The sequence below is a fragment of the Ictalurus punctatus genome, chromosome 17, assembly GCF_001660625.3.
Source record: "Ictalurus punctatus breed USDA103 chromosome 17, Coco_2.0, whole genome shotgun sequence".
Lineage (NCBI taxonomy): Eukaryota > Metazoa > Chordata > Actinopteri > Siluriformes > Ictaluridae > Ictalurus > Ictalurus punctatus.
Genome location: NC_030432.2, coordinates 21949968 through 22022056, shown reverse-complemented (window position 1 = coordinate 22022056; position 72089 = coordinate 21949968). Strand labels below are relative to the sequence as shown.

Genomic DNA, 72089 nt, shown 5'->3' with positions numbered 1-72089 from the left:
TGCTGATCGGGTCGAAGAAGATTGTGAATAAATAGAGAGCGAAGGGGCAGGCTAGGCGTGTAACGTACAGTAGAAGTATTTCCACTACTCTGTAGTCTGTACAGTGGCATGTGTAACTGTATGGGTGTGTGTGTGTGTGTGAGAGATAGAGAAAGAGAGCAAAGTGTGCATGTCATACTTCGACACATGTCGAAACTCGCAATCACACGCCAAGGGATGAAGACGGCCGGCCTCTATGGACTAGAATGTGTGTTTGATGGAAGGAAGGCTGTGGCCATTCATCCACTATGTACGTCATGCTTTATTTATTCACTGATAGAGGGAACGGGTGCAATCACTCCATATGGCACGGAGGGCAAAAGTGCACTCTCTACCTCTCTCTGTCTTTCTCTCTCTAACTCTCTCTCTCTCTCTCTCTCTCTCTCTCTTACTCTCACACACACACACGCCCCTGCCTCCTAGCACTCGTTTTCCAGCTCATCACTGTTTCATTAATTTATTTAATACTAGTGAATTATTTCATAGCTTGTTCTTGGTTTTATTTGGATTTGATTTGATTTTATAGGTCGCTGTATTGTGTCATTTTATGCTCTTTCTCACAATCTTTCAGACGCAGCAGAAGAAATCAGTATTGCAGTACATCAGATTGCGTTACAGTGTAGAGATACTAATGGCAAAGCCATGTAGAAGGCTGCCGTACACGGTGGGCGGTGGTTGTTCCCGTCAGCGCTTCATGCTGAAATATAAAGGAGCGGCAGGAAGCCGGGCCCAAGCTGCGATGCGTCGCGGACAAACGGGACAAAATAGAGAGTGGCGTTCCTCAAGGTTCAGTGCTGGGGCACATATAGAGTTGCATCCCACATCCCGGCGGTCACACTAGCAAGCGACAAATCTCTCCTGTCGCTTGTGGTTTGTTGCTTGTGGGCGTGTAGCGACTGATAGTGTCGCTTTTTTACTTGTGGTGAGAAACAGTGGTCTATATATATATATATATATTTTCTAAAGGTATCTAGTTAAACACAAATGAATTAACGCACTAATCCGTGTGAAATTTGGTTGCTAGGATCTTCTTTCGTCGGATTAGTTTAGCAAGCAGGGTACTAGATACGCAGACTCACCAGAGACTCCAAAAATCTCTTCTGCTTCCTTTCAAGCTTTATTTTTCTTCATAATACATTCATTACAAGTCCGTTTTCACGTCTCAAACAGTAAATGTGAACTAATTGCAGGTTAGAACTAAAGTCTCCGTAGGATTGGTCCGAGGGATCCTACGTTCGGTCGCTCTTCTGCATCGTACAGTACCTTTGCGCAGAATTGAGAAAATCTCGGCTTCGCGACGCGTACGTACGTAGAAAATGAGCGATCGCACGTCGCTTGCTAGTGTGAACATAAGGCCAAGGTTAACTGCTGAGGTAAATAAAAAGTAGAATCCTGCAAATAAGGATGCAAATTTTTTTTTTTTTAAATCAGCATACCTCAAGGTTAAATGCTGAGGCAAATAGAGTTCATGAAGGAAGGGGAGACCACAATGCAGTGGGGTAAAATATAGAATAAATGATTTCAAAAGACCTGCACTGTTTTTTGTTTTGTTTTTTGTTTTTTTCTTCACGTGAATAAGCATGAGTATAGCGCCTGCATATACTCAGCTGCCATCATGAAATATGACTGAGCACTGTAATGCCAGTAGTTACGCAACAGCGGATCTAGAAGGAATATAGATATCTAATTATTTATGAAGCGTGTATTGAGGACGGCGATGATTTACCATAAACACGATGCGATCAACAGCCATTCCATGCTAACCATGAAATATTCCCCCCAAAACAACTTGTTCCTTAACGACAAGTGCGCGAGTGAACGTGCATGTATGAATCCAAAGCATGTGTTTCCGCCTGCCTGAAGCGTCGCCCCGGCGATCGCGAGGGTCAGTGACATGTCCTCAACCCTGCTATTGGGGGTTTTTTTTTTTTTTTTTTGTTATTGTTGTTTTTATTTCTTTTCATTTCCTCTTTTTTTATATTTACTTTGTTGTTGTTGTTATTGTCGTTGTCGAAGAACCCAGGGAAGGAAGGCATCGTTTCACCTTCATCTCTTTCACACTGTCCGTAACACAATCTCTCAGAAAGGATAAAAAAAAAAAAAAAATTTAAAATTCTCAAAAATAAACAATATTTAATATATTTTTTAGAGGACTATTTTTTAATTTCTTCCTTAAATGTGCTATGGCATGCTTTCCTCATGATCCACTGAATATGGTATGTAAATAAGTGAGTAGTTGATAGATTTCAATGGAGAATAAAACTACAGTGAAAAGAAAGATGTACCGTACTTTTAAAAAAAAAAAGAAGAAGAAATGGAGGGGGGGATAAAAGACGAAGAATCAAACACAAAACAGTACTGCTGTATAGAGGTCGCATTAGCCTGCACATTTTTTTAGGGCTGTGAAATTTGCTTTTATTTTTGAGACTTGCATATAATTGTACATATTATTATTTTTTTCCTTTTTTTTTTTTTTTTTTTTTTTTTTTTTTTTTTTTTTTTTTTTGTTGTTTTTTAGGTTTTTTTTTTTTTTTTTCCCCTGCACTAAAAAAAGTGTAGATAAAAACATAATCCAGAACAGTATGATTATGGAAACAAATGACACATAACCAATTATGTTAATTGTCTTGTGTGTACTGCAAAGCTGTGGATATGAGTAGTCTAATGAAGTAGAACCCTTTATTATTATTATTATTATTATTATTATTATTATGATTTGATTTTTCTTTAAGGAAACACTGAACTGTTTGTGTATATGTATATAATGAATTCACATTGTTGGTCTCTACCTCTGGAGCTCAGTGACTTGGTTGTTTACCTCCACACGTTTTTAATTTAATGTGGAGATTTAAAAACTTGAATGTCCCTTCCAACTTTTATATTCCTAGAAAACCCTGTGCAAAAAAAAAAATTACAAAAAAAAATAAAGAAAGAAAAATAATAATACTTAAAATAGCAATTGGTTGGAGGTGGGCCCATCCTATCCTTGTACAAAATTCCATATTTCCACATTTTCCCAACTCAGTGTTTTTCCGACTGTTAGATCACACCAATCATTTTTGTCATGTGATACAACCCACGATGATTGGTATTCTTTACTGAAAGAGGTTGCGTTCAAATTTGAAGTACATGGCAGTGATAAAATACTTTGAGCAGGTATAGCATGTTGAAGATAACCAATGCCAGACTAAATGGAGCGTGTTTTCATGAAAGAGACTAACCTGTAACATACATTGGGCCAACTTGAGAGAGAAAATATGTTTAAAAAAAAAAAAAAAAAAAAAAAAACAGGTACTACTCATGCTGTCAAACGTTTTTATAAGACATTTGAAGTTTCTACTCAGAGGTAATGGTATTTGCATACATTTTATGATATATATGCTTAAAATAAGGAGATAGCTTTGGATATAGCTTTGGATGGCATGAAAACAGAGGTGGAGATCAGAAGGGACCGGAAAGACTCCAGATGTATTATGTGTTTGAAAAAAAAATAATAATAAAAAAAATACAAAAAAAAAAAAAAAAAGTGGCCGGTCTTTTTTCAAAAGTGGAGATTTGAAGTACAGTGGTGAAGCTCATTAAATGTTGACATTTATGAAAACGAAACAAACTTGTGTGTTTTTCTTACGTTTTTCTGCTAGCTTTTTTCATACCCTCCCATTCTTTATGCTACACTATGCAGTATATTACAGTATGTGGTCAATAGTAAGTGGACACCAGATCATCGCACCCATGTTTGGTTTTTACGCAAACTCTCGCCACAAAGTTGGAAAAACACAGTTGTCTAGAATGTCTTAGTATGCTGTAGGATTAGTTTCTCTTCACTGGAACTAAGAGGCCCAGATCTGTTCCTGCATAACGATGCTCCTGTTTACAAAGCGAGCTCCATGAAGACACGGTGTGTTAAGGTTGGAGTGGAAGAAATCGAGTGTCCTGCAGAGAGCCCTAACCCTAACCCCACTGAACACCTTTGGGATGAACTGGAACACAGACCTCCTCAACCAACATCAGTACCTGACCTCACTAACGCTCTTGTAGCTGAATGAACACAAATCCCTACAGCCACGCCCCAAGATCAAGTGGAAAGCCTTCCCAGAAGAGTGAAGCTTATTTTAACAGAACAGTGGGATTAAATTTGGAATGGGCTGTACACAAACTTTTGGCCAAATAGTGTAGGTACCATCAGGCACATTGTTTTTTTTTTGTTGTTGTTGTTTGTTTGTTTGTTTGTTTTGTTGGTTGGTTGTCTTTTTTAGGCCACTAGTGTCCATGTAATCCGGGGTGGTCCACCACTCAAAAATCAAGCCAGTGGAACGTTTTGTTTGTTTGTTTGTTTGTTTTTTTGTCATAAATTGCTATCAATTTTAGAAAATAAAGGAGGATATAAAGACAGACATACAGTCATGTCCATAAATATTATGACAGTGACCCTACAATGCATTTGAAATGACACAATCAAGATGGGAAGTGTAGACTTTACATTACAGCCATTTGCAGAGTCCTTCCATTTTCACAGGCTCGAAACTAATTGGACAAATTAACATAATCATAAATATTAGGATTCATTTTGATACTTGGATGCAAATCCTTTGCAGTCAATGACTTCCTGAAATCTGGAACCTACGGATATCATCAAATGCTCAGTTTCCTCCCTTGAGATGCTTTGCCAGGCCTCTACTTCAGCCGCCTTCAGTTGCTGCTTGTTTTTGGGGTCTTTCTGTCTTCAGTTTTCTCTTCAGGAAGTGAAAAGCATGTTCACTAGGGTTGAGGTCTTCAGACATTTCATTTGTTTGCCTTAAGAAGTCCTTCAGCTGCTTTCGTGGTATGTTTTGGGTCATTATTCATCTGTTCTGTGAAGTACCGTCCTATCAGTTTTGCAGCATTTGACTGAATCTGAGCAGAAATTATAGCTCTAAACACTTCAGAATTCATCCTGCTGCTTCTATTAGCAGTCACATCAATAAACACCAGTGACTCAATTCCACTGGCATCCATACCTGCCCATGCCATAAAACTGTCTCCACATGTTTGACAGATGATGTGGTGTGCTTTGGGTCATGAGCCCTTCGTTTCCATCTCCATACTCTTCTCTTCCCATCATTCTTGTAGAAATGAATCTCGAATCAGAACTAGTCAGGCTGGTTTTAAGAGGTTTTTAGAAAGTCTAATCTGGCCTTTCTGCTATTGAGTGTTACCAGTGGTATAAAGTTGCCTCTTGGTTTAGACTTTGACAATGATACACAAACCTTTGTGTATTGAGAGTTCCCATGAACAGCTACCAATTCAACGCTTGGAATCAACTCCAGACCTTTTATCTCCTTAATCTGTCATGAAATAACGAGGAAACGAGCCACATCTGGTCATGAAACTGCTTTAAAGTGGCTGTAATTCCTAAAAAGAGAACAGGAACCAGATGGTAAATGGCACCCATACTCCTCTGGATCATACAGGATAATGAGATTGTACATTATTACAGCAAACAGGTGTAGAAGAGTAAAGACAAACAGTACTGAGTGTGGTGAAACTATGTTCAGTGTAAACAGTCTGTGAATGTGTCATGGGATGAGCACAGGACAGTCTATATGATTACAGCTGCAGTTCTTAAATAGAAGATCTACAGTATCCAGGTGAGATTGTGCAATAATCTAAGGGTTAGTCTTTAGCATAAATAGATCTTAGGAATCTTTAGGGTGTCAGTTTTAGGTCAGTTTGCACCTAAGAGAAAAGCAATTAAACAAAATGCCAGAATAGAAAAATAGGTTTTCACTCTAGATGTAAACACTGTAAATGAGAATGCACCTGGCTCTGAACAGTAATTAGAACGGTATGCCATAGCTGGAGGGCATTGTATGAAAATGCAGTGTAGCAATACACTTTGTGAAATATCTGCTCTGCACCTTCCAACAGGCATGTATACATCTTGGATGGATGCCAAGGTATGGGTCCTTTGATGTGCTGCCACCAGTCTTACAGGCCAATAGGAAAGATCTTGATGTATCTAAAATCCCCCCAGAGTTACTACTGTAGGTTGAAATCGAGCACCCAAAGTAAGCCACGTTCACAGTGTTATTATTGTAAATTGCATACATTTGGTTTTTGGTCAAGGTTATGTCTGCTGTGGTGATATGTCAGATGTTAATGAAGTATGCAAATGTTAATGTTATACCAAGTCAAGTAGGCTTTATTGTCATTCCTCTTATCAAACACAGATGTAACATTGTTGTATAAGATGTATAAGAAAGGGCTCAGTTCACAGCTCTGGAGGAGGGGGCTTGGGAGGGTGTTCCGGGTGGTGGGCCCCTGCTTTAGTGGCAGCTTGGTAGTGCTGAGGCTTGAACACATGACCTTCTGATCAGTAGCCCAACGTTTTAACCACTGAGCTAAAGGCTCTGTTTGCTAGCAATGTCGCTGTGATTCAGATTTTTCAGGTAGAAAGTCCGTATTTCTTGTTAACACCCCTTGAACTTTTGGATGGTCCACATTTTGGAAAGGTGTCAACTTGTGTGCAGTTAACCCAACAAGTGTCTTTTGTACTAAATATATCTACGTACTGCTACAGCCTATATTATAATGAGTAAGGGACATCTTTGTTAGATAGCTAACTACAAAGCTAGAAACTTGTATGGATTACCATGAGCTAGCTGGCTGTTTAACCTAACCAGCAGCTGCATTTGTCGAAGTTAGCTAGCCAGCTAATGTTACCTTTCTTTATATACTGTTGGTAGTCAAGATGGTGTTCCCTTGAGCATCGCTCACATGGTTAGTTAACGTAATTCTTCAAAAACGCTCTCCTCACATATAGAATGTTTTTGGATTAGTCGCATCAGTTGTAGACCTAAAAGGGCACAGTAGGCTTAAGGTTGTATGTTTAGTAACTCGCTAATAGTGTGAGATGTGTTTCTTAAGGATAAGGTCTATTTGCAATCTGTGGCAAAAAATTGTCTTTGTTCAACTTAGGTGAGTTTTTGTTATGCTTATTTTTTATGCTTATCTTTTCACCTGTGTGAATGTTTTAAAAGTTCACAGAAAAAATGAACTGCAAAATGTACCAGTGGCTGAATTTCATCGTCAAACCTGTCATTATGTAACCTAATGAAAGCAGACAATTTTAACAATCTGTCAAAGCAAACAAAAAAAAGCCCAATATCATGTTAATCTCATGTAAATAAATGCACTAAATCACCACTCTTAATATACTCCAAAAATACATTTTGTAATCATTTACAGACAGAAAATGATAAATTCTGAATAATAAGTTCTTCCAAAGATTAAAAAAATGTGATTAAGCAGATAGTTAGTTGCAATGGCACTTTCCTGAATTTTCAATGTGTCGGATTCTAAATTTTCTTACGCACACTGTACATAATATGTAAAATATTGCTATGCTAAATATCCTATGGCATTTAATATATTATTGCTATGGCTTTTAATAGAGGCACACCGATACTAAATTTCTCAGTCGATACCGATAACCGATTATTCAGAGTGATATCGACCGATACCAACAACCGATTATTCAGGGTGATATCAGCTGATACTGATAGTTCTGCCTTTTATGCTTTCTTTTAAATGAATAATAATTAATTCCACAATTCTGAAGGAAATGCAAATAAAAACTTTATTCTCTCCATTTCAACAAGTTGTTTGATAGTAACTGGTCTCATAAACAGAAGACACATTACTCTAATTAACATAAACACATGAACTCAATTCTGAAGATTAAAGTAAGATTATTAACTTATTGAATGCTATTAATTCATATTAACATTGACTGAATTATATATAAAAAAATACCTTCTGTTAGTCTCACATTCACTCTCCACAAATAGCATTTCTACTTCATCATTAACATCAAATTGGTAATATATAATATCAACTCTTTTATATATTAACATTAACTGGATGTGAAATACACTACTCTACAAATATATTTTTCTGTGCAATATATACTTTTTGTCAACCCCTCTTCATTTAAATCTTTCATCAATGTACTGGCCCTTTAATTCACCACGATGTAAAATTTTATCAGCGCAGTTTTGTTGTCATTCCACACAAGAGACATCATCTTTATACACAGCACGAAATCCATGTGTTTTCACACCCTCTTTTGATTGACAGGATATAATCGGCCCTGATCATGGGATGTTTTTAAATTATCGTCCGATGGCCGCTAGTGTGAAAAGTTTCCTTTTTCAGCCGATACCGATTATTGGCCCATACAATGGTGCATCTCTAGTTTTTAATTATTTAATGTGCTTGTCTAAGAGCAAAACAAACAGCACATGCATGCATGCATTCATGAATAACCTGACAATCCAGGCTGCCATAGGTGATTGATTTAGCTCCATACTGATCATGCTTGTTTTTCATGGAATACAGAGAAGTTATTTTTTGTTACGTAAATCGGTAGTTGTGGATAAGTTGTTTTTAAATTACATGGCAGAGTTCCAGATGTATGTAATAAGAGCAAGTGGCTGTGTTGCTCCTACAGTGGGGTCCAAAAGTTTGAGACCACATTGAAAATATGGGATTTTTTAATACATTTTTTTCATTTAAAATACAAAATAAACAGAAGGTTTTAAAACAAAGAAAGTAAATGTTCAATATATTGAACAATTAATATTTAAGTTTCTGCACTACTTCCAGGTCCTTATTTAAATTCAACTCAATTCAGTTTTATTTGCATAGCGCTTTTGTCACAAAATGGAGGCTGAGATGGAAGCAAGTGCAGGTTTGGCAGATTTCATAACAACAAAGTCCAAGGATAAGGCAGAAATCCGTAGTCAAAAAACAGGCAGAGGTCAGGCGATCAGGCAAACAGGGAAAATTAGGCAGGGCAGAGAATCGAAGTCAATAGAGTAAACAGAGGCCAAATCTCAGAATTGCAAACACAAAAACAAGGCTTGGACAACGACAGAGACTAGGCAGCTGAACGTATACTTCGCAAAGTCTAAATGCTCACAAAGTCTCTTATATGCTATGTTTGTGATTGTGTGTGAGATTGGGTGCAGGTGTGTGTAATTAGAGTTCTGGAGAAGGTGAACATGTTTGTGTGTGTGTAGTGTAGTCCATGGTGGCAATGTTTGTAGGACACAGTACAGGATGAGAAATGTAGTCACTGCTTTGCTATGACATGACAGAACCCCCCACAAGGGCACTTCTCCCGAAGCGCCAAAATACACCCCCTCCCCCTCTGGGCAAAATGTCTTCACATGAACCGGGAGACTGAGCAGTATCGTCAGCTGAGCACGGAGGCAGGGCGACGTCATCAGCAGGGCAGGAAGGCAGGGCGACGTCCTCAGCGGGGCAGGAAGGCGGGGCAACGTCCTCAGCGGGGCGGGAAGACAGAATGTCATCCTCCAACGACTCTGCAGGCTGAACTTGGTTGGCTGTCTTTATAGACTCAAGTGTGAACAGAGCTGGGTTGTCTGGGTCAGCAGACTCGGGCATGAGCAGCCTTGGTTGTCCATGTCAGCAGGCATGGGCGTGAGCATAACTTGGTTCTCCGTGTCAGCAGATTCGGGCGTGAGCAGAATGTGGGTGTCCGTGCCAGCAGACTTGGGCGTGAGCAGAACTTGGTCATCCGTGTCAGCAGACTCGGGTGTGAGCCTAGCTTGGTTGGTCATGACGTCGGTTTCATGCATGAAGAGAACTTGGTTGGTCATGTCAATAGACTCTGGCGTGAGCATAACTTGGATGGTCGTGATGTCGGTTTCAGGCATGAAGAGAACTTGGGTGATAGTGGCATCATTTTCAGAATGAACATTGGCGTGGAAGGTCACATCATCGACCTCAGACAGGAACTTGGCTTGAGAGGCCTTTTTTTCGACCTCAGACAGGAACTTGGCTTGAGAGACCCTTTTTTTGACCTCAGACAGGAACTTGGCTTGAGAGGCCGTTTTTTCGACCTCAGACAGGAACTTGGCTTGGGAGGTCATCTCGTAGATCTCTAGCAGGAACTTGACTTTCTGCTGGAGCTCTAGAGATGAGACCGTCTTGTGGGTCTCATGCTGGAGCTCTGGGGATGAGACTACCTCGTGGGTCTCATGTTGGAGCTCTGGAGATGAGGTCACCAGGTTGACCTCCTGCTGGAGCTTGGCAGAGGAAACCACATAGTGGGTCTTAGGCAGGAGCTTTGAGAAGGAGGTCCCCCAGTTTGCCTGTTCATAATAGGTGGTGAACAGCACGTCAGGTTCAACTCTTTGGCAGGGTTCCCCCAAAAGATCCTCCAGGACTGCCCTGGATTCTGGCCTGCCGAACATCATCATGAATAGTCCCACAAACTGAGCTACGTTCTCCAGTCCCCTGGATCCCATAGCTGCTAGACGCTGTGCCCACTGGCGGGCTGAGCCAAAAAACTGGGACACAATGAACCTTATCCATTGCTTCTTGCTGGGCTTGGGATCCGTTAGGCTCAAGAAATAAATCTAGCAGTCAACCAGAAAATATTCAGGGTAGCCAAAAAAACCATCAAACCAATCTGGCAGATGTACGAAAGTCCATTGTGGAAACTGGATTGAATCCAAGCCGGGGATGGTTTGCTTAGCCTGACGTCTCTGTCTTCCTGCTGCTTCCATGTTATCGGCGAAGTATTCTGTCGGTGAAGTATGGTGGCTGAGACGGAAGTGATTAAATTTGTCCCTAATGAGTGTGATGGAAATTTAGACAAACACCAGAAGACTGGTCCTCTCAGATGAAGTAGTTTTATTACAATGAGAGATGGATACAGGATAGAAGATGAGAGCACTCTCTAGCACTCCTCTCTAACATGCACTATATAAGTTTAAGATAAGAAGAGCTGGACATCTGTGAGTTTCGAAAAGGGAGTTCTAGGAGGCTTGAGCAAGTTTGGTGGTTTCAAGGTCTTAGCAGATGTGCAGACATTCCTGAAGACAATGACATGTTTGTGTCAACGTAAGAGGAAAGAATGTTCTGTAATAATCTCCATGACATGACCTCAAAAGGCATTATTCACTGATGAACATGGACAGAGTGAACAGAGCTATTATAAAGTAGGAAATTAATAATTTCTCTCACATGAGCCTGCCAGAGGCGATGGTGGCGAGGAAAAACTCCCTGAGATGGTATGAGGAAGAAATCTTGTGAGGAACCAGACTCAAAAGGAAACCCATCCTCATCTGGGTGACACTGGAAAGTACGATTATAAATAATTCCCTCCTATATCTGTGTGCTATATCAGAATCCAAACATCCTAGTTCACCAACACACTCTATGCCTGTGATCCCTCCAGATGTGCTCCTTTACCTCAGAAATAACTTGCAACAAAAGGCTTGACTGAACAAATTTTTTTACCCTAGACCTAAACACTGAGACTGTGTCTGAATCCCGAACACTAATTGGAAGACTGTTCCATAACTGGGGGCTTTGTAAAAGAAAGATCTGCCCCCTGATGTAGCTTTCACTATTTGAGGTACCAACAAATAGCCTGTACCTTTTGATCGAAGCAGGCATGGCAGATCAAAAAGACCAGAAGTTCGCTCAGGTACTGTGGCACGAGATCATTCAGTGCTTTATAGGTCAATAGTAGTATTTTATAATCAATGCAAAATTTGATTAGGAGCCAATGCAGTGTGGATAAGATAGGGGTGATGTGGTCATATCGTCTGGTTCTAGTAAGGACTCCTTTTGTATGGGAAGAGCATTAGGAAGGTGCTTGTGTAAATTCTCTAGGAAAACACCTTCATGATCACCTGTATCATAATTTAAAACATATTTTTTGTCACCACCCACCTCCAGTTCCATCAGTACAGTAGAGCACCATACAGCAAGGCCACATTGCAAAACAAAATAAGAGCATGGTAAAGACAGACAAGATATCTTGAGGTTTCATAAATGATCACTGATCCTGATAGCTGGAGGAACTGCTTGGTGTGGATGAGCTACGCAAATGGCACTCTAGATATAATATTTGAAGACTCATTGATTGAGATCTTGTCTAGAGATCTTAATGATCTCTAGATTTGACAAACATGTTGATTGTCACTATTTATTTATGCATTTATATAGCAATTCCTTTTTTTTCTACCCTAAACACCCACAAACCTGTCTCTTCGACCTCGGAGAGGCCCTTTTTTCGACCTCAGACAGGAACTTGGCTTGAGAGACCATCTCTTCGACCTCAAACAGGAACTTGGCTTGGGAGGTCACCTTGTAGACCTCTAGCAGGAACTTGACTTTCTGCTGGAGCTCTGGAGATGAGACCGCCTTGTGGGTCTCATGCTAGAGCTCTGGGGATGAGACTGCCTCGTGGGTCTCATGTTGGAGCTCTGGAGATGAGGTCACCAGGTTGACCTCCTGCTGGAGTTTGGCAGAGGAAACCACATAGTGGGTCTTAGGTGGGAGCTTTGAGAAGGAGGTCCCCCAGTTTGCCTGTTCATAATAGGTGGTGAACGGCACGTCAGGTTCAACTCTTCGGCAGGGCTCCCCCAAAAGATCCTCCAGGACTGCCCTGGATTCTGGCCTGCCGAACATCATCATGAATAGTCCCACAAACTGAGCTACGTTCTCCAGTCCCCTGGATCCCATGGCTGCTAGACGCTGTGCCCACTGGCGGGCTGAGCCAAAAAAATGGGACACAATGAACCTTATCCATTGCTTCTTGCTGGGCTTGGGATCCGTTAGGCTCAAGAAATAAATCTAGCAGTCAACCAGAAAATATTCAGGGTAGCCAAAAAAACCATCAAACCAATCTGGCAGATGTACGAAAGTCCATTGTGGAAACTGGATTGAATCCAAGCCGGGGATGGTTTGCTTAGCCTGACGTCTCTGTCTTCCTGCTGCTTCCATGTTATCGGCGAAGTATTCTGTCGGTGAAGTATGGTGGCTGAGACGGAAGTGATTAAATTTGTCCCTAATGAGTGTGATGGAAATTTAGACAAACACCAGAAGACTGGTCCTCTCAGATGAAGTAGTTTTATTACAATGAGAGATGGATACAGGATAGAAGATGAGAGCACTCTCTAGCACTCCTCTCTAACATGCACTATATAAGTTTAAGATAAGAAGAGCTGGACATCTGTGAGTCTCGAAAAGGGAGTTCTAGGAGGCTTGAGCTAGTTTGGTAGTTTCAATGTCTTAGCAGATGTGCAGACATTCCTGAAGACAATGACATGTTTGTGTCAACGTAAGAGGAAAGAATGTTCTGTAATAATCTCCATGACATGACCTCAAAAGGCATTATTCACTGATGAACATGGACAGAGTGAACAGAGCTATTATAAAGTAGGAAATTAATAATTTCTCTCACATGAGCCTGCCAGAGGCGATGGTGGCGAGGAAAAACTCCCTGAGATGGTATGAGGAAGAAATCTTGTGAGGAACCAGACTCAAAAGGAAACCCATCCTCATCTGGGTGACACTGGAAAGTATGATTATAAATAATTCCCTCCTATATCTGTGTGCTATATCAGAATCCAAACATCCTAGTTCACCAACACACTCTATGCCTGTGATCCCTCCAGATGTGCTCCTTTACCTCAGAAATAACTTGCAACAAAAGGCTTGACTGAACAATTTTTTTTACCCTAGACCTAAACACTGAGACTGTGTCTGAATCCCGAACACTAATTGGAAGACTGTTCCATAACTGGGGGCTTTGTAAAAGAAAGATCTGCCCCCTGATGTAGCCTTCACTATTTGAGGTACCAACAAATAGCCTGTACCTTTTGATCGAAGCAGGCATGGCAGATCAAAAAGACCAGAAGTTCGCTCAGGTACTGTGGCACGAGATCATTCAGTGCTTTATAGGTCAATAGTAGTATTTTATAATCAATGCAAAATTTGATTAGGAGCCAATGCAGTGTGGATAAGATAGGGGTGATGTGGTCATATCGTCTGGTTCTAGTAAGGACTCTGTATGTATGGGCAGGGCATTAGGAAGGTGCTTGTGTATATTCTCTGGGAAAACACCACCATGATCACCTGTATCATAATTTAAAACATGTTATTTCTCACCACCCACCTCCAATTCCACCAGTATAGTAGAGCACTGTACAGGAAGGCCATATTGCAAAACAAAATAAGAGCATGGTGAAGACAGACAAGATATCTTGAGGTTTCATAAATGATCACTGATCCTGATAGCTAGAGGAACTGCTTGGTGTGGATGAGCTACGCAAATGGCACTCTAGATATAATATTTGAAAACTCATTGATTGATATCTTGTCTAATTCAAAAACATGTTGATTGTCAGTACTTATTTTTGCATTTATATAGCAGTTTGTTATTCTTTTTTTTCCTACACTAAACACCCACAAACCTGACAGTTACTCATTACATAATTTTGTGTTTATGAAACCTGCTGTAAAATGTTACGACACCCATTTTGTGACTACACCCATTTTGCTTTGCCAGTGTTTACATAACATTACAACCATTGACAGGTTGAGTAAATAACAGTGATTCTCATTACAATGGCACCTGTCATGGGGTGGGAGATTCTAGTCAGTAATGAACAGTCAGTTCTCAAAGTTGAGTTCTCAGGACTCTCGCTGCTGTAAATGTAAGCAAATGTGTGATATTGACCCTGTTAGTTAGGTCAGATTTTCCTCATGCCTAATGTCTTCTATTGAAACATGTGTTCAGATGGCACTCTGATGGATTTGATCTAAAATGGATCATAACATTTTGCACAAACTTGTAGAGTCCATGCCAGCTCAAGTGCACTGTCATTAAAGCAAAAAAGGGGACATATCAAATACTAAGAAACTCTGAAATTCATATTAATATTTAAATTTTTCACTGAAGTTGTTGTTAATAGTATAATTTATCATGAAAATTGTTGTATTCAATTAGAAAAGAATGCAGAAATCGAAGCATTTTCACTAGAGGTCTCACTTTTGGACCCGACTGTATATATACAATGTATTCAAATAAAGAATGTGAACAACTAGCCATAACAACCATGTGCTTGCTGAATATCCCTTACCAAAACCATGGGTATTAATATGCAATTGTTCTCCCCTTTGCTGCTAAAACAGCCCCCATTCTTCTGGGAAGACTTTCCATTAGATTTTGGAGTGTGCCTATGGGGATTTGTGGTTTTAAATCAGGCCATTCAACTATATTCTGGACACACCACAAAGCTGGGGTTTATAAGTGTGACATTACTTATACAAGCCAAATGAAATCCTGTGTGGAGACTCAGCAAGTATGTAGGAAATTGTTCTCTTGACTGAGGAGAACAAAATTGGCACAAACCCAACAATGCTCATTACGCTGAGATCAACATCCCCAGTGTGAAGCATGGTGATGGTAGCATCATGTTTTGTGGGTGCTTTTCATCAGCAGAGACAAGGAAAGTGGTAAGGGTTCAGCACAAGATGGATGATGTCAAATACAGGGCAATCTTAAAAGAAAATCTGGTAGAGGTTTACCTATGTGCAGAAAACAAGGCTAAACATCCTGCAAACACTGCACTGGAGTGGTTCAAATCCGAGAACCTGACTGTGTTAGCACCGAAGGAAATCCCGAAGCATAGGGAGAACATTATTTTTTTATTATGGATTGTAATTCTGATAGCTGTTGTAAAATGTAAAGCCCATTCTAAGGCCTCTAACCTGCCCCTATGAAGAAACACCAAAGCATCAGACGTTCAGTTGATATCTGGTCATGTCAGTGTCCTTACTTCAGCTTTCTGTTCCAATGTACCATAAACATAATTCTTTAGAACAGGGTTTCTTCAACTTTTATTTTTTAAATAATTTCCCAAATGCCCTCAGTATCGATTTATTTTATGAACATTAAGTACAATTATATTGTATAATAATATTTTATCTATTCATTATAGCCATAGAGTTCTGTATTCCGAAGTCTACATTATTAATAGGCAGACTAGTTTTTGAGTCATAAAGGTGTGGATAAAAACTCGTTTTTTTTTTTATATAAGATTCGGTCAAAACAATAACTACTGTGTAAGAGCTCAGCTATAACTATAATGGTTCGCTGTTATTTTCATTGCTGTATCTAAATCAGTGAGAAATGACACGCCATTACATTTTACTCTAGCTGTGCTTATGCTCTGATTTAAATAGCGATACTTCAGAAGCCTTCTTTAATACATTCAAATCAATTATATGCATGAGGAAATCATACGCTTACATCATACGCTTACATCATAACAAACTCCACCCAGTCTTCACCCAGGTTTTCATTTTTTTCTAATCTTTCTAATCTAATCGGACCTGTTTGAGAAGGAAAGAAGGCTCATATATCCTTTCATATTTCTTTCGAGGAAGGCTCGTATATCTTTACATGAAGTCTTACATGCTTTTATATAGCCTTTCATTAAGTTCCATTGTCATGAGGTGTAATTAAAATCTATAGTGTAATTTTATTTTTATTTTCCTCCAACTGCTTTCTTATAAGACATACAGTAAGACACTCTTCAGATCCCCATTTGAAGCACCTCAGGCAAAATGCACAGCAAAATAAATACAGTAGGCCTCTTTAATTAGAAACAGATTATTTATTGTCTAATGTATAATGGTAAACAAAATAAAATTCATCAATCAACATAGAGAAAAGCAATTTTAGCATTACCATGTATTTGTTCTTTAAGTTTAACTCACAACACTTATGTTATTCCAGTCATCAGCAGAAAAAGATATCTTATGTGTCTAAAATAGAATAAGGAACTCATTTACAGTAAATCCTCACAAAAACAGTTTCCTTTCATTCATATCTGTCAACAAGGCTTCTTACAGTTGAAATATTTTACTAATTGACTGATGACGAAGGCGTTTCAAGCTAAAATCAACAAAAAGCAAATGTCATGATAGTCTTACCTGAGGGAATATCAGACAAAACAGTATTATATGTATAGCTCTTATAGTTATTACCGGTATTATAAACATATGATATGTTTTCTATGTTCTATTGTGAACATTTGGGTTTATGAGATTTGCAGATCATTGCTTTCTTTTTTTTATTTACATTTTACACAGTGTCTCAACTTTTGTGGAATTTGGGTTGTACAAACAAGGAAGGTATTATATAACAGTCATTTCTTCTTAACTATGAACTACTTCCTATACTGTAAATGCTCCATCACAAAAGATATTAATCTGCATAAACCCCAAACACCATTCAACTAGCTACATTTACTTCCTGTTTCTCATATGCCTAATACATTTTTAAACTTTCCCCCTCCTGGTACTTTCCTCTCTACACTACCTTACAGTCCTGACTTAACCAAGGAAATGGAATATTGCAAGAATTGTTTTTTATTTTATTCTTTTTTTTTATCATCATTATTATTATTATATGAAGCAAAGGAGAAATCCCACTGAACCACTGTAAACAGTAGTCAAACAGCATTGTGGGTAATGAAAATAGACCAACATGTGAATGAAACACATTTAAAAAACAAACAAAAAAGTCAAATCACAGTTTAATTACAAAATAAATCTTAGATGCCACTAAATGTCAAATGTTAATTATAAGTAATAAAATATGAAAGTCGTTCAGAGTGGATTTTTTCTTTAATAGAGGAACTCATTAGTTGTGGTGATATCCCTGAGGTTTCGGTGAGAATCTGTTTGCCACTTTGCACACCCTGCAGGGTACTGTAAAATAAATAAGCAATTGTACAGCATGATTTTCCAGCATCTAATGACCTTCACCTTTGTGAGTGGAAAATATATAATTATTTCACAGTTAATTTCCTGTTTAGGTAATTTCATGTTATTATCCACTATTATGGGTATGGGCAGGGCATTAGAAAGGTGCTCATGTAAATTCTCTAGGAAAACACCTCCATGATGACCTACAGTTGTACCTGAAAGTTTACATACCCCTTGCATAATCTGCTGAGCCTGGTCTGATGAATCACACTTTCTTTTATATCGTGTAGATGGCTGGGTGGGTGCGTATGCGTTGCTTACCTGGGGAAGAGACGGCACCAGGATGGAAGCCGAAGTGTGGAAGTGTGGTGCTCTGGGCAATGTTCTGCTGGGAAACCTTGGGTGCTGACATTCATGTGGATGTTACTTTTATATGTACCACCTACCTAAACATTGTCGCAGACCACGTACACCCCTTCATGGCAATGGAGTTCCTTAATGGCAATGGCTTCTTTCAGTAGGATAATGTGCCCTGACACATGGCAAAAATTATTCAGGAATGATTTGAGGAACATGACAGAGATCTAGGTGTTGACTTGGACTACAAATTCCTCAGATCTCAATCCGATCGAGCATCTGTGGGATGTGCAGGACAAACAAGTCCGATCCATGGAGGCCCCGTCTTGCAACTTATAGGACTTAAAGGTTCTGCTTCTTAAGTCTTGGTGCCAGATACCACAGCGCATCTGCAGAGGTCTTGTGGAGTCCATGCCTACGCGGGTCAGAACTGTTTTGTTGGCACAAGGGGGACCTTTTAGGCAGGTGGTTTTAATGTTATGGCTAATCAGTGTACAACCAGAATGAGTTGTGACTATAACTTTTAAAACAAACCAATAAATAATATGCTTGAACCAGTAGAATCAGTCTGTAAATCTCTGTAAAATATTTTTTTCTACCCTAAACACCCACAAACCTGTCGATTGCACATTCACTTTGTGTTTATTTATTCATTCTCATGTGCACAGCATGCTTCATGTCACCCAACAGATTTTAAGTTGGATTCTGGTCTGGGCTCTGGCTAGGTCATTCAAAACCTTTGATCTTCTTTTTTGGTTAAGCCGGTCATTTGTTGATTTGGATGTATGCTTTGGGTCATTGTTATACTGAAAGTTGAAATTCCCTTTCATCTTCAGCTTACTAGAAGATACCTGAATGATTTGCACTAAAATCGACTGGTATTTGTAGCTATTCATGATTTCCTCCACCTTGATAAAAGTCCCAGTTGTGGCTGAAGAAAAACAGCCCTAAAGCATGATGCTGCCAGCACCATGCTTCACCGTGGTAATGGTGTTCTTTTAGTAATGTACCTTTTTTTTTGTTTTTAGCCAAACATACCTTTTGGAATTATTATAACTTTTGGAATTGGTCTCATTAGACCATAACACATTTTGCCACATGGTTTGGGGTGATTTATTTGGGCTAGGACATTTTTTGTGAGAAAGGGTTCTGTCTAGCCGCCCTACCCCATAGCTCAGACATGTGAAGAATAAGAGAGACATGCAGACAGTAATCAGTACTTGTCAGATATAATGTTTGTTGTAGGTCTGTTGGCAGCCCCAATTGTAAAAGGGTGTACACACTTACTTATGCAACCAGGTTATTCAAACTACATTCCCTAAAATGTCTAGGATGTGTAGACTTGTTATATCCCTTGTATGATTATATATCCTTTGGCTTCCATCCAACTTGTTTATATAATCTGACATCTTTCATCAGATAGCCAGCGAATTTATTTAGCTGAAAACCGGAAATCGCAGGGCATCATTTCTTTGAAGGAACAAGTTCTTGTGATAGCTAAACCTGTAAAACTCATGCTATAAATAGATACAGATGGTTGGGAAGCTCATACCATTCTGGCTAGATGAAGGCTGTGACCTGTTTGTAAAATAATTAATTATACACACACCTTGCTCTTGCCCGAGTTAGTTAAGTTTTTATTTGCATACACAATGGCCAAATGAACAATCTGACAAACCCTTTCTAAGCAAAATAAAGCAAATAACAGATTCGAGTTTTCAGACTTACCAATATGGGATATGTTTATGACATAGGTTTTGCACACACACACAAAAAAAAAAAACAGTAAGAAGATTAATGAGAAAGGTTGGCACTGTAAAGTAGCAACAGCACAACCTAAGAACGTGGGAAGTGGTGACAGAATTCCTTTAAATGAAACTGCTGTGATAATAATAATAATAATAATAATAATAATAATAATAATAATGTAGATACACAAATAAAGACATAAACAAACTTTAAATGGAGTATTATAGGGGTTTTTTTGTGTCTGTGTTTGAACATCAGAGCACAAGTCCACCTTTGGAGTGAGGCCGTCAATTTAAGATATATATTTTTTACTTCCTGCGGTTGTGCAGTGTTCTCTGTTTGTATAGGCTACTTTGGACTACATTTTTCTGCAAGATATATGGATTTGATTATAGCTCTAAAGTTTAATATCCACATACTAGTAGTGTTTGACTTTTTTCTTTGCAATATGTTACTGCAATCAAAACACTAGTATGATACTTTAAATTCCAGCACCCCCAATGTAAAACACCAACCCGCATCCCTGGCACAACCCTACTCAGCCGGGGTCGTCAACTGGCAAGACGTTCGTAAAGACGGAAATGTATTAAACTGGACCTTTACAAATTGAATACAAGTTGAATACCACTGCTAAACAGGATTCCAAAACAAATCAAGTTCTTAACTTTTTATAAAACAAGTTTCTCTACTCTCTTGGGAACTGTACCGTCTCCTATTGAGAGAATGAGTAAATGAGTAAAAAGTCAAAATATATATTAAAGTAAAAACAAAACAAAACAGGTAAATACAAAACTCTTAGTATCTCGCTGAACTACACTAAAGACAAGTTGGCAAATATGTTAACACTGCAATATTTTGACTCCCAAGTCTCCTGTTCTTCAGAGGACAAGATTCTCAATGCTGAAGGTGAAAGTGTTTTAGTCTCCATATATGTCCTCATGGTACCTCTTCTCAGCCTCAAAACAGAAAACATATGAAAACATTTAGTACCTTTTACTGCATGATTAGAGCTGATTAGAGTAGAATAAGAATATGAATATGACAACAAAATCGGCAGTTATATTTAGTAAATGACATTGTAATAAGAATTTATGTCCTTTAATATTCTGTAGCTTTTTCCACATAACTAAAAGTGTTATACGTAAGTCATAGACCAGAGATAGACGATGGAAAGTGTAAAGAGGTCAAGTGATGAGAGGAAAAAGCTTATGTCAATCAGTTGTGTCTCATTCAGATTGAGTTTTCATGAGTCTCGTGTATAATGCATAGAGAATAACAGTAACAATGACTGATCATGTATTAAGCTTCATTTTAGGTCTGTGAGTAGCAGGGTTTTAGGCAGTGTAATGGAACTGAAGCCATTTGGTTGGTTGACACCAGTTATAAAAGCTTTAAGGTGGTAAACTTGACCTTCCTTAAATTTACATAATTTGACCAACTGTAATAATTATTATGAGAATTAATAAATGGAATAGTCATGAAAACACCTCTGACCAGACCGTTTTTTTTTTTTTTGCTTAATAATGTGTCTTGTAAAAAAATAAAATAAATAAATACATTTCTCAAGACCTTGCTGTGGTAAAATCTGCAACTACCTCACCTTTAATTGCTCCAGATATTCCCCAGCTTGTGAGAGAGTTATGCCCAGGCGATTAACCAGGATCTCTTGTATAGTGTGTGCGACATCTCGGGCCATGTTCATGCCCCCACACACATATAGGTGTCCAGTGCTCTGGTACAAGACCTGCCAAACCTCTTCACTAAGCTGCATCCTCAGGACATCTTGAACATACACCTGGGGCCAGGGATATCGATAAATAAGGGTAATGCTTGGAACATGTCTCAAATAGATGCCAGAGAATAGTTTGAATTGCTTAAGTGTCATTTGTTTAATTGGATTCAGTTATTAGTCAGTACTTGGTTCAAAGAAGTACAGAGGGAGACCTATACCTTAGGGAGACCAGCCTGGTGAGAGTATGCTAGAGTGATGCTCTTTAGTGTGCCATTTTCTCTCATGTCCAGAGTCTCCTCTTTATAGAGATGATCCGTGTCTGCGCCACGGCATCCAAACACCAGCATCATCGGACTGGCTTTCAGGCCTTTCAGACAAAATTTACACGTCCTCAAAAATACTGTTTAGCTGATACAATGGAGAACTAATAATCAACTGTAATTTAGTTTCAGTAAATTGTCTGTCCAGGAGTGGATCTGGCAGTACCTGTTGTTTTCATGTTGTAGAAGCGCTGTTGCCAGAAACTCCTGAAAGGTGCAATGCCACTCCCTGCTCCAATTAATATAGTAGGAGAACTGGGATCTGATGGAAGGTGGAACCCGCTGTATCTGTAGAAGACCAATAAAGAAACATATCTGTCTTTTAAAATACCAAACACTAGAAAACGCATCATAATGTTTCACATGATGAAGCCAGGAAAAGCTCTGAGAATTAACTTCTGGTTAGTACCTGTGAATAAAGCATGGAACTAGTTGGCCTTCTTTGAGGGTGTTGAGCCATGTGCTGCAGACACCATGATGCAGAGGACCCTTTCCATCTGGAATTAAAAACAAAATGCTTTCTGATTTGCGTTCTGAATTGTATACTGTACAGAATGAAGATACAATTTCGGTAATCATGTTCTACTAATGCTGTGCATGGAGTTTCATATTGTGTGTCATTTACCCTGTGTGTGGTAGTTGACCACAGACACGGTGAGGTGAAGCTCGTGAGGGTGGATGTCTGGGGAGGAGCTGGCAGAGTAGAGACGGGGCTTCAGCAGGGGTAGCTGACTGAGGAGGAAGGCTGCAGAGAGCTCCAGGGAAGGAAACTCCTCCAGAATCTCCAGGAAATTGGGACTATTAAATGCTTTCCATTCTGCATAACACTTGAAGTCCTACAGAAAGGTGACATTATTTACTAAGCACTTTTTTGTTCTTTGTTCGGAAAATTTAAATTAAATCAACAATATCAACAACGGACACACTCTGGCTCTAATTCAAGGTCACTCATCTCCTAACAACTCAAATTACTGTACGTTTAGTATTAATGATGATTATTACAGTGTTAGGATGGGTTACCTTTGCAAGAGCTAGCAGGCGCTGTCGGTCACCTTCCTGCTTAGTCATGTGTGAGAGCTTGTGCAAGAAGCTTTGGGAAGGTGGGGTGGTGATATCCAAGAGGTATGTAAGAGCCTTGGCCAGAGGGCATGCTGGGATACGTGAATCTGCTTGCCACGTTGCACTCCCTGCAGGATAAGGCAGAACAAGTTGTACAGGGGAATTTCCCTATAGGTAACAATTTAGCATTTAACTTGAATATATATGGTCTATTACCATAGCAGGACTCAGGAAGGTATTCAAGCTGGACACTCTGATTGGTGGGAGGGGCATTACGGAGGTGCTTCAGAATGCCCATCACTAGCTCAGGTGAATTCCCTGGGAAAATGCCCACGTGGTCACCTGGAGCATAATTCAAGGCCTCTTTTTTGTGAACCTCCAGTTCAACCAGAACAGTACAGCGACTGAAACAATGCCACATTACAAAGGAAAATAAAATAAAATATTGCTTTAAAATGGAATACTGTCTCCAAATGCAGTTAGGTAAAATTATGTCAGGTTTGAGAGTCAACCTTGATCGTGAACTTTGTAGATTCTTTCTTCTCTTTAGCTTCATAGAAAACACAGTCTTAGAGTGGAGTGCTGAGAGAGCTGTGAGAAGAGGCAACATACAGTATCTTGATGGGTCAGAACAGGCATCTTAGACTTCATAATATTTTGCCATTAAAAAAAAAAATTGCACCACCATTGAGAAATTTCTGGAATTATACAAGATACCCGTGACACGTTCAAAGGAGCTGCTGCCAGGCCGCACTCGGTGTCTCAGTGGGTCCCAGCTATTTCTTAGATGCTCCACCCATAACACATGGCTCTCAATGCCAAACTCCTCACATGCAGCCTACAAATGTAAACCATTTTTATGAACCACAAGCAGCTGCTGCTAAATGTGATTTTGTGTTTATTAATGGTGACCAGTGAACCTTGAACACGGTGCAAGCCCAGACAGAGAAAGATTCTTCCTGCCCATTGAGCTCATCTCCCTCTCCTATAGAAGTCACTCGTCTGGCTCCCAATTCTGCAAGCTTATCATCCACGGCATGGGCAAAAGCACAAAACTGTGGGTACATGCGAGAGCCAAGGCCAAAAACACTGTACCTGTGTAATACAAAGAGACTAGTCAAATATCCAGTTCTTTAAATAAAAAAAAAAGCTTTTCCACAAGTGTCAGAGAATACTAACCTGACTTTGTTTTTGAGGTATTTAGTGCTGAAAAGGTACGTCTTGAACATCTTCAAAAGAGGGAAAAGAAAAAAAAAGTTTCCTGATCATTTAATATGTACTATTTATATGTATTATTCAAGGTCATCAAGCTCTACATGATTAAACATTTTTAACTGCCGGGGCAGTGAGAATCATCTGGATACCATCTTGGTGAGACCTTTCAGCAAAGTCAGATAGTGATGTATGACTCAGAATTTGCAATAAATACAACTGTCATAAAGCCATCGTTCACATTTTTTGTTTTTTTGTCTTTTACAGACAAAGTGTACACCATATGTAGCTATTTGCTTAGCAGCGTGTAACTATGGCCAGTGCTACGGGGTTCCTGATCTGCAAAGCTGGAGATGGCCTTACCTCATCTTTTCTAGCCCAGTGATTTTATTTTTATAAAATACATTTTTAATATACATTTACAGGATCTCAGAAAAGTGAGTACACCCCTCACATTTTTAAAATATTTGATTATATTTTTTCATGTGACAACACAGAAGAATTGCATTGCTACAATGTAAAGTAGTGAGTGTACAGCTTGTGTAACAGTGTATATTTGCTGTCCCCTCAAAATAACATTAATGTCTAAACTGCTGGCTACAAAAATGAGTACACCCCAAAGTGAAAATGTCCAAATTGGGCCCAATTGGCCATTTCCCCTCCTTGGTGTCATGTGACTTGTTAGTGTTACAAGGTCTCAGGTGTGAATGGGAAGCAGGTGTGTTAAATTTGGTGTCATCGCTCTCACACTCCCTCATACTGGTCACTGGAAGTTCAACATGGCACCTCATGGCTAAGAACTCTCTGAGGATCTGAAAAAAATTATCATTGCTCTACATAAAGATGGCTTAGGCTATAAGAAGATTGCCAAGACCCTGACACTGAACTGCAGCATGGTGGCCAAGACCATACAGTGGTTTAACAGGACAGGTTCCACTCAGAACAGGCCTCGCCATGGTCGACCAAAGAAGTTGAGTGCACGTGCTCAGCGTCATATCCAGAGGTTGTCTTTGGGAAATAGACATATGAGTGCTGCCAGCATTGCTGCAGAGGTTGAAGGGATGGGGGGTCAGCCTGTCAGTGCTCAGACCATACGCCGCACACTGCATCAAATTGGTCTGTATGGCTGTCGTCCCAGAAGGAAGCCTCTTCTAAAGATGATGCACAAGAAAGCCCGCAAACAGTTTGCTGAAGGCAAGCAGACTAAGGATATGGATTACTGGAACCATGTCCTGTGGTCTGATGAGATCAAGATAAACTTATTTGGTTCAGATGGTGTCAAGCGTGTGTGGTGGCAACCAGGTGAGGAGTACAAAGACAAGTGTGTCTTGTCTACAGTCAACCATGGTGGTGGGAGTGTCATGGTCTGGGGCTGCACGAGTGCTGCTGGCACTGGGGAGCTACAGTTCATTGAGGGAACCATGAATATCAACATGTACTGTGACATACTGAAGCAGAGCATGATCCCCTCCCTTCGGAGACTGGGCCGCAGGGCAGTATTCCAGCATGATAACAACCCCAAACACACCTCCAAGACAACCACTGCCTTGCTAAAGAAGCTGAGGGTGAAGGTGATGGACTGGACAAGCATGTCTCCAGACCTAAACCCTATTGAGCATCTGTGGGGCATCCTCAAACAGAAAGTGGAGGAGCACAAGGTCTCTAACATCCACCAGCTCTGTGATGTCGTCATGGAGGAGTGGAAGAGGACTCCAGTGGCAACCTGTGAAGCTCTGGTGAACTCCATGCCCAAGAGGGTTAAGGCAGTGCTGGAAAATAATGGTGGCCACAAAAAATATTGACACTTTGGGCCCAATTTGGACATTTTCTCTTAGGAGTGTACTCACTTTTGTTGCCAGCTTTTTAGACATTAATGGCTGTGTGTTGAGTTATTTTGAGGGGACAGCAAATTTACACTGTTACACAAGCTGTACACTCACTACTTTACATTGTAGCAAAGTGTCATTTCTTCAGTGTAGACACATGAAAAGATATAATCAAATATTTACAAAAATGTGAGGGGTGTATTCACTTTTGTGAGATACTGTACACAACACCTGCAGGGTGTTCTTTGATGTTACACACTGTATGGTGGTCATCCAATCCTCACACCAACATTTGATATGTCATGAAGGAAAGACACAGGGGGCTTATTTAAGCAGCACCCACTGGGTGGTGGACGTCATCACCATTTTCTATACACTGGGCTGGATTCCTGCCCCATATTGGTACATACTGCTCTATGAGGAGGGTCTCCCCCTCATGGGCATTATTTAGAGGCATGACACTCTGCCATGTCTGTTCAGTTGTGACCTGGGTGCCACTGTGCCACTCTTTTGTTAACATGGCCCCTGTGTGGTGAGTATAGTGGCTATCTCTGGACACCTTTCTGGTTAGTCAGTTTAGTCAGCAGCTAAGTTTGCTTCTGATCTTGTTGACATGTATTATCCACACTTGGTATTTAGGAGGTATGAACTCGAACATGTATATAACTGTGGTTTTATTAACTCCAGATAATGTTCCTTGCCACTCAGAACCATGGGCAACCCTGAAAGAACAAGAACAGCAAGATTTCATATATATGTAGCTATATGCCAGCTGCATTTGGTGCAAATGCCACTTATTACATTATTATGTGACTTTATTGAAAGATCTCTGGATGTGTGTACATGTTCACAAGAAGGTATTCAGGTGATTCTCACCAGCACTTGTTTTTATCAACAGAACCACAGTTACATACTGCATGTAACTATCATTTTTGTGCACAGTTGAGCCCATACCTGTCCATTTCCTGGAGAGTCTCCATTGCCGAATGTGCTGGTCACCACTATTAGGAGACACTCTTTCTCAAGCTCTGGGAAATTGTAGTCCTCCATGCAGAGTAGCTGTATCCCAAACAAACAGGAAAGGAATGCTCATTCAGTCCATACCACAGTGTGTCTAGAGATAATTTTCATATCCATTCTTTGAAGGTAACAAACTTTTACCCTGGGATTGAAAGCACAACTAAGTATTGATTTGAGTTTTTTGGCAAAGGACTGTGATTTTCCTGTTTCAGTAGCATAGAGAATGGTGCAGGGTACTCTCTTTACCAAAGCAGATTTCATGAGCCTTTGAGAGAAGACCGCTGCCCTGAAGAAAGAGAATTAACATATAATGACATACTTAGCATGCAAACATTTATAAAAAAAAAAAAAAAAAAAAAAGGCAAATAATTGTAATTAAACATTTAAAGGCGTTTAAAGGCGTTTAAAGACTAGATATTAGCACATGGGCATAGAATTGGTTGGGAAAGAGCACTCACCATATGAGACATTTGAAGCTTATTCTTCTCTGCTTCTTCAGTCCTTTCTTTTTATTTTTCCATACATGCGTTAACCAGGGATTAGGCTTTAAAGAAATGGAACAGTTATCACAAGACAAGCAAAACAAATAACTTATAATACATTTTTGTTGTTGTTGCTGTAGAAGGTCGAAGAGTTTGACACGAGTTTGAAGAGGGATTATTAATGAAATGGATGTCTACGGTTTCAGGAATAAGGCTTTAACTTCCTCAACAATTCATTAGCAGATTAAAGAGATTTGATGCATCTGTACATTGTTATGATAAACCCAGATGTTTTTCCTTAATAATCATGTATATGTGTGCTACCTGGTAGTAGTAGAAGGGTGAAAGAATGTAGATGATCATCTCCTGGTGGAACACAGGGGTCAGAGAGCCAGACATGGGAGGCACCAGCCAGACCCAGTCAGCAGGACAGCCACCACGCAGGCGCAATTCAGTCTCCATGTGCTTCATGAAGGACTCTGTAGCAGAGTGGTGGTCCGTGATGGTCACCTTATTTTTCTGCAGCACAAGACAACAGAAGAAGAAATTTGTATCAAAGTAAACAATCCATCAAATAGAGAATGATGATTTAATTTTAAAAATGCCTTTTTTCAGATTTTTTTACTTAAAAGTTTTTACCTGAAAACTGTGAATCACGGCAACATTGATGGCAACCAGAGCCTCATCCTTCCACAGGGATGACAGGTTGTGCGTATCCAAACCCATACATTGACCAACTTTCTGTAGAAGGCATTAGAAATAGAAATTAAGTTTAAACTATGTAAACCTTTCCTCTTGTACTATCCTGCACTAAGTGAAATAGATTGACCTCCAGGATGTTGTAGCGCTGAGTATCGCAGAAGTCCCTCACACCAATCTCAGTGCCCATGTACCAGCCATTGAAGGGGCATGCTGTGAACTCAAGACCACCAATCTCCAGCAACATGTTGGACACTGCAGGTACTGCATACCATCTAAGGTTCAGATCTTTGAACCACTCATAACTGGATAAAAAATAATCAATCAATCAATTAGTGTTGAGTCATAAGGCACTCAGGTCTGAGTATACAAAATACAAATATTCATGTTATCGTTGTTGGGTTATGTTTTCTTTTCTTTTTTTTCTTCCTCAACAGTATGTGAAGCATTGTCTTTGGTTGAACAGGGACACCATGTCTATAAAATGAGAGAAAGGCACTAGAGGGATAGTCACGGACTCGCGGGTCTTCCCCTTCCAACGTAACGAGAAGTGCCATCTGACCTGACCAAACTGAAATCTTCACTCTCTACCTACAGTAGTCAGTAGCTTTCATCTGTACTTTATGGTAGATAACTTACATGATAAATTGTGTGGAATCTGTAGAGTTTGAGCATCACTTATTTCTGATTGCACTTTTCTCCTGTTTTGGAGCCTGGGAGTTAGGGTAGAATATTATATATTTTCTGTTTCTTTTATTTTCGGTTAGTTAGCCACCCAAAATCATAGTTATTCTTTTTATTTGTTATTTTGGTATATGCTCGTCCCTGAAGTACATATCCACTATTAGTAGTTTCAACGGAAGGTAATAATACTACATACATGATGCAGTCACTGCATTATACCAAGTATATACATCAAACTCATAAATTACAATACCATATGCTTTGTCTTTGCTCATTTAGTATACCAGAAATGGTATAAGTAGAGACAGCCCACTGTTTATAATACAAATTGGGCAGCATGTAACACTTAATGTAATGACTGATGCATGCGCAGATATAGGGCACCTTGTTAGTTATAGAGAAACATACATGTGCAGTAGACAGATCAACCTGAGAAATAGTTTTTTAGTTGTTACATTTTTTAGTTATTTACAACTATTTCAAATCCATGTTTTAAACGTCAATCCATTTCTTGTTGTTTCTTGTCTTGAGAACACCATCCCTACAGTAACAGTGGTGGTACACCCTACAGTGGTGGTAGTGGTAGCATCATGTTGAGAGCTACCCTTGGTCTCTTCATTGCTTCTCTGAGTAATGTCTTCTTTACCCCATCACTGATTAGGATGGACTCCTCTAGGCAGAGTTGTGCTGTATTCTTTCCATGTTTTAATAATGTATTTAATGGTGGTCCCAGGATATTCAAAATACTTTTCCAGAACTTTGTCCTGGACTTGTTCTGATCTTGATCTTTGTGATACTGGTTGTTTAGGTATGTTCTCTAACAAACTCTAGGGTCTTCCAAGAACAGCCCTGCATCCAGAATCACGTACTGTAACAGTACGTACTGCATTCAATTCAGTATTTACTGCTCGGCCGTTGATACAGTACAGAATGATCAGTATATGTGTTTAGTATGATTACAATCTGGACATACAACATCCGCCATGTTGGCATTGTCATGTCAATGCCAAAAAGCCAACACGCTGCTTTCCGCCATTTGTTATTCTGACAGTTCTTCCATGCCAGTAGCATTGCCTTATGGTATAGCGCAGTATCCATTGGTTCACTACTGCAGAATGTCAGAGGAAGCAGCAGATCATCTGGGTATTTCTCACCTTCTCACGAATTCGGACATACTTCCCCTTTAGCGTGCTACTTTTCACCTACTGTATAGTAGGGTGAAATCACATGACAATTTACTTGCACACAGCTTGACTCCATTTAAGTAATTATCTATTTTGAGTTAAATGAACTTATCCGGTTTTACAGTGTAGATTCATTGCATACATCCCCAAGCTAGTCCATTTCAGTTCCTGGTTGTAACACTACAAAATGTGTAATAGTTCAAGCGGGGAATAATTATGCAAATCTTTGTAGAAGCCTGGTCTTGTATGACTGCAAATAACTGCCCAAGAATGTCACCAAGATGCCCATCGAGTGGCCAGAATTTACTAGAAGGCTTTTTGTCATACCTTGATGTAGTTTATTTCAACATTGATAGATCTTATGGTTGCATCTTGTGGGCTCCAACAATCAGCACTTCACCCAGTGCTCAAGAAAGCTAATATGTGATGGGGTAATTTTGTTATGTTCTCATGAATTAATGGGGCTAAATAATGGTTTAATTAAGAACAAATGGCTTTTCCACTTAACCCTGATCGTTAAGTTTGAAGGGTTTCTTGATTTAAATGTTCTTTGACTGCAGACCATTCAGAAGCACAATAATGACTGGGAACTTTTGTGTTCTCAGAGCCTGGAGATTTACTTGGATTTTCAACCTCAAGTCAAAAGCAGCCTCAAGTAGAAAGCAAGTAGTGTAAGAGACCGTAAGCGCCCCAATACAGAGTCTTGGTGGTCTGCGTAAACGCCACTGATATAAACAGAGACAGTCAATAAACATATTGGTTTGTCACTAGAATTTTTTTTTTTAAATATCTAATAGTACCTTTGCAAAATAGAAGCAAAATATAATTCTTTATGTAAGTGCTGCTCATAAATTTTCCATTATTAAACCAAAGAATGATGCCTCACCCATATCTCATTTCTTACAAATATTCCCATATTTTATATTTAAAATATTCCCATATTTCCCTATTTTAATCAGCTTGTTCAAGTAGAGTAACTTTACAGATACTATTATGTTTCCATAACAAAAGGATACTGTTATGCTTTATTTACATCCATGTTATGTATGGTTCTGCATGCTTTGTTGAAAAACTCTGCCATGGTTATTTACATCAGGCTTGTGGAATAGCATCGATCTATCAAACACGCCTTTAATCTGTTTGACCCATAGACCTCTTGTTTAAAAACAAATTAGAGCTATTAAGAAAGTAATGAAATATTTATAAGGTGTTTTGCGCTTACTGTGGGTGCTCTATTTCAACCTCCAGTACCAACTCCTGGGAAATTTCAAATAGTTCAGGATCTTCCCCATTGGCCTGCAAGATCAGTGGCAGCACATCAAAGGACCCGTACTTTGGTGTCCATCCAAGTTGGACACAAATCTGTTAGAAGGCAGTGATTTAAATTAAACAAGCAGAAATGGGCTCAGTTTTAAGAAAGAAGAATTAATGTGTTGCCGTCAATGAGGAGCAGTTAATTGACATTAGATGGCGTGTGACTTCTGGATACCTCAGTGAATTCCACATTAGCAGGGTCTCCTATAATTCGGCCATCCTCCGTTTGATAGCCAGCGTATCTAATGAGCTGACTGTTCCAAACTCGGAAATCATGCTGGCCATCAGTTCTTTGAGGGAACACAGTGATGGCTGACCTATAAAATAAAAACAATTATACACAGCACTGTTTAATTCTCGAATCTGATTGGTCAGAACGTGCTGGCTGTAAAGCAAATCACATGTGTATATTAATGTGCTCGTTATAATACATTATTGTTTTCATAATAATAGCTCATTCACAAGGAGTTGTTCAGTGGATGCTGTTATTTAGCAAAATAACATACAGTTCCCTCCTATTGCACTGGAATTTCAAGGCCAATTCTAAGGTTTTTGCTATACACTAAAGACATTTGGGTTGAGATCAAAAAATGAATATGAGACAATAGATCAGTATTTCAGTTTTTGCTGGGTTTTGCCTGTAAAGACTGCATTGGTTTAAAAAAAAAGACAAACCAACATAAAGAACAGAGAGCTGTCTATGGGAGAAAAGAAAGCCACTTTGAATCTGAGAAAAGAGAGGAAAACATTGGGCATAGACAATACAACAATTTGAAATGTCCTGAAAAAGAAAGAAACCACTGGTGTTCTAACAACCAGGCATCAAACAGGTCAGCCAAGGTAAACAACAGCAGTTGATCACAGAAACATTGTGAGAGCTGTGAAGAAAACCCCCAAAACAATAGTCAGTGACATCACCAACAACCTCCACAGAACAAGACTGAGGGTATCACAATCCACAGTTCAAAAACTTAGAGAGCAGAAATATAGAGGTCATACCACAAGATGCAAACCACTCACCAGCAGTAAGAATCAGAAAGCTGGTTTGGAATTCACAAAGTTTACAGAGACGAGCCACAAAAGTTCCAGGATTAACCTCTACCAAAGTGAAGGAAAATCCAAAGTATGGAGATAGAAAGGATCTGCTCATGATCCAAAAAATACAAGCTCATCGGTCAAGCATGGTGGAGGTGGTGTCATGGCTTTCACGGCTGCTTCTGGAACAGGCTCACTAATCTTTATTGATGATGTAACTCATGATGGTAGCAGCAGAATGAATAAAGAAACATTCCGTCTGCCAATTTACATAGAAATGGATCCAATATATGTAATTGGGAGGAATTATGAAGACAAAATACTTCAAGGCGCTCACACGGTGAAGTAAAAAGCCTTCAAAATTTACTGGTCATTCAATTCAATTCAATTCAATTCAATTTTATTTGTATAGCGCTTTTTACAATAGACATTGTCTCAAAGCAGCTTTACAGAAATATCAACATGGTATACAGATATTAAAGGTGCGAATTTATCCCAACTGAGCAAGCCACTGAGTGGCGACGGTGGCAAGGAAAAACTCCCTAAGATGTTTGAAGAGGAAGAAACCTTGAGAGGAACCCGACTCAGAAGGGAACCCATCCTCAGCTGGGTAACAACAGATAGTGTGAAAAAGTTCATTATGGATTTATATGAAGTCTGTATGGCGTTAAGAGCAGCCGTAGTCCCAGCAGTCTGGAATTAAAGAAGATTTGAGCTCCATCCAGAGGCAGAAAGGATCTGGATCTCTGGTATCTCCATAAATTCGTGTGGGGCTTGGCGAAAGGAGAGAGGGAGAAAAAAGATAATTATGACTGCGAAGTAGTAGAACAGAATCTAGTCAGTGTAGGCTTGAGTAAACAAATATGTTTTAAGCTTAGACTTAAACACTGAGACTCTGTCTGAGTCCCGAACACTAATAGGAAGACTGTTCCATAACTGTGGGGCTCTATAACAGAAAGCTCTTCCCCCTGCTGTAGCCTTCACTATTCGAGGTACCGTCAGATAGCCTGCATCTTTTGATCTAAGTAGGCGTGGCGGATCATATAAAACCAAAAGGTCGCTTAGATATTGTGGCGCGAGACCATTTAGTGCTTTATAGGTTAATAAAAGTATTTTATAATTAATGCGAGATTTCACTGGGAGCCAATGCAGTATTGATAATATCGGTGTGATATGGTCGTATCTTCTAGTTCTAGTTAGGACTCTAGCAGCTGCATTCTGGACTAATTGGAGCTTATTTATATTCCTACTGGAACATCCAGACAGTATGGCATTACAGTAATCTAATCTAGAGGTGACGAATGCATGAACTAGTATTTCCGCATCATGTAGTGACAATATGTTTCTTATTTTAGAAATATTTCTGAGATGAAAGAAGGCTATCCTAGTAATATTATCTACATGAGCATCAAATGATAGGCTGGAGTCAATAATCACTCCAAGGTCTTTAACTGCTGCACATGATGAAACAGAAAGACCACCCAGAGTAACCATGTGATCAGAAAGAATACTTCTAGCTACACGTGGGCCTAATAAAAGTATTTCTGTTTTATCAGAATTAAGTAGAAGGAAGTTAATTAACATCCAATGTCTAATGTCCTTTACACAATCCTCAACTTTACTAAGCTTCTGTCTGTCCTCTGGCTTCGCTGAAACATACAACTGTGTATCATCAGCATAACAGTGGAAGCTAATTCCATGTTTACGAATAATTTGACCTAGGGGTAGCATATATAAAGTAAAGAGCAGTGGGCCTAAAACAGAACCCTGTGGAACTCCAAAAGTAACCTCAGTACGCATGGAGAATTCACCATTTACATCTACGAACTGATAACGATCGGTCAGATAAGACCTGAGCCAGGAGAGGACTGTTCCCTTAATACCAACAACATTTTCTAATCTATCAAGTAGAATAGTGTGATCTATAGTATCAAAAGCTGCACTAAGGTCGAGTAACACAAGCAGCGAGACACAACCCTGATCGTAAGTCAGTAGAAGGTCATTTACTACTTTAACTAACGCTGTCTCTGTGCTATGATGAGGTCTAAATCCCGACTGATACAGTTCATGAATGTTATTCCTATCTAAGTACGAGCATAACTGCTTTGCTACAACCTTTTCTAAAATCTTAGAGATGAAGGGGAGATTTGATATTGGTCTATAGTTGGACAATTGAGACGGGTCAAGATCAGGTTTTTTAATCAAGGGTTTAATAACTGCTAATTTAAGTGATTTAGGTACATAGCCAGTGCTTAGGGAAGAATTGATTATATTTAGAAGTGGTTCAATTACTCCTGGACCAATCTGTTTAAACAAACATGTAGGTACAGGTCATATCCTGTAATTGAATTTCATAATCATTTTGTAAATCGCAAATAGATTTCAATATTTGAAACTGGCCATGAGGAATATTTCATATCAGCCAAGGTGAATGAAAACTGTTAGCTCTAAGAATAGTATTTTGATCTGTTAGTTTCACACAAGTCAAAGTGTGTAGCTCTCCATTAGCCTATTTAGTTAGATATATTGATGATGTCATGTTGATTTGGTCTGAGGAAGAATTGCACAGGATTCATGAATATATCAATGGCATCAATTGGAATCTGAAATTGAGCCTTGAGTATTCAGTGTCTGAAATGAATTTCCCTGAATGAAAAAATTCAGGGAAATTCATTTCAGACACTGAATACTCAAGGCTCAATTTCAGATTCCAATTGATGCTATTGATATATTCATGAATCCTGTGCAATTCTTCCTCAGACCAAATCAACATGACATCATCAATATATCTACCCCACATTACAATTTTATACAAAAAGAAGTTATGAGTTGAATAATATAAGTGTAATTCGGAGCAAAGCAAGCAGCCACAGCTGTACCTGTAATCTGTTTATAAAATACATCTCGAAATATAAATACATTGTTTTTAAGGGTCCACTCCATCAATTGTAAAATAAAAGAAGTAGGTGGAACACTTCCTGGAGATCTATCACTTAAAGGTGTTCAACAGCTTCAAGCCCCTCTACATGATCAATATTAGTGTACAAAGATTCAACATCCATTTTTACCAACAGCAATTCACCCACAATTTTTATGTCATTGATCTTATTAAGCCCTTGGTACTATCTTGAATAGAAGAAGGAAGCTTAAATACTTAGGGCTTTATAAATAAATAAAAAAACACACTGTGATGCCGGCTCTGTACCTGGTGGAGTCTCTAAATTCTTGTGTATCTTGGGCAACATGTAGAATGATGGAACACGAGAGTCTTTACAAAGTAAGAATCATATTCCTTTTTGGATATCCAATTACCGTCTGTCGTTGTAGACAGAAGATCCATCAGTTGAATCACCATCATCTCCAGAGGGGATTGGCAGTTAAAGCTAGATAATACTCGGGATTAGTGAGCTGTCAATGTCCTTCCTGGATATACCGCTGTCTCGCCAAGACAACAGCAACACCTCCTTTATCAGCCAGTTTTACAATGATTTCCTTATTTTCAGATAGCCACTTCAATGCTCTTATTTTGATCTTTGTGAGATTGTGGTACTTTGGTTTCCTTTGATCGGCAAAGGACTTGAACCGCTCACTAATCCTGAGTATTATCTAGCTTTAACTGCCAATCCTTTGGAGATGATGACGATTCAACTGATGGATCTTCTGTGTACAGCGAAGCTCTACATGTTGCCAAAGATACACAAGAATTTAGAGATAAATGGATAGAAAGTACTAGATGCCATACTTATATACATATAAATTAAAAATTCTGCTGGTATAAGACAAATAAAATTGTGGTATTTTGTAGTATGAAAATAATGAACATTGATTAGTTCCCTCTAACAGCACAGCCCAAGTGATTTATTTATTACATATAACAACTATAAAAATTATCAATTAAAAAATGCAACTCCTCCCCCTCTTATTATTATTATTATTATTATTATTATTATTACTATTTTATCATTAGCATACAGTTGCAGTTAAAGGAATGCTACTTTACATTGCCAATCCACTTCCCACGTCCTTAGGTTGTGCTGTTGCTACTTTACATTTCCAACCTTTCTCATTAATCTTCTTACTGTTTTTTGTGCAAAACCTATGTAAAAAACATATCCCATATTGGTAAGTCTGAAAACTCGAATCTGTTGTTTGCTTTATTTTGCTTAGAAAGGGTTTGTCAGATTATTCATCTGTCCATTGAACTGAACTAATTCGGGCAAGAGCAAGATGTGCGTATAATTAATTATTTTACAAACAGGTCACAGCCTTCATCTAGCCAGAATGGTAGGAACTTTTATCTATTTAAATCATGAGTTTTACAGGTTTAGCTTTCACAATAACTTCTTGTGAAGTTCTTTTGAAGAACTGATGCATACATGATTTCCGGATTTCAGCTAAATAAATACACTGGCTATCTGATGAAAGATGTCAGATTATATAAACAAGTTGGATGGAAGCCAAAGGATACATAGACATACAATGGATATAAAAAGTCTACACACCCTAGACATTTTAGGGAAAATAATTTAAACAAATAAAAACAATTGGGGCTGCCAACAGACCTACAGCAAACATTATATCTGACAAGTTCTGATTACTGTCTGCATGTCTCTCTTATTCTTCACTCTTTACTCCTATCCCAAATAAATCACCCCAAACCATGTGGCAAAATGTGTTATGGTCTGATGAGGCCAATTCCAAAAGTTATAATAATTCCATAATTCCAAAAGGTATGTTTGGCAAAAAAAAAAAGGTACAATACTAAAAGAACACCATTACCACGGTGAAGCATGGTGCTGGCAGCATCATGCTTTAGGGCTGTTTTTCTTCAGCCACAACTGGGACTTTTATCAAGGTGGAGGAAATCATGAATAGCTACAAATACCAGTCGATTTTAGTGCAAATCATTCAGGTATCTTCTAGTAAGCTGAAGATGAAAAGGAATTTCAACTTTCAGTACAACAATGACCCAAAGCATACATCCAAATCAACAAATGACCGGCTTAACCAAAAGAAGATCAAAGTTTTTGAATGAACTAGCCAGAGCCCAGACCTGAATCCAACTAAAAATCTGTGGGGTGACATGAAGCATGCTGTGCACATGAGAATGAATAAATAAACACAAAGTAAATGAGCAATCGACAGGTTTGTGGGTATTATTATTATTATATAATTATATAATAGTAATAATAATAATAATAATAATAATAATAATACGTATCATCATCAAAATCTGCATACCTCAGGTTGCCTCCATTCGAAGCAAATTTAAGATGAGCACACAGAAATTGGAACATGTCATCTGCTGTCCTGCATTTCCGTGCATCAAACACCTGAGGAGGAGAGAATATTGTCATACGTATAATGATCGTAAACTTGAAAGCTGAATATGAGCTCCAAAAGCCTCAAACCTGCAAATTGGACCACTGAATTCTGCCAATGCACCTGGGCGCATTTCTCCAAGCCTGCTTGGCTCCAAACACGAGTTCTTCAGTAGTGAGCTGATAAGATCCGGTGACATCAATCTCTTGAGCAACCTCATTAAGCCGGGCCAAATGCTCGTCTATTTTAGAGCTGTGTTAAATGATGAATACAAATGAGTTGCGATTAGGCTTGTCAGCCAAATCATGTTTTCAATGTATAAATGATCCCAACAGCAATTAAATACAATCTACTGGCCATTTTTTTCCCAGGCTGGTGTGATTAAAACATAATCCAAGCGGGTTGGAAAATGCTCCGCTTGGCAACCTTGATTAACATTCTTTAGATGTAAACACACAAATGCTTAGATAATGCCTACATTTTAAAGGATTTGTAGTACTGGTTAATGAAGTCAATGGCCTGCATGAGGAGCTCATTGGAGGAAGGTGGAGAAACGGGAGGACAGCGAGTTAGAGACTTCGGATTCATTATGGAGCCCTCACACACATTTGGCTTGCAGCACAGACCCTGGAATTTCAAACAGTCACAGCTGAGGAGAGTTTGTCTAAAACAAGGCTTAATCGGACACAATTAAGTGAATGACACATGAATGTGTTGTGAATTAACAGTAAATATTATAAGCAATGAAACTGTATTGGTTCACTCATGCTGAGGATTTAGGTTATGCCTGAAACTGCAAAAGACATGCCAAAATAGTATGAAATATTAATAAACCATCATAGTATCATGTTAAGTAGTGCACCTATGGTTTGTTTAACACTACTATACAGTATAGTAATATAGTACCATAAGAAATAGTATCATATTAACTGTAGTAATAAATAGTACTGGTATTGTAATTGAAATAATGAAAATATATTTTTAAAAAATTGTTTGAAAAATTTTATTTTGGTTGAAAATATATAGTAATATTTTCTAATAAAATTGAAAATATTATTAAATGGTACCATATTAAGCAGTATTTTATAGTAAGTCATAATAATACTATTTAGTGTGTTTAACAATGTGGTAAATAGTACTGTATTACATTTCATAATATACTGTAATGTATACCAAAAAGGAAATAGTATTTAATAGTTCTATAGCAAATAGTATGGTATAGTATAACCCCAATTCCGAAAAAGTTCGGACAGTATGGAAAATGCTAATAAAAAAAAAGAGGAGTGATTTGTAAATGTACATTGACTTGTATTTAAACAAAAAACACATAAAGACAAAGTATTTGATCTTTTACCTAATCAACTGCATAGTTGTTTGAAGATAATTGTTTATTTTGAAACTGATGTATGCAACATGTTCCAAAGAAGTTGGGACAGGGGTGATTTAGGACTAATAGCGATGTGATGAGTTGAAATAAGAAGGTGATGTGAAACAGGTGAGGCAATCGTCTAATCATAGTATATAAGCAAATAATCAGTGAATAATCCAACACTTTGAGAACAACATTCCCCAAATCGGTCGGAATTTGGGCATTTCACCTTCTACAGTGCACAATATAATTAAAAGATTAAAGGAATCCGGTCAAATCTCGGTGCATAAAGGGCAAGGCCGAAAACCGCTTCTGAATGCGCGTGATCTCCGATCCCTCAGACGTCACTGTCTTAAAAACTGTCATGTGTCTGTAATGGAGATCCTGACATGGACTTGGGAATACTTTGGTTAAACCTTTGTCAGTCAACACCATTCGCCGCTGCATCCACAGATGCAAGCTAAGGCTTTACTATGCAAATCAGAAGCCGTAGATCAAGACTGTCCAGAAGCTCCGCCCACTTCTCTGGGCTCGGTCTCATCTGAGATGGACAGTAGCACAGTGGAATCGTACTATGTGGTCCGACTCCGACGAGTCAACATTTCAAATAGTTTTTGGACAAAACAGCCATCGTGGCCAAAGAGGCTGTGCCGCTGAAGAAATGCATAATGGATGAATGGGGGAAAATTCCGCTTGCTAAACTTAACCTGCTGGTGTCTTCAGTGTCCAATAGCTTAATGAGTGTTATTAAAAGAAAAGGTGATGTTACACAGTGGTAAACAGTCGAGTGTCCCAACTTTTTTGGAGTGTGTTGCAGTCATGAGATTAGAAATGAGTGTATATTTTCAAAAATAAATGTATATTCCCAAAGTAAAACATCAAATAATGTGTTAATAATGTGTTTTCAATATAGCACAGGCTGAATTGAATTTTCAAATGACTCTTTTTGTTTGTTTTTTTCCATGTTCTATACTGTCCAAACTTTTTCGAAATTGGGGTTGTAATAAAAATCATGTTATTAACTACTAAATATGCTATAGTACTATATATTGCCAAAAGAAATAGTATTCTATAGTAATACATAGTAAGAAGCGATGTATAGTACTACATGTAAAGAGTACTAAATAGTGCCATAGATAATGGTATGGTGTAGTACTAAGTAGTACCGTATTGAATAGAAAAGGAATCCCATAGTACCGTTACCATAGTAAGTACTATTCTGTAGCAACATGTAAATAATACTGTACAGTACCATATTAATTGCCATTTGTAGCAAATGTAAATATGTAAATAATATGATATAATGAAAAACACTACCTTGTTAAATAGTATACTATTACTAAATAATACTATAGTAAATAGTACTTTACAGAATCATAGTACTTATCATTTGTAGCAAAATGTAAATAATGCTAAATAGTACAATAATAAACTACGTTCTATAATAATACTATACGTATTAAAAAGTCGTAAGTAGTACTAAAAAGTACATTGATAAGTAATATGGTTTAGTCCAAAGCCGTAGGTCAGTCTCATTTATTCGGAATCTCACCTTGACTGCTCTGTGATAAAGCGTGTCTTGGTATCGTGAGCCGTTTGGAAGATTGTGCACATGGAGCTCTACAGGACACCGGCCGCTCCTGTTTGCTGTCTGCCAATGACCATCCAAAACGTTTATATCCCATTCATGTAAGTTGGATTACTTCCTTTTTAATGTACATATCTTGTGTATTTTTAATTAAACTGTGTCTCTTATTCGGAAAAAAAAACCTACTTCAGGTTACTGACCTTATTTAGCTGAGTTTGCTGGAGCTCCTTTCCTTTACCTTGACAAAGTTTCTTCCCCATAATTTCACCATGTAGTTTCTACTGTCATGAGAAATGAGTGTCAATAACTAAATACAAATGTATAATAATAATAATAATAATAATAATAATAATAATAATAATAATAGACATTCTTCTTCTATTTCTTCTTCTTCTTCTTCTTCTTCTTCTTCTTCTTCTTCTTTTGTAGTTGTAGTAGTAGCTAGAGTTATAGAAACATATAAAACAACCTGTATTTACCTTGTATTTTAGATGCCAGCTCATCATCAGTGTGCAGCATTGTGAGCATATTGCATTTTTTTTGCTCCTTTTATATGCTGCACCTGCTTCGGATTGGGGCAGAAGGGACATAAAAGAAGTGCCAAACTCTTGAGACGCCAAGCTCATGGGGAGATGGGGATAAGGAGTTGAGAGCACTACTCTGAATAATGGGCTATTTACGTTACTCACATTCTGCAATAACACCAAGATGTTTAAAAGGAAAAATAACTCACAAGAAATTTAACAAAGTGGAAATTTTCTATCGTTACTTCAGTTGATAAGAGATATAAAGACAAGAAACTGATTCCGTACCATGTTGTGGTATGAACAATCATAACAATTAGATCTCGTTTGAAAAGCTAGTAGTATTTTACTATTTTGGCACAAAGTGGAATTCAAATATCTTCTTAAAATGCTCAGAGACATAAATGTACTTAACTCATGAAATAAACCTTTTTAAAGGGTCATAAAGAGTCAGTGTGCCCACGTGTAAAATAAGGCAGTTTTTCTTCTTAGAAAATTCAGAAAAATAAAATTTTCTTTACAAAGTTCACATCAACAGGACAGTCAATAAAAAAAGAACAAAACTGACAGAATTTGCAAGGGGTCTACGCACCAAAGAGAATCCATATAGTAATTCTACCTTTTCCTTTTAGGGGTCCATGCACTGATGGTGTAGGTAGACCTATTCTAACTGGAGGTTTTCATGATAAGCCAAAGCACCAAGGTGCAATAGGTACATCGAAACAATTAAGTACACATTTGACAAATGCTTGTTTGCAGTCCCTTGGTCGTTTGCAGTCCCACCACTGGCAAAAATCTCCACAGTTTAAATATGCTTAAATTTATTGAGTAAATAGGGTTTTTGAGTTTATATTCAATGATTTGAAACAAAATTAGACATAGACCTTCTATTTAACTGACTAACATACTACCTAGAAGGCCAATCAATACCAATAAATGACTTTTCTACCATTTTTTACTTGCTGAAATTTCAGATACACACTAAAGAAGTATAAAATAATTAAGGATATCAAGCAACCATTTCAACAAATTACCCAAATCAATATGCCTGTGTAATAATTTACATAATGCAAAACAATTACTTTATGTATGAACATTTTATTTTAATAGTAACAGGAGTCACTGTTAGGTAAATATCAGCGATAAATGTCCAACTTCTCTATAGACCAAGTGTACAGAGGTTTAAGATCTGGTTATTATATTTATTATAAGTTATTATTAACAACAGCTACTGTACAAGATTTATAATTGAGTTCTCGAGAACCAAATTCAAGATTCTACAAAATAAGAGGCCTAGGATATTCTGATTCATGACTTTATTTAATAAAGCACATACACCATGTTTGTCTGCCATTAGTCACTGCTGTTCACTGGGTATGATTATGTTTTATTATTTCAATGGTCAGACAGTTTTCAAATGAGAGAAAAAAAAATAATCAATCATAGAGTTCAGCCATAGATTTCATCAGTGCTGACAAATCAAAGCTCATGATGTTCATTAGATATTCATTATATACAATGGAAATGAATACACATTATTCACATGATGCAACCAGAGGTCCAGAAGCTAACAGCATGGTTCAACTGAATTGTTTCTATGACATTTTCACACAAATATACAGTTGGTCAGTATGTACTAAGTTATTTTTATGTACATTTATTTTTTTATGTATTATATATTTATGGTATTAAAAATGTTTCATTATTCCCTTGGAACCCTGGTCTACAATAGTGACTGATAATAAACACAGTATGGCTTTCTATGGGGTTTAAAGTAATCCCGCGTAGCATCACCTTCGATCAGAGTTGTTTTGTCCCGTTTCATCCTGACCTGGTGATCCTGTCTTTTTGATATACTGCGAAATAGAAATGGAGAAAAATCAATCAACATATGGATAAGTAATATGTAAGGAATAAAACATGCTGTTATAGGAGAATTAACGGCAGGGTGGTGTGATGAAGTTCCTCTTATACCACAGGAATTTGCTAGCAATTACAATTTTCATTTAAATGTTTAAAAATAAACTCCATGAAACTATTGGAACGGCAAGGCTAATTAATTTGTTCGTTAATTTGACATTTGTGTTTGAGATCAAAAGATGGATATGAGACGAGAGTTTAGGATTTCTGCTATTATTTCATGGTGTGTACATCTAGATGTGTTAAACAACATAAAACATAGACGCTTTTGTATGAGACTAAGCTAATTTTTCGGCAAGCAAAAGTAGAGGAACAGATAAGTCTTGAAGTAAATTAAAGGAAATAACACTTAATATTTTGTTGCATATCCCTCGCTTGCAATATCTGCATTAAGCCTGCATCTCACTGACATCACCAAACTGTTGGTTTCTTCTTTTGTGATGCTTTTCCAGGCTTTTAATGTAGCCTCTTTCAGTTGTTGTTTGTTTCAGGGGGGTTTCTCCCTTCAGTCTCCTCTTCAGGAGGTGAAATGCTGCTCAGTTGGGTTAAGGCCTGGTGATTGAGTTGGCCAGGTGATTGACTCTCTGCTCATATTCATCTTTTGATCTCAAATGTCTTCAGCAAAAACACTGCTGTTCCAATAGTTTTGGAGGGGACTGTATGTCCATAATGACCCCCTCTGTTTAAACCTATTGTTTCATAAAATATGACAATGTAAATCACATTCTAGGGGTTTTACGACTTTTCTTTTACCTCACGACTTTATTGATGTTTACCTTGTTTAAAATCCAGTCAGCATCAGAAATAGCTCGCTGGACGATCATGCGAATTCGTTCTGGGTCGTCTTCATCTGCGTGGCTGTTGTAACTCTGTACAGGACAACACAGTCTGTTATGGGAAATGACTGATATGACGATTCCATGAACATGCAAATTAGTCACGTGGTGTAGTCTGGTAACGTTTAGCCAAAATTTGAGCACATGTTAGCTATTTTCTCCTGAAATTTGGTGATCATTTTTAGACCCCAGGTAAAACATTAGGCAGACAAATCAGATGTCCAAATTTTACTGCATGTTAATGCAAAAAAAGTCAACCGTGTACCCAGTTTATTTTGTAAATGCGTAAATAGTTGGTTAGTGGTGCTTTGCTCCTGAGCTCGGGTTACTCTTTGTGTGGAGTTTCACATGTTCTCGCTGCATTTATGTGGGTTTCCTCCAGGTTCCTCACACATCCCAAAAAACATTTCATCCTATTCTTTTCTATTCTGGATGTCTTCAGAAAATCTTCCATCCTCATATAACATGGTTTGATATGCAAATGATCATGCATTAATTAAACAGACATGCAAATTTCTCTGGGACCAAATTTATCTGGGGCCTTCCAGGACCTATTTCAGCATGGATAAACCACCTCTCAGAGAAAAAAAATGTTGGCACACGTTTTAGACTGTAAACATTAAAAGAAACATCAGGCAGACAGATCAGATGTCCTGTTTTGTAATTGATTTTGGCTAGTAAAATGTGTTTATTTTACTCATATCTGGGCTTGAGTGCTGTGCACCTGTGCCGTTGTTGACCCACGTGATTATGGCAGAGTTCGTGTGTTTCTGCACTCCAGGGTTCTCAGTATGAAGTGCTCAGTACCTGGCGGACAGTGTGTCGGTAGTGTGTCTGCATGGCCGGACTGGGCAGCAGTTTGCAGCAGCGTAGCAGGTAGCGGTAAAGCTGCACCGGAGTCCGCACGAGCTCCGCACCCGGAAGTGGCGCCATTCTCACCGGCTCACACTGGCTCCTTAGATTCCCTGACAGAGAATAATAATGTGGCTTCTTCTCCCTGCTTAAGCGCGTTATATTTGCACTGAGAGTGTATTTATGATTCTTCCTAAAGTACCTTCCGGTGTTCGTGTGCCTGTGTCGCCTGTGTATTAATTTCAAACTAAAAGTCTCATTCGTACTTAGGCGTTAAAGACAAACAAACAAATAAACAAATAGCACCAACAACAGCTACTACTACTACTACTATTACTACTACTACTACTACTGCTATTACTACTGCTATTACTACTACTGCTATTACTACTACTACTGCTATTACTACTACTACTACTACTACTATTACTACTACTACTACTACTGCTGCTGCTGCTGCTATTACTACTGCTATTACTACTACTACTACTACTATTACTACTACTGCTATTACTACTACTACTACTACTACTACTACTACTACTGCTATTACTACTACTACTACTACTACTACTACTACTGCTATTACTACTACTACTACTACTACTGCTATTACTACTACTACTACTACTACTACTATTACTACCTACTACTACTACTATTACTACTGCTGCTGCTGCTATTACTACTACTATTACTACTACTGCTATTACTACTACTACTACTACTACTACTACTATTACTACTATTACTACCTACTACTACTGCTACTACTACTACTACTGCTACTACTACTACTACTGCTATTACTACTACTGCTATTACTACTGCTATTACTACTACTGCTATTACTACTACTACTACTACTACTACTGCTATTACTACTACTACTACTATTATTACCTACTACTACTACTACTACTACTATTACTACTACTATTACTGCTATTACTATTACTACTATTACTACCTACTACTACTGCTATTACTACTACTACTATTACTACTACTACTATTACTACTACTGCACGTGGGTCATCAAAGAGTGCACAAGACTCAATCCCATATATGAGTAGAATAATCAGAGTTCACATTTTACAAGCCAAAAAACAATTACAAAACTGGACATCGGATCGGTCCGCCTGACTGATGTTTCTTTTAATATTTACAGTCTAAACATTTTTCTGTGAGAAGTGGCTTATCCATGCTGAAACAGGTGCTTGAAGTCCCCAGACGATGTCTGAGAGAAATTTGCAGGCTCTTTTAATTCATTCTAATTAATCACCAATAATCATTCGCATACCAAAGCATGTTATATGGGGATGGAAGATTTTCTGAAGACATTCAAAACAGATTGAGTCAAAGATCTACAAAGATGGTGGTGCGCACAGTCACCCTTTACGGATCGGCGTGTTGTCCAGTGACAGCCAAGCATGAGCAGGCCCTACACGTGATGGAAATGCGAATGCTTCGATAGTGTGTCGGACTAACACGAGTTGACCATGCTGGGAATCACGAAAATCGTGGCAAAAATGCGGGAAGGTAGGCTTAGATGGTACAGGGACGTCGTACGCAGCAAAGAATACTCTGTGGCAAGGAAAGCCATGCGTCATGACCCTGATGACCGGCGACCACACGGTAGACCCAAGAAACGATGGATGGATCGAATAAAGGAGGACAGACAACACATGAAGAAGCTCCTGAAGACGCCTTGGATCGAGCCAAATGGAGATGGCCGTGCCAACAATCGGACCCTGCCATAGCGCGGGAATACCATTATTAGGAAGAAGATTCAGAATTGAGAAGAATGGAATGAAATGTTTTTTGGAGGAGAACATGTGAAACTCCACACAGAGAGTAACCCGAGCTCAGGAGCATACCACCACTAACCAACTATTCATTTACAAAATAAACTGAATACAAAAAAAAATTGCATTCACATGCAATAAAATGTGGACATGTGATTTGTCTGCCTAATGTTTCTTTTATCTAAAAATGATTACCAAATTTCAGGTGAAAATAGCTAATGCATGCTAAAATTGTGGCTAGACGTTACCAGACGACAACACAAACTAATTTGCACGTTCAATGAAACGTCATGTCAATCATTTTGCATAAACATTGTGCATGTGTTGTCCTGTACAGAGTTACAACAGCTACGCAGATGAGGACCACCCGGAATTACATAAAGTCATGAATCAGAATATCCTTGGCCTCTCGTTCTGTGGAATCTCTAATTAAATGATTGATTGATTGATTACTTCTCGATGCAAAATAACCTTATCTTCATATTTTCATTGCCAAAAGTAAAGATTTTTGCTTTTCATTTTAATTTTTATTTATTTATTTACTCAATGACAGAATCTTATTTTGTTTTCTCATAAAAGTATCTTTGGCTGTATGAATAAGCATTTGTTTTGTTTTGTTTTGTTTTGTTCCTGTATTTATTTTTCGACCATTTGAATAATAAGGCAATTATTATTAAGGCTGAGTCGATAAACTTGTGTCACGTAAGGGAAATTTATGTGCTTGTAATCTGTGATAATTCCCTAAGGCTAACCCAAGGCTCCCTAGTGGACCTGTAGTGCACTACAAAAGAGTACAAAAGTTATTATTACATCTGTTGTGTCATGTACTGTATGTAGGGAGCCCTTTGGGGTTCAGCCATGCAAACAGACGTAGTCATGCTTTTGATGTGGTCCATAAATTCAACCTCAGTGTTGGAATAGGTCAGTGGTCATTCCCAGGATTCCGATGACAAAGGTCTGACTGGATCGGTGGTTCATAAGTGTCCAGCTGGCAGAGTGAAGAACACTGTGTTAATGTTAATCAGTGAATGCTCACATTGTTCACTAGGAGGAAAACCCCAACGGCATCAAAGCCACTAGTCAGCATGGTGTTGACAGGGTGTCAGGAGGTATGCATGATAGAAAAAATCAACACACCTATCAGGAAAGTTCCTGGCCTTTTGTGAAATATTAAGTCTAACAGCCGCGGCCTTTGGGTCTTGAAATGTAACAAACAACAGACTAAATAATCAGATTTGACTTCTTCTTCTTCTTCTTCTTATTTTTATTATTATTATTGTTATTATTATTATTAAGTCATATTGTGTGGGACTGCCTTCCCAGACATAAAAATGAAGTATGCTAAACTATAATTGAACATTTCAACATTTTACATATATTTAATACTATAGTGGTGTTAAATTCTTGATTCTGATTGCTCAGAAGCTGTTGATTAACTTTGTCCTGGTTTTCTTTATATATACAATTAGCTACAGTGGCCGCAGTTGTTACAATTTGTGGCCCACATAAAAAAAGAAGAATTTCAGTAATAATTATTTGAAAAAAGAAAAAAAAAGAAAATTTACATTAATAATGGACAGATCCCTGCTGAAAAAAAAAACAATAGAAACCATCACAGAAATTCTAATAGTTATCACTGCAAATAGCATTACAATCATAAGCTAACCATTAAAACCATTACCATTATTGACCCTTAATGTTATCCAATAGACATACTATGACACCAATAGAAGGCAACAAATAACCAGTAGAGACCCACAAGGACCATTACAGTTTCCATTAAAACCAATACAATTCCCATTATAACCACAAAAACATTACAAATTCTATGAGGGTTTCTATTGTTTTTTACCAGTAGGGATCTTAGATGTATCATTCAGCAGGCCTGAAAACTACAGTCTATTTTGTAGTTTAAATAACTACATTTACACCACACCCCTGTTGAATTCTCAATTCTGATTGGTCAATAAGTGTTGATTCATTTTCTATACCAGCAACTCTGACAGCAGTGAAGCTGCAAATCACAGGTTTATATCAATAATAATGACAAAAAAAAAACAACTAAACAAAACAAAAAAACAGATAAAAATGTGTTATTATTTAACAATGAATAGTGTATAATCATTGATATGGCAAAGCTTCTTGTAAATGTTTATTTACTGGAGTCTCCAGTATGAGCACATTGAAACAGTTTTCTGACACCGGAAAGTCTTCAGGTAGTGGATTTTACTCTTTGTGTTTTCTGGATTACATGATAAGCCATGTTTTTGTTATTAACTTCAAGAGAGTTTAGTGTGGTGAGGGATCAAATGTATGAAGATGACATTTGGGTTTGAGATAAAAAGATGAATGAGACGACAGATAATGATAATTTCAGTTTTAATTACCTCATATGTACATCTAGATGTGTTAGACAATTGGGGACATGGCACATTTTGTTAGAACCCACCCATTTTTCAAGTGATCAAAAATTTTAACACGTGACTGGCAGGTGTTTCTTGCTGCCCAGGTGTGTCCTGTTAAATCGTGTGTCCTGTTTCAACAATTAATAGCTCCTGATTGTCTGCTATTGGTTTGAGCCCTGGGTTTTGCCTGTAAAAACAGCTTTTGTTGTTAAAAGGATAAACCTGCATGAAGACCAGAGAGCTGTCTATGGGATAAAAGCAAGCCATTTTGAAGCTGAGAAAGGAGTAAAAATCGATCAGAACCATTACACAAACATCGGGCATAGCCAATACAATAATTTGGATTGTCCTGAAAAAGAAAGAAACCACTAAGAACCAGATATTGAACAAGTTGGTCAAGGGAAACAACAGCAGTTGATGACAGGAGTAAAGAGTTGTGAGAGTTGTGAACAAAAAAACCCCAAAACAACTATAACCTCCACGGGGAATGGGTGAAGGTATCACGACAGCAGAAATATAGAGGCCATACCACAGGATACAAACCACTCCTCCATAGTTAGAATCTGAAAGCAAGATTGAAATCTGCAAAGAAATGCAGAGATGAACCAAGATTAACCTCTACCACTGAGAAGATGGTCTATCTGTGGTATTTCTATAGTAGCATAACCAGTAAAATATGAGCTGCACTCAGAAGCTCTTATAGCATGAGTCAACTGTAAAATTTCCAATGTGAGGCAATGCTGCGTCTGTGTAATTTTCCGGTTACTAAATGTGTCTGTCTGGCTTTTGGGTCAAGTAAAAGGTGAGTTTCTGGAGTGCTGTGCTTTTGCCATGTTGGAAGCTCCTCCAAGGTTCCATTCCCAAAACATGCCATCATGCAGCTTAGTTCAAACAAAGCTTCTGCTCTGCCACAGCTAACAGGGGACAAATTGGGGACCATTGTCAACCTCCGTGAGAGAATAAGTTCCTTTTATCACTTTGTAATACAGTAGCAGTTTGAAACAGTCATTCCCTTATTAGCCTCTCTTTTTCTCTCTCCTGTAATTAATAAAACACTGCTTGTCATGTTACAGAGAAGCAAAGCGTAAACCCTTCTGTTCCGAAGACTTTCCTTACTGACTTTTAATTGCTTTTTCGACTCCTTTCATAACTTTCAAATAAACTTCCCTTTATTTTCTTTATTATTAGGCATGAGCATCTGCCATACAAGTCCCTTTTCAAGTACAGAAATGACAACATATGAGAACGAGCCCATTAATATAAACCTGTGATTTGCAGCTGCACTACTGTCAGAGCTGCTATTAGAAACATTTCATCACATTCTGTCCAATCAGAATTGAGGATTCAACAGCATTGTTGCTTAAGCGTTGTTGTTATATAATTTACAACGTTTTTATTTGATGAAGGCTGGAAAATAAGTAACAAATAATAACGACTTGTATCTGGTTATTTGTTCAGACTGTGGCCATTTAATGGTAAATATAAAGAACATATAGCATACAACCATGCAAGTAAATATAAAATAATATAATAAGGAAATCTTCTGTAAAATGAGAATATTTCAAGATTTTCTTGAGGATGTCATTACCCTATTTTATAATGTATAAAAGTATATAAAGAGTTAAATTATGTTTTGTTTTGTTGTTGTTTTTTTTTTCTTCTCTAGGAAAACTCAATGGGAATGATTGTGCCGTTCTTAGACACTGATTACAGAATTAGACTCAAATGTAATATTTGATTTCATTTGTTGGCTAGTGTAAGTTTTTTTTTATATACAAATTAAAAAAAATTTTTTTTTAAAGAAATGAAGGAAGGTGCACATTCCTCATGCACGGTTGCATGGCCTGAGGAAGTATGTTTCTTTTAACACCTGTGCATTTTTCTTCTCAGCACAAATGTTATCCTTATGTAACAAACAATGATGACAAAACAGTGATGGACCAGGAGTGGCTCAACATTCTTTCCACTCCTGTGTTGTTGATTTAAATGAAAGATATCTTATTCTCATTACTGACACCAACTGCTTCCAAGAAATGGTTTTTACACCCACGCACACACACACACACACACACACACACACACACACACACACACACACACACATGCACACAAAGCATAATTATACAGCGGAAGCAAAAGCTGCGTTACAGTAAATCAATAGTCAGCAAATTGCAGCAAAAAATGAAAAATTCAGTCAAAGTCTTTTTTATCTGTCATATTTTTCCATAAAATAAAGTGACTGATGCAGCTTTGTAATACTGGGTTATGGATTTGGCTAGCCCAGGTGAATACTGCCTTTGGGAAGAAACTGTTGTGGATTCTTCTGGTAGTGGCATGAATGCTCCTGTACCTTCTGCCAGATGGCAGGAGGGTGAAGAGTCCATGAGAGGGTGGTTCAGAGGAATTGTTCTAATGTAGCTGTAGGCTTCTTGGCAGCCTCTCTGATCAGTTTCTCCTGATTTTCTCATCAATTTTAGAGGGACATCCTGTCGTGTCATATTTTCTCCATTTGATTATTGTCTTAACAGAGTCACATGGTACATCCATTATCATGGAAATGTTTTTGTAACCATTTCCTGATTGATATTTTTCAACAACGAGATCCTGTACCTGCTATGTAAGCTCTCTGCGGCCTATGGCTGTTCCAGTTGGATGTTACCAAGAAGATGTCAGGAAACTCCTATAGGAACAGCTGTACTTTATTTGGGGTTAATCAGTCACTTTTTAATTGATGGCAGGTGTATACTAATTTGTATTTAACATGACTTTAAATGTGAATGGTGGATTCTGAACACTACCACGTTCCCAATTATAAAAGGGTGTCCACACTTATGCAAACTGGGTATTGGAAGTTTTGTTGTTTTTTTTTTCCCCTAAAAAAACATTTCTGGGTGTTTGACGTCTGATATTTATATGTTGCATTTTCACAATAAAGGTGAAAAAGGTTCTGACATGATATAGATTAGTTTCAGGGGGGTTTTTACATTACAAAAACCTGCCATTTTAACAGGGGTGTGTAGACTTTTTATATCCACTGTAGCCTACTAATACGGTGATGTAAATAACAGAAAATGAAAGCTGAATTGCTGATCTATCGTCTCATATTCATCTTTTAATCTCAAACCCAAATGTCTTCAGTGTATATCAAGAAAAACATAATTGGCCTTGCCCTTCCAATACTTTCAGAGGGGACTGTATTTGGTTTATTGTTAATGTCTGAATCACTCATAATTACTACAGACCTCCTCTACTTAAGATGTCATTTTTCACTGTATGACCCATTCTTTTAAGTGTTGTAGTGTTTAGTGCAAACACTAACTTACATTCACTCACACACACAGGGCCGTTTCTGGCCATTTTGGCGCCCTAGGTGAGATTCCTCTTGGTCACCGCAAGAGGAATCGGTTTGCTTTATAAGCTTATTATTATTATTATTATTATTATTATTATTATTATTATTATTATTGTTATTATTATTATGTTGGCATGAGAAGGCCAACATGCAGTTTTGCATGATAAACTTATTAGTATTATTTTGGCTTGAGAAGGCCAACATACAGTTTTTCCTTATAAACTTGTTTTTATTATGTTGCCGTGTGAAAGCCACATACTGTTTTGCATTATAAACTTTTTATTATTATGTTGGCATGTGAAAGCCACATACTGTTTTCCATTATAAACTTTTTATTATTATGTTGCCGCGTGAAAGCCACATACAGTTTTGCATGATAAACTTTTTATTATTATGTTGCTGTGTGAAAGCCACATACAGTTTTGCATGATAAACTTATTATTATGTTGCCGTGAGAAGGCCAACATACAGTTTTTCATGATAAACTTATTATTATGTTGGCGTGAGAAGGCCAACATACAGTTTTTCATGATAAACTTGTGTTTATTCTTCTGAGACCCAATCAATTAAATTGTGGCTCCTCACAGAGCTTTAAAGTTACATGCACCAAACTCAGCAACTACCTTCAGCCTGCTCTGACTTAATGTGCTATATATTTTTGAAGTAATCGGAATTCCAGAATTCCCAGTACGGAGGCTCAAAATGGCCAAAATTCCCATTGACTTGCATCAAAAATTCTGACTGTTATAACTCCTTGAGATTTCAAACTACTTCCAAGAAACTCTGGGCGCAGTGATTCACACACACATTCATACACTACAGGCACTTTGGATACGCCAATCCGCCTACCATGTATGCATGTCTTTGGACTGGGGGAGGAAAGCAGAGGAAACCCCCGCAGCATGGGGAGAACATGCAAACTCCACACACACAGGGCTGGGGAATCGAACCCCTAACCCTGGTGTGAGGCAAATGTTCTAACCACTAAGTCACCGTGCGCTCACCAACCACCCACAACACCCTAGCAACAGCCTAGCAACCATGTAGCAACCATCCAGTACACCCTGCACACACACACACACACACCCCCACAAAGACAGAACTGCCACTCATTAGACTAGTTTCTTACACAATTCTGTGTAAACTGTGAAATACTCAAACAAGTTAGTGAGATCATATTTTCCCCCATTCTGATGTTTAATCTGAAATTTAACTGAAGCTCTTGACCTGTATCTACATGATGCATGCATTGCACCACTGTTGATTGGATCAATGTATGAATTTATTATATTGTTATATTATTATATTATTATTATTATGAATTTATTACAGACTATTATGAAAAAGACACTGTTTCCAGTAAGTGAAAGTAAATCACTTTTACTTTCACTTATAATTAATATGTTCTAGATACAGGTCATCTATGTATTTTTTATTTTTTTATTTTACAGGGACAAAAGATGAGTCAGTAGAATTGAAGAGCAACTCCAACTTTTTTTTCCTACTGTTTTACATGAGGAGGTTGTTCAAACAGTATCGGTTCATGAAGGTTTTGATAACTTGACAACTATAAATACATGTTATTTATATGCGATATACTGTATATGTACGTTCGCAATTAAAAACTCAGCGACGTATTAGAACTGGTACGGCTTTAACAAATGCTACTTTAAAGAACTTAAATTAATAAACAAACGGGAGAAATTTGCTGGAGTGGGTGGACATTATGAAAATGTAAGACTTTCTGTCAAAACTTATTTTATCACATAAATGATATGAATGATAAGGTATGTATGCATAAATTTTAAATTAACCTTCTTGATTAAGAATTACTACATTTTAAAGATTTAATCAAAATGTTAAACATGAACCGTTTTTAAACCAGGATTAGATCTATGTAGAATTTTTAAATATACAATATAAAAATAATGCATGTTGCTGTATGAATGTGTATATCAATAGACAAGAGCAAATAAAAGTGAACTAAGCCAAGTTCCATTGGGCCACATACTGTAGCTAGCAGTGCAGGAAATAAAAAGATCAAATCAAATCAAATTCAGCCCAAGAGCAGACCGTCTGATGCAAAAAGTAGTCACCATGAATCCCAAAAGTTCATCACAGGATCTGCTAGTAAATCCTGCAACTGTTGGTTTCAAAGTGCACGCTTCTACAATCAGAAAGAGACTGCACAAACATGACCTGCATGGTAGGTGTGCCGGGAAAAACCCTTTGACAGACTTTGACAGATATTGGCAAGGACCAGGCCTTTTGGAATAATGTGCTCTGGATAGATGAATCAAAGATGGAGTTGTTTGGCCACAGTAACAGCAGACATGTTTGGTGCAGACCAAAGACAGCTTTTCAGGAGAAGCACCTCATACCAACTGTGAAGCATGGTGGTGGAAATGTTATGGTTTGAGGTTGCTTCGCTGCCTCAGGGACTGGACATTCATCGATTCAACTATGAATTCTGCATCATATGAAAGAGTGCGTGAAGGTAATGTGAGGCCATCTGTCCGGAAGTTGAAGTTGAACCGATAGTGGACCTTTCAACAGGATAATAATCCTAAGCATACTAGCAAATCCACCAAGGAATGGCTTAAAAAAGGAAGAAATGGAGGGTTATAGAATGGTCTAGTCAAAGCCCAGATTTGAAACCCATTGATATGTTGTGTGGGGATTTAAAACTGAAAGAATATTGCATGGAGGAGTTGTCATTAATTCCAGCAAGCCAATGTCAGAGACTGGTAGACAATTATGCAAAACATCTACAAGAAGCTATTTCTGCTAAAGGTGGCAATACTAGCTTCTGAGGCCAAGGATGTACTTACAGTTTCCACAGACAAATGTCACATCTATTGATATTTCTGTTGGATAAATGACTGAAAAAGTCAAATTTCCTTGTGGTTTTCTTCAAGTACATCACCTTTATTAATAGGCACTGTTTCAAAGATGATCAAATATTTGCTTGTCCAAATATATGGAAAAAAGCCAACAATTTCTTTACAGTGTACTTATTTTTTCACATTACTGTATACATTTAGTATATATTTGTATTTGAAAGAAACAGAAACAAGACCAGAGCTTTCATGCACCAATGCTTCTTCAAGAGGAAGTTTACTCATAATTTCTCGTCAACACAATCTCTCATCTTTCACGCAGCAAGGCCACTTTATAAGAAAAGACAAGTTTTCCATGTTTCATTGATTTAAATGAAATTTCACACGCTTTCAGCTCATTATTGGGATTTCCTGCTTCCTATCATTTTATCTAAGTAAATCACAGAAATGTTTAATCAGCTTATATACAGTATCAGCATGTAAAAAGTTTAAAATGTCTGTGTAAAGCTACAGTATTAGGATTGTAAAACTGGCTGGAATTGTGCTTGGCTGTATTTTTACTTATTAATTTCATGCACTGTACAATCTGATTGTGCTTGATATGTATAAGAATCCTAGCAGTTTAATTGACCAGGTTGTCCTGTATTCCAGTAAAGAGGGAAATGGTGTGAACTCTGTGTAATACTCTGAAAGAATGAAAAAGGTTTGTGTTATTATTTAGACAGCAGGAAATAGGTTTGTTTTGAAATGGTCTAGAGATAAAGGTGAGGGTAGGGTGAAAAAAAAATAAGAAACCAATTATGACATGCGTCTTAAATCATGATAACTCTGCATTATAAACACATTTGAAACACAGATCTCAACTGCATAGTGTTTTTAAGGTAAACATTTAGTTTGAAATTGATGCATGCAACACGTTCCAAAAAAGTTGGGACAGGGGTGATTTAGGACTCATAGCAATGTGACGAGTTGAAATAAGAAGGTGATGTGAAACAGGTGAGGCAATCGTATAATCATAGTAATCATAGCCTCCAAAAAAGGCCTAGTCCTTCAAGAGCAAGGATGGGTCGAGGCTAGCCAATCTGTCAACAGATGTGTCAGCGAATAATCCAACATTGCTCAAAGACAAATCGGTCGGATTTTGGGCATTTCACCTTCTACAGTGCACAATATATTTAAAAGATTCAAGGAATCTAGTCAAATCTCTGTGCATAAAGGGCAAGGCCGAAAACTACTTTTGTTCTCTGATTCCTCAGACATCAGTGTCTAAAAAACCATCATGATTCTGAAACAGATATCCGGATATGGGATCGGGAATACTTTGGTAAACCTTTGTCTGTCGACACCATTTGCCGCTGCATCCACAGATGCAAGTAAAGGCTTTATTATGCAAAACAGAAGCAACACTGTCCAGAAGCGCTGCCAACTTCTCTGGGCTCGGTCTCATCTGAGATGGACAGTAGAACAGTGGAATCGTGTTTTGTGGTCCAATGAGTCAACATTTCAAATAGTTTTTGGACATAACAACACATGCTTGTGTAAGCAGAGAGTGCGGGTGCTAGCATGGCCTACCTGCAGTCCTGACCTGTCTCCGACTGAGAATGTGTGACATATTATGAAGTGCAAAACAGGGCAATAAAAGCCCCGTACAGTTGCACAGCTGAAGAAATCCATACTGGATGAATGGGGGAAAATTCCACTTCCTAAACTTAACCAACTGGTATCTTTTGAGTCTCAAGGTTTCTTCCTCATGTGGTCTCAGGGAGTTTTTCCTTGCACATTGTCACCTTTGGTTAATTCATTAGGTATCTAAATCTACATTCAGATTTCTGTAAAGCTGCCTTTTGACATTTTCTGTCCATTGTTTAAAGTGCTAAAAAGTTGGATTGAGGTATAAAGTATGTTTACTAATAGATATTACATGAAGTCTACCGCAATGTGTTTGAGGTTTCTTTATGTCTAAAACACTAGACTTACTAAGTGACTCGGTGGTCACAATTCTAACAAGATACCTTAAAGTTTAATGTTTATTTATTCAGATATGCATATGAAAGCATATATAGTATATATAGCTTATATTTGTATTTGAAACAACTGAAAGAAACAAGACATGAGCCAGAGCCTTCATGCACCAATGCTTTAACAAGAGGAAGTGTATTCATAATTTCTCATCAACACAATTTCTCACATTTCGTGTACTAAAGAAAAAAAAGTTTCCCATGTCTTATTGATTTAAATTAAAGATGCAATACTCTTTATGCTCATTAGGGGTATTTCCTTCTTACTATAAGAATCATTGACCATTTTATCTAAATAAAATCACAGGAATGTTTAATCAGCTTATAAAGTGGCTTTAGTACATTAAAGATAAGAGATCATGTTGCCGAGAAATATGAATACATTTCCTCTTGAAGAAATCTCTGGTTGTGTCTTGTTTCACTTTGAAGATATGATACTATTCATTAGATAATAGTGTCATGTTCATATATTTAATACTGGCCTTAAATGGGACTTAACCTGTTTCTTGCTCATGTCAATACTGAGCAAGAAAAATTACCTTAATTTCATGGTCAGCATTTAAAACATTTAAAAAGTCTGTGTAAATATATTAGGAGTGTAAAACCTACTGGAATTGTGCTTGATGGTATTATTACTTATTAATTTCATGCACTTTACATGGTGATACAATTAGCCTCACACTTCCAGGGTTGATGGTTCGATTCCCACCTCCGACTTGTGTGTGGAGTTTGTAAATTGTCCACGTGCTTCAGGGGTTTCCTATGGGTACTCTGGTTTCCTACCCTAGTTGGCATCTCCAAAGTGTCTGTAGTATGTGAATGATTGTGTGAGTGTGTGTGCAATTGTGCCTTGCGATGGATTGCCACCTACTTCAGGGTGTCCCCTGCCTTGTGCCCCAAATCCCCTAGGATAGACTTCAGGCTCCCCACGACCCTCTGTAGGATAAGTGGTACAGAAAAATGGATGGATGGATGGATATTTTTTTCATTACGAATGATATTACCAGCAGTAACCTGAGCAAACAGAAAAACCATAGAAATATTCACATGAATTTCATTATTTCTTAGTATTGGGTATGCCCTACTTTTGCTTTAATGACAGCATGCATTAAAATTAAATAACGATCCATAAATAGTCTTGAATGTTTAATCTCCTTTATTTACTTAATATTTTAACTGGGTTAGGTACTTTGTTCTGCTAGTTCTGGATATTTGCATACAGCTCATAAATACTGCTCGGAGTCTGATGAACTTTTTGTTTCCTTTATGAGCCCTGACATGCATGCCTGCAAATGTTATCATAGAAAAAGCTTGGTTATTTATCCTAAGTGGGGGAAACCTACAATCAAAGCAACTGTGTATAGTAACAAAAGCAACATGTTTGTCACATACACCAAATAATGATGATGGGTAATCATAGAAAAATGCATTAGTATATTTTATATACTTTTTTTTTGTAGTCTGTCCTTTGTTTACTTCTGTCCGCAAAAAACAACAACTAGGAATAATGGGCCTATGTTGTTTCTGGGTGTCATTTCTGACTCTCTGGCCCGAAAACAATAGGACAGTGAACAATATGAAACGAGGATATTCAAATGAGAACATTCTTCATTATTATCAAGCATACATATTGAGGAAAAGAGAACAAATATGAAACAATCCTTGGATTGTGATGATCAGGTTCTGTACATATTTTTCTGTCAGTTCGTAATACATTTTAAAGAGCGAGATTGTTCTTACCACAGTATGGGGAACCCCTCATGGGAGAAAACATATTTAATTGACATTTTATACTAGATGTTTCCTTGTTGTTGAACAAAAAGACCTTTCATAAACTCCATCAACAGAGGCTGGAATGAGCTGAGAAGCCAGCTGGTGATTTTTTTTTTCTTTCTTTCTTTTTTGGCGAGCACGAAAAAAAAATAAAAAATCTCATTTGATTCACGCAAACAATATGTGAACTGTTAAATGCCACAAAAAACATTAGCTCATTCATCAGTTTGCTTGAGTTAGGCATGTTTATTGAAAACCCCTAAGAATTTCATAGATGACTGATGGCTTAAAAAATAACTTTAACAAAACAAATTTTACTCAGGTCCTTACATTCCTGAAAATAACTCTTTTGAATCTCTACTGAGAATTAGCCTATAATTGATTGCCATCTGCCATCTGACTTCTGACATCTGACATCATTAATGATGGGACACTGTATTTTTTTTTCATTACAGGAAACACTCTCAGAAATTAAACATTTACCTTTCCTTATCACTGAGGTGCCACCATCAAAGGTACAGTTTTAGTACACTGTAAAACCGGTTAAGTTCAAAAAAATTTGAGGAAACTAATTACCTCAAAATGTCTAAGTTGATAAATCATTTTTTAAAAGCCAAATACACTTAAATATAATAAGATCGAGTTCAATTGTTGTTATATTTAAGTGTATTTGGCTTAAAGAAATTGATTTATCAACTTAAAAATTTTGAGGTAATTAGTTTCCTCAAATTCTTTTAGTTAAATGAACTTATCCGGTTTTACAGTGTACCTTTTAGTTTTAGTGTGTATCTATTACATGGTAATGTGAATGTAGCTTCCCTAGGGTAAATAATTGGATCTTAAGGACCACTCTTGTAACTTTAGTTAACTGTAGAGTAACGCTTTAAAAGGTACACTGCATGCACCTTTCCAGGTAGAAGATGCATGCTAAAGGGATGAAAAAGGATGCTACCCCAGTGAGAAGAAAAGGTACAGTTTAGTATCCACATGTCATTATTGACATGTGAAGTTTATGTAACATTTCTCTATTCACACTGAAACTAGTTATAGCAAATGTTTAACTCTTTACCCTCTTCCTTAAAAGAAAAAAAAAAAAAAAAACAACCTTTATTATAACTACCTAGAGTGTAGGTAAAATAAACCGGTTATGCATGCACGATACGGTAAGTCCATTGTTAATAATATTTTTAAACCTGTTCCATACCTTTTAGTTCACACACTTTTACTTTCCATTCATCAGCTGTCAGGAATGATGAAGGCCTTCACCAAAACAACACATTAACATAAGGAAAAATAAAACCTTACGAGAATATGCAATGATTACAAAGACAAGGAAGTTGTCTGTGGACGTTGTCCTGGGAGAGCCGTGCTTTCTTTTCTCTGAGGATTTTTATAGCTATTGTCTGACGTACATTGGATTTCAATTATTTTAAACAGTGTAATATAAACAATAAATGTATCTTGTTATCTCATCCACTTTATCTGAATTATGTGACACGTTGAATTTTACTTCCATTTTCTTTTCATTTGTTCATAATACTTACACATCCAGTAAATCCAGAATACAGTCTTACCCTCTAACCAGAAACAGACACACATGATCTGGAGTTAATTTATAGTGCTCCATTGTTATGTAAAGGTATATAACTGCAACATGATTACATATATATATATATATAAATAGAACACAAACATATTTCCCCACAAGGAAACATAAATTATCAGAATGTTGAAACGATACACTGATAATCTGGATGACTACTAAATGGCCCTGCCCACTGAACTGCCCAAAAACCTGAAGAAAGTGTAGCCTATAAAAAGAAATGGATGCTCACTTGTTGTGACTCAGGTCTGCACTTACCACAACTTGCACTACAACTACAACTAACAGAACCTGAAGAAGACCAGCTGCCTCATAGATATAAAGGTGAGAAGCGTTTTTTTATTTCTATTTTTTACATTTCCTATGCTGAATTCAGAACAGGCTTAATATGATATAAAGCATAGTAGTTAACTGTTTATATATATTTTTAATTAACATAGACCTATTTATATCATCAACAGAATCATCACAGTGACAGTGCTGAGCACTTTATATTTGAATAAACATGGGAAAGATCATTCACGATAAAATGAAGGAGCTCCCCGTGACCCAGACAAAGGTAAAGTAAAGTCAACTAAGCTAAAATATGATGTATTGTGTATGCATGATGTATTACAATCAAACACAATAGCAATGGTTGTTTTAGTAAAACCGTGGCATAACTGGAAAAAGAAAAGGAATTAATTAATTTATATGTATAAAATATATATATTTTATATTTACTTTATGTATAGTTATGTATATTTTTATTATTTTAAAAATATGAATAGGAATTATGTTTAAAAGTAATCTTTATTATTATTATTATTATTATTATTATTATTATTATTATTATTATTATTTGTAGTAGTATTTATAGTAGTAAGTATAACTGTATGTTGCGCGCCCCCCCCCCCCAGGTTAAGGAAAACAGAGTCAGCAGATGTCCGATGTCAGCACAAATGATGAAAAACTTTCAAAATGGTTCAAGCCACCAGGACACACTTTATCACCGAGCTGTCAAGGTGAGTACTGTCATTAGCCATTACATTCATTCTGCCTTTTAGTGCTAAAAACTAAAGTGAACAGCATCGAAAAATGGTGGGAAAATTTTAGTCTAATAAATAATAATATTCTAAAAAACACTAGGAATTTTATTTTGTTAATGATTAGTATAATCTACAATGGCAGGCAATTTTATATGGCGTAGATGGAATACAAAAATGTTGTACAATATCAGAAAAGAAAAAACTTTCTGTATAACAATAGATTTATTTGATCACATTTAGCAAGAATTCCTGTTAAATGTCTATTGTCTCGCTTTTTCAGAGTCAGCTCTGCAAGCCGAAAATGTGTGAGGGATCCATAATGAACCCAAAGACTTTAATGCGTTCTTCTGCCGTTTCCCCACCTTCCACCAATGAACTCCTCACGCAGGCCATCGATTTCATCAACCAGTACTACAAATCCTTCAAAACGTAGGCGTACTTCAATGCTATTTGTGTTTGTTGCAGGTTAAATCAATTACACTGAGCCATGTTTTTGATTCAGCTGTATTTGTTTAATGCAGCTTGAAAATTGATGAGCATCTGGCCCGTGTTAATGAGGTGGCCAATGAGATTGATGCCACTGGAAGTTATCAGCTCACCCCACAGGAGCTCGCATTTGGAGCCAAACAGGCTTGGAGGAACGCGCCCAGGTGCATCGGCAGGATTCAGTGGTCCAATTTACAGGTCAAATATTATTATTCTTAAAAGCTTATGACATTTTATTTTGGGAATGAACCGCAAAATTAGAACAGAAATGTGCAAAACCAAAATTTAATGTGAGATATTTCTCTTCTCAGGTGTTTGATGCACGCAAATGCAGGACGGCTAAGGAAATGTTCCAGTTCATGTGTTCTCACATCAAGTTTGCCACAAATGGAGGCAATTTAAGGTACACTTCATATTATGTATATTATGTTTGAAAACTAGTCATTTCAGGCCGACAGAGTGGAATGTTTTTGGCTAATGTGAGGAATAAGACACTCTGTGTCATGCTGTTACAGTATATAAAAATACTCAAAGACAGGGTGGTATATATATATATATATATATATATATATATATATATATATATATATATATATATATATATACATATATATATATATATACATATATATATATAAAACAAAGTTTTTTTTATATGTACTTTTACAGTTATAATGAATGTTGTGGAACATCTATAAAAAAATAATTAGTTCCTGTTATCGCTCATGTTACAGCAGCTATTAACAGCTGTTTCTTTACTTTGAAGTGAAGACAATAAATGCAGCTTTGTCATGTTACAAACTGGAAAATATAAACAAGATGACTTTTTTGTGGTGGAAAATTTACTTCTGATAAAATGCTGACATTGCAGACTCCTTTCATTAATGTTAAATAAATGTCTCTTTACAAAAAAAAAAAAAAGACAAATAAAAAAGCCTTCGATTGCCTCAGTACATTGAAACATAGAAACTGTGATTTGCAGCTGCTACTGTCAGAACTGCTTATAATCTTTCTTTCTTTCTTTCTTTCTTTCTTTCTTTTTTTTTTTAACAGGTCAGCCATCACTGTGTTCCCTCAAAGAACCGATGACCAGCATGATTTCCGGGTTTGGAACAGTCAACTCATTAGATATGCTGGCTATCAGATGGAGGACGGACGAATTATTGGGGACCCTTCTAATGTGGAGTTCACTGAGGTATCCACAAATCACACTTCAGTTTTCTTTTTTTTCTGAACCATAAGCTTATGTTAATAATACATAATAATTCACCCAAGCATGGTGCATCATTTTGTTTTCTGAAGTATCTGACCTCTACCTTCTAACAGATTTGTGTCCAACTTGGATGGACACCAAAGTACGGGTCCTTTGATGTGCTGCCACTGATCTTGCAGGCCAATGGGGAAGATCCTGAACTATTTGAAATTCCTCCGGAGTTGGTACTGGAGGTTGAAATGGAGCACCCACAGTAAGTGATGTGTACTCTGTGTCTTTGGTAAAGGATATGTATACGTATGTGTTAATATGATAGATACAAATGAACATACAGTAGTTTAGGCTCTGATCTTACAGCCACACATTAAAACAGGTTGGTTATTCTACAGGCATAAGTGGTTCAAAGATCTGAACCTCAGATGGTACGCACTGCCTGCAGTGTCCAATATGTTGCTGGAGATTGGTGGACTTGAGTTCACAGCATGTCCTTTCAATGGTTGGTACATGGGCACTGAGATTGGTGTGAGGGACTTCTGTGATACTCAGCGCTACAACATTCTTGAGGTAAGCCTAGTTCACTCAGTGTAGAATAGTCCATAAGTTTAGGTTTGGATAGTTTAAAACTAATTTCTATTTGTAATGCCTTACCTTGTATAGAAAGTTGGACGTTGTATGGGGTTGGATACACACAACTTGTCATCACTCTGGAAGGATGAGGCTCTGGTTGCCATCAATGTTGCAGTGATTCACAGTTTTCAGGTACAAAGCTCTTATATTGATCTTTATGTGCAGTTTCTATACAGAAGTAGATATTTCTATAATGTGTAGTAGTGTGTCTTGTCTGAGTGCCTCTTTATCTTGTGCCGCAGAAAAATAAGGTGACCATCACGGACCACCACTCTGCCGCTGAGTCCTTCATGAAGCACATGGAGACTGAATTGCGCCTGCGTGGTGGCTGTCCTGCTGACTGGGTCTGGCTGGTGCCTCCCATGTCTGGCTCTCTGACCCCTGTGTTCCACCAGGAGATGATCAGCTACATCCTGTCTCCCTTCTATTACTACCAGGTAGAACTCACTCTGCACCTCTTACCAGAACAGTGAATACTGTTACAAAGGTCCATATTCAGATTTGTCTAAAATTGTCATTATTTTCATGGGGAAAGTTCCTCATATTCAGAGTCAGTTAACACAGGTGCTGAAGGCTCTCCATTCAGATTATGCAAATAATTTTTGTGTAGTTCACATCTTTGAGGTTACAATATTTTCTTGATTTGATGTCATAAAATAAAATGGTCAAAGATCAAGGGCAGAATCCTGTGTAACTAAGACACACCTTTGTTTTAGGCAACCTCCACCCTGCGTTCACATATCCTGTGCAACAGTATAACATTTAAGTCTGTAATTACATCTTGGAATAATGATGTGCTCAAGGTCGATATTAAATCCTCAATATGCACTTTACTCAACTCTGAATATAGGCTATAGTTATTAGAGCAATTATTGGACTTTTAAAAGCCAAACAGTAGAATATCATGTCCTTATAAAAGGTCCAACATGGCATTTATTGTAGAGAGAGTCAAAATATTAATATATATATTAAGTTTCCCCTGTCTTTTCCCCCCTGTTTTTGCTATTGCTGTTGTTTGAAGCCTGATCCCTGGTCAACATATGTCTGGAAAGACCAAACAAAAGGACTAAAGAAACGAAAACGAATCAGCTTCAACGCACTTGCAAAGTATGACAATCTCACAATTTTCTATTTCAACGTTGATTGGACATATTTTAAAACTGTTTATAAATACAATTCTGATCATGTGCTTAAAATCTGATTCTTCAGGGCGATGGTCTTCTCTCAAATACTCATGCAGTCTGCCTTGAAAAAGAGAGTGCCTTGCACCATCCTCTATGCTACTGAAACAGGAAAATCTCAGACCTTTGCTATAAAGCTCAAGTCAATGCTCAGCTGTGCTTTCAATCCCAGGGTAAGTAAACCATACCCACATATCAGTGCCTGTCATGCTATGGAGCTGTTTTTTTTGTTTTGTTTTGTTTTTTTATCTGTGAGATAAATACTCATCTCATTATTTATTTTTGAACTGATACAGCTACTTTGCATGGAGGACTACAATTGTCAGGACCTCAAGAAAGAGCGTCTTATGATGGTGGTCACCAGCACATTTGGCAATGGAGACCCTCCAGGAAATGGAGAGGTGTGTGCCAATATACTCACATTTATTCGAGCTAATTTCTCAAAGATATAGCGGATCACACCATGGCGGTTATATATGCATTTAGTTGCTCAATGATGTTGTGTTATGTTAGCTCTTACCTTTCTAAATACTGTAATGCAACCGTGAGAGGAAAAATGGAATAACAAAATAGATGTATGCAAGATCTTGACACCATGCTATCTTCTTTTCTCAGAGTTTTCAGAAGCAGCTCATGAACTTGAAAAAGCTGCAAAACAATATGAGGTTAGTCCTAAGTAGAACTGGTTAAAATAACCACTAACATTTAGAACTGTATAAGAACAGGAGGTTTGAGTAATCTCTTTTTTCCCCCAATCACACAGGTACGGTGTTTTTGGCCTTGGCTCTCGCATGTACCCACAGTTTTGTGCTTTTGCCCATGCCGTGGATGATAAGCTCGCAGAGTTGGGAGGCAAACGTGTTGCACCGATGGGAGAGGGAGATGAGATCAATGGGCAGGAAGAGGCTTTCTCTGCCTGGGCTTGCAACGTGTTTAAGGTTGGTGGGACGCTGGCTACCTTTAATGGCAATTAAGCATAACAACATTCGGCTTTTTCTAAAATTTATATATATATTTCATCCTCTAGGCTGCATGTGAGGAATTCGGTGTTAAGGGCCAACTGTCAGGGTCTGAACGAGGTCTAACAGAGACCTGGGATGCTCTGAGACACCGAGTGCAACCTGACAGCAGCACCCTAGACTGCATCTCAGGTACCCTTTCTAACAGCAAAACCATACATATCATTACTGATGAGTTATTAATGCAAAAGAATACAGTTATTAGTTACTCAAATTTGTAATGGATATTATGGTGCTGAACAGCCTACATGTTTTGTCCTTACAGCCCTGTCAGCACTCCACTCTAAAACTGTGTTTCCCATGAAGCTGAAGAAGAGAAAGAATCTCCAGAGCAAAGAGTCAAGGTCTGCTCTTAATCAGTTTACTCTATAGTCTTCTTACCTTGCTTTTGAATGTTGCCAGACCATATTTGAACTGCTGTTTCACACTGTTTGTTTTTGTTTGTTTTCAGCCGCTCTACTTTACTTGTGGAGCTGGAGGTGGATTGTGGGAGAGAGGTCTTGAATTATGCTGCAGGTGACCATGTAGGAGTTTTCCCAGGGAATTCACATGAGCTAGTGATGGGCATTCTGAAGCACCTTCCCAATGCTCCTTCCACCAATCAGAGTGTCCGACTGGAATACCTGCCTGAATCTGGCCCTGGTAAACATTCTACTAAATTTACAAGATTTCTATCACATATTATCATAAAACAAATCCCAGGATATATGCAAGGAATAATGGTCATTAGCAAATCACTGGTGACAGTATACAGCGCCTTAAACACTAGTAGACTGTTTTGTATCTGTGCTAATTTGTTTGACAGAATGTGCGGTCCAGATGCTCAAAATGCCCAATTACTTGAGAATCGACTGTCCTTTAGAGCCATATAGTAATCAAAGACTTTATTTTCACTGTGGTGTCCTGTAGGAAGTGAAGGATGGCAGACAGATTCTCGTATCCCAGCTTGCTCTCTAACCCAGGCTCTTACATTCCTCCTGGACATCACCACACCACCTTCTCAAAGCTTCCTACGCAAGCTCTCACAATTGACCAAGAAGGAAGATGACCAACAGCGCCTGTTAGAACTGGCATCAGTACGCAAAGTCCATACTTGAAGAACAGCTTCCTTACTTTAGAGTGTAACTTGTGAATGTTGCATAGTTTATGAAACTTACTTTACAACACTTTTCTGCAGAACTTCAAGTGTTACTCAGAATGGAAAGCATTCCGTAAGCCCCACGTCTTGGAGATTCTGGAGGAGTTTCCTTCCCTGGAGCTCTCTGCAGAATTCCTCCTCAGTCAGCTACCCCTGCTGAAGCCCCGCCTCTACTCTGTCAGCTCCTCCCCTGGTCTCTACCCTCACGAGCTTCACCTCACAGTGTCTGTGGTCAACTACCGCACCCAAGGTAAAGGACAGTTTGCAATATTAATCTTCATGCACAACATAAGTAGAACAGTGCTACTGTATAAGAACCTCATTCTAACCAACATGGGAAAAAAAAACTTTGTATTTTAACATCCTATATTGGTTCTTATTTCTCACCAGATGGAAAGGGTCCGCTACATCATGGTGTCTGCAGTACATGGCTCAACACCCTTAAAGAAGGACAGACAGTGCCCTGCTTTATTCATGTGTATGTAACCAAATGCTTTTCACAATTACAGACCATACCTTCAAATAAATGACATAAACATAAAGTGACTATAGAACTGTAGAAAGAGGGGAGAACTTGGGCTTGAGTTCTGGATAGCTTCTTGGGTAGGTGGTGTTGAACAGTAAGGAGAAAATGGGGAGGTGATGGTTGTGGAAACTTCATCACTAGTGGACAAAAAGAGATGTATAGGCAGTTAACTTGCAAGAAGGTGGGCCTGTAAATGAGGTCTTTCTCCCAGTTATTTCCTACGTCCATTTATACTAGATACTGTAACTGGTCTTGGATTACCACCACCCTGCACATTTTGGTGTTTCTCCGCCAGTAATTCACCCTTCACTCTGGTTCTGGCTTGTTGATTAGTTGATTAGTGAGTACCAAGATTGAGAATTTATATGCAGGATCTTCAGGCGCACAAAAGTGACTTGTCATATCCTGATGGTTATGATTTCAGATCCGGTGGATTCCATCTTCCACCAGATCCCACCACGCCGACTCTCTTAATCGGAGCAGGAAGTGGCATTGCTCCCTTCCGCAGCTTCTGGCAGCAACGCTTCCACGACATGAAAAAGACAGGTACTTCCAGAATCCCAATCTGCAATATGAAATATAGTTAATCAAGATTGCTTAAGTGATTTTGAAAAATACAATAAACGTCAAACTGTGATCGCAGATTTGAAAAAGAGTCCTATGATGCTGGTGTTTGGATGTCGTGGTGCAGACACGGATCATCTTTATAAAGAGGAAACATTTGTTATGAAAGAAAATGGCACATTGAAGAGCATCACTCCAGCGTACTCTCGCCAGGCTGGTTGCCCCAAGGTATGTCATGAACTGCCAATTTGACAGCTATCGATAATACAGTTTAAACATTTGATACCCAGTGAAGGACATTTGCCATAACTTCTCCTCTTTTTTCTCTAGGTGTATGTTCAGGATGTCCTGAAGAAGCAGCTTAGTGAAGAGGTTTGGGAGGTCTTGAACCAGAGGTCTGGACATGTGTATGTGTGTGGGAGCATGAACATGGCCCGGGATGTCGCACACGCTATACAGGAAATCCTGGTTAGCCGTCTGGGTATAACACTCACGCAGGCTGGAGAATATCTGGGCCAACTAAAAGTGAGCTCTCATTATGTCATGACAGATCACAGATCCATGATTTCCTTAGTAGTCTGTTAAGCCTTCCATAAAGTAAGATCATTTGTAATAATGATGTTTTTATTTTAGGTTGAAAAGAGGTACCATGAGGACATCTTTGGAGCATAATTCTGGAACAAGGACCTCAGGAAGATGAAAAATAAATAATGTTTATGAGTTGCTTCAGCATAAGAGATACAAAAGTCACTTAGTTGAGATCCAACAAACAGTAATATATATATATTGTATAAGTATAACATATTGTTGTTTCATTTAGTTCTACCAGTCTTTGGCGTCGTGTGTATTATTATTGAAATATTTGTACGTCGCTTTGGATACAAGCGTCTGCTAAATGAATAAATGTAAATATTCTGTAAAATAATTAATTCATCAATTAAATAATTCAGTCAATCAAGCATTAATAAGACATAAAATATAATCTAAAGGATTGACTGGTGTTGCTGAACTCATGAATTTCTCTGTTTGCATTTTGTAAATGTGTCTTTAAAAAGTTTAAAAGTTGAAATGTCTTTTTTTTTTATTATTTTATTTTCAACTGATTATTTATCCAATGTGTACTAATGAAACTGTACAATAAAGTTAATTAATGGGAAGAAGTTTATGCATTCTATGAGCCTCATTTTGCAAGCTGGATACGGATTAATTTATCCGTAAACACAGGACCATCTGCACAAGAAATGTGGTTAGTACAGTGGTGCTTGAAAGTTTGTGAACCCTTTACAATTGTCTATATTTATGCATAAATATGACCTAAAACATCATCAGATTTTCACACAGGTCCTAAAAGTAGATAAAGAGAACCCAGTTAAACAACTGAGATAAAAAATATTGTACTTGTCTGTTTATTTATTGAAGAAAATGATCCAATATTACATATCTGTGAGTGGGAAAAGTAGGTGAACCTTTGCTTTCAGTGTCTGTTGTGACCGGCTTGTGCAGCAATAACTGCAACTAAACGTTTGCGGTAACTGTTGATCAGTCCTGCACATGGGCTCGGAGAAATTTTTATCCCATTACCCAGTACAGAACAGCTTCAACTCTGGGATGTTGGTGGGTTTCCTCAGATGAACTGCTTGCTTCAGGTGCTTCCACAACATTTCTATGAAATTAAGGTCAAGACTTTGACTTGGCCTTTCCAAAACATTAACTTTACTCTTATTTAACCATTCATATGCAGACTTAAAGTTTAATAAAGAGCAAAACAAAAGCCAAAGCAATACATGCAAGGCAGGATAGCATAACATGACAACAGAGGCCAGACAAAGCATGTGTTGCAAACTGTGACTATATACACGCAGGTGATCATTAACAGGAATGGGAATCAGGTGCAGGTGGCCATGTGACAGTGATGCAGTGGCTGCTGGGAACTGAAGTCCAGAGTTCCTTCCGGTAATTCAGGACAGAACTCCTTCCTTAACACGCGGCTCCCGAAGCACGCAATAAGTTCAGGAGGGGGTCCTGGATACCCAAACCAGAGTTCCTTAAGTGTTTCGAGGTTCCCTTGAGTGTCATCTCTCGCAGGATCATAAAGAGGATGCTTGACGTGTTTTCTGGGGAACAAATGTGGGATGGTCTCATCAGGAGAGATGATGCGATATCCCTGGCCTGGCTTTAGCGTGGAGCGATTGCAACCACGCAGCCAGAGAGGGGCATGAAGCTCAAGGCGGAGCCTGAGGGGGGAGCAACGTTAACCACGGAGCAAAAGCGGGAAGCGACGCTCTCCGCAAGGCCAGAGGAGGGAGCTGTGATCTCCTCAAAGCATGAGAGGGAAGCAATGTCCTCCGTGGAGCAGGAAGGGGGCGCTCTAGACTGAAACAGGAGACGGAGCAACGTCCTCAGCTGAACAGTGATGTTGAGCGGCATCCTCAGTCGAGCTGGGAGGCTGAGCGACATTCTCCATTGACTCGACAGGCTGAGCGAGATCTGCAGTAGGGGAGGGAGGGTAGGGAAAGATCTTACACCTGACTTTTAGCCATTCTTCTGTGGTCCTGATCTAATCCTCCTTCCCCTCTGGTCTCGACTACAGGGACTCCAGTTTTCTCACTTGGGTGGAAAAAAAAAATCTGCTACATCGATTGTATGGTCTGGCTTTCTGTTATGATATGGAGAGGCAGAGATGGATGCACATGCAGATTTAAAGTTTAATAAAGAACAAAACAAAAGACAAAGCAAACTGTACTAGGCAAGAGAGTATAACGTGGCAACAGAGGACAAACAACGCCAGACAAATCAGGTGCAGGTGGTCATGTGACAGTGATGCAGATGCAAACACACATTTGCTTGATAATGTTGGTAATTGATCAAGTCAGTGCTGTTTAACAGTAACATACCTTTTTTGACTAGACCATGAAGCCAGTTCACACCATGTTGAATTCTCGCATTTCTGTAATTGTTGATGTGATGTTTTCTGTAAGGAGAAGTATATTTAATATTTATTTTAGGAGTCTCCAGTGTAAGCTTGCTGTAACAGTCAGAGGTAAAGCAGTAACCTTAAATTTTCTGACATGGCGCAATCTTCAGAACAGAGAAGTTTATACTTTGTGTAAAATGACTGTGTATTTTTGTCTTATTAACTTCAAGCGATGCTGGTGAGGGCATGACTCTTAATGCAGCTATAACGTTTCACAGCACTAAATGTAACTATAGATTGTTAAAAAGTACTTTAATTAATTTTAAAAATTGTTAGTGATGCCAAATTGCTGTGGTATAAGAGAAAATAAAATCCAGTGCATTGATTGTTTATTCATCCATCTTTAGTCAGTGTGTTATACAATAAGTAAGGCGTTTCTCAAATAATTAATGCCTTAGCAATGTGACAGTGTAAACAAAACTAGAACTGTATTTTGTTCCCTATTCAGTGATTATTAATCTTTTTGCTTTTAATGTTATCATCAAAGATTAAATATGTAAGTCACTTACAGTCGCCGTATCAGTGATGGTTTTTTTTTATTGGCCAATGACTAAAGATTGGAGAAGTGATTTAATCAGCACTGAGTCATTCTCACTGAAAGTAGTTACAGCAAATGTTTAACTCTTCACCATCTTCCTTAAAAGACAAAAAAAAAAATTTAAATTCTTACTATGGCTACCTAGAGTATTGGTAAAATATACCAGTTATGCATGCATAATATGGTAAGTCCACTGTTAATAACATTTTTAAATCTGACCCAACTGTGGATCATAGTGATTCATATTTACCACCATACCTTTCTGGTCACACTCGTTTACTTTCCATTCA

The 72089-nt window shown here is 38.0% G+C and overlaps 4 protein-coding genes across 4 annotated transcripts in view; 2 read left to right on the top strand and 2 right to left on the bottom strand.

Annotated features, from left to right (window-relative positions):
• Nucleotides 1–3565, top strand: part of nlk2 (nemo-like kinase, type 2) — a 91461-nt gene extending 87896 nt beyond the window's left edge. Inside the window, exon 11 of the mRNA XM_017490887.3 lies at nucleotides 1–3565. This exon is cut by the window's left edge and continues 313 nt beyond it. The gene's annotated coding sequence lies outside the window, so the exon portion shown is untranslated.
• Nucleotides 3566–17885: 14320 nt separating this feature from the next.
• On the bottom strand, nucleotides 17886–40845 carry LOC108277518 (nitric oxide synthase, inducible). The gene is made up of 25 exons (XM_053687489.1): nucleotides 40813–40845; nucleotides 40539–40637; nucleotides 38096–38244; nucleotides 37707–37869; nucleotides 37537–37628; nucleotides 31436–31577; nucleotides 31169–31308; nucleotides 28209–28383; nucleotides 28019–28120; nucleotides 27704–27898; nucleotides 27356–27441; nucleotides 27039–27183; nucleotides 26832–26936; nucleotides 24019–24068; nucleotides 23760–23934; nucleotides 23557–23677; nucleotides 23352–23430; nucleotides 23056–23243; nucleotides 22801–22967; nucleotides 22406–22616; nucleotides 22190–22277; nucleotides 21947–22068; nucleotides 21679–21827; nucleotides 21329–21523; nucleotides 17886–18068 (listed from the first exon to the last, which is right to left on the bottom strand). The coding sequence occupies exons 1-25, from the start codon at nucleotides 40843–40845 to the stop codon at nucleotides 17940–17942; spliced, it is 3300 nt and encodes a 1099-aa protein (XP_053543464.1). The 3' UTR covers nucleotides 17886–17939.
• A 1552-nt stretch (nucleotides 40846–42397) lies between these two features.
• Nucleotides 42398–44953, bottom strand: lyrm9 (LYR motif containing 9). Its single transcript, XM_017490332.3, has 3 exons — nucleotides 44662–44953; nucleotides 43795–43887; nucleotides 42398–42954 (listed from the first exon to the last, which is right to left on the bottom strand). The coding sequence occupies exons 1-3, from the start codon at nucleotides 44785–44787 to the stop codon at nucleotides 42889–42891; spliced, it is 285 nt and encodes a 94-aa protein (XP_017345821.1). The 5' UTR covers nucleotides 44788–44953; the 3' UTR covers nucleotides 42398–42888.
• Nucleotides 44954–60726: 15773 nt separating this feature from the next.
• On the top strand, nucleotides 60727–69447 carry nos2b (nitric oxide synthase 2b, inducible). The gene is made up of 26 exons (XM_017491717.3): nucleotides 60727–60829; nucleotides 60967–61064; nucleotides 61405–61509; nucleotides 61814–61962; nucleotides 62055–62217; nucleotides 62331–62422; nucleotides 63073–63214; nucleotides 63346–63485; nucleotides 63622–63796; nucleotides 63890–63991; nucleotides 64102–64296; nucleotides 64881–64966; nucleotides 65069–65213; nucleotides 65337–65441; nucleotides 65656–65705; nucleotides 65804–65978; nucleotides 66068–66191; nucleotides 66325–66403; nucleotides 66511–66701; nucleotides 66969–67135; nucleotides 67237–67447; nucleotides 67588–67675; nucleotides 68148–68269; nucleotides 68367–68515; nucleotides 68618–68812; nucleotides 68921–69447. The coding sequence occupies exons 2-26, from the start codon at nucleotides 61011–61013 to the stop codon at nucleotides 68957–68959; spliced, it is 3243 nt and encodes a 1080-aa protein (XP_017347206.1). The 5' UTR covers nucleotides 60727–60829; nucleotides 60967–61010; the 3' UTR covers nucleotides 68960–69447.
• The last annotated feature ends 2642 nt before the right edge of the window (nucleotides 69448–72089 follow it).

Excerpts from the sequence above, each read along its gene's own strand:
- LOC108277518 (XM_053687489.1), bottom strand. The coding sequence starts at position 40,845 with ATGGTGAAATTATGGGGAAGAAACTTTGTCAAG. Across the intron at positions 26,937-27,038 it reads GTTGTGCTTTCAATCCCAGG|CTACTCTGCATGGAGGACTA; the intron begins GTAAAAGTTTGT and ends TTTGGGATACAG. Across the intron at positions 24,069-26,831 it reads ACTCTCCAGGAAATGGACAG|ATGTTCAAGACGTACCTTTT; the intron begins GTATGGGCTCAA and ends CCTCTTTTGAAG.
- lyrm9 (XM_017490332.3), bottom strand. The coding sequence starts at position 44,787 with ATGGCGCCACTTCCGGGTGCGGAGCTCGTGCGGACTCCGGTGCAGCTT. Across the intron at positions 43,888-44,661 it reads ACCGACACACTGTCCGCCAG|AGTTACAACAGCCACGCAGA; the intron begins GTACTGAGCACT and ends TGTCCTGTACAG. Across the intron at positions 42,955-43,794 it reads CTGACTGGATTTTAAACAAG|TATATCAAAAAGACAGGATC; the intron begins GTAAACATCAAT and ends TCTATTTCGCAG.
- nos2b (XM_017491717.3), top strand. The coding sequence starts at position 61,011 with ATGGGAAAGATCATTCACGATAAAATGAAGGAGCTCCCCGTGACCCAG. Across the intron at positions 61,963-62,054 it reads TACTACAAATCCTTCAAAAC|CTTGAAAATTGATGAGCATC; the intron begins GTAGGCGTACTT and ends TGTTTAATGCAG. Across the intron at positions 63,215-63,345 it reads CTAATGTGGAGTTCACTGAG|ATTTGTGTCCAACTTGGATG; the intron begins GTATCCACAAAT and ends ACCTTCTAACAG.